Raw genomic sequence first — 68,920 nt, 5'->3', positions numbered from 1 at the left:
TATTTCTTTTCTATGCTGTAATAAAAACACTATGACCAAGGCGATTTATAGGCTCAGGGCTCTGAAGGGTTAGGGTTCATAGTGACGGGGAGGGCGTGACAGCAGGGGACAGGAGAGTGGCTTGAGCAGCTGCTGAGATCTCACATCTCAAATGCAAAATGGAAGCAAAGGCAGCATATGGGAAACGGGATAGTTTTTGAATCCCCAAAGCCCAGTGACATCCTTCCTCTAGCAATGCCACTCCTCCTGAACATCCCCAAACACTCTTATCAACTGGGGACCCAAGTATGGGGACATTTCATGCAAATCGCCATACTCCCCTGGAAACTTTGGGGTGTGACCCTGCCTCCTTAGATGGATGCCATGTCCTGGATTGGCTTCACTTGTATCTGTCAGGCAGGATGTGAACTAGGAGCATGGAAATGGTGGGGGCGCCCTTGTCAGAGTTTTTGGTTGGCAACGTAGTTCAGTGGTAAAGCACTTGCTTGCCTAGTTATACACAAGGTCTTGGATCCCATCCTAGCTCCACCACCCAATTGTAGTAGCGCCTGCCAGGCCTATGCTATACAGTGAGGTTTAAAAGAAAAGCAAGGGGCTGGAAAGGTGGCTAAGTGGTTAAAAGCATGCATTGTTTTGGCAAAAAAAATGGGAGTTTGGTTCCTAACACCCACATTGGGTGTCTCATGACTGTGTGCAACTCCAAGGGATCTAATGCCCTCTTCTGGCCTCTGCAGTCACTGCATTCATATGCACAAACACAGACAGACAGACAGACAGACAGACAGACAGACAGACAGACACACACACACACACACACAACAAACCTTGGAAAAGAAAAGAAAAACACTGTGACACCAGCCATTCCCCAGTTAGCTCTCTCTGACTCTGACTTTTGGATTGGGATATAAGCACTCAGCCTCTGCCCCAGCGCCATGCCTGCCTGTTGCCATGCTCCCTACTGTGATGGTTAGAAACTCTGACCCTCTGGAACTGTAGGCCACCAATAAAATGTGATTTATAAGTTGCCGTGGTCATGGTAATCGTATCACAAGATAGAAAAAATAATTAGGACACAGATTCAGGTCTGTGGCCGTCACGCTCTCCTCGGGCTTAATCTTTCTAATTTTGTTACATTTTATTTGTGTGCACGCGTTCTCACACGTAAGTCATGGTTCACATGTGGAGGTCAGAGGACGTCTTGCCGAAAGGAGTTGGTGCTCTCCTTCCATCAGGTGAGTTCTGTGGATCAAACCCATGTCGCCAGGCTTGGCAGCAAGTCCCCCTACCTGCTGAGTCCCTGTCTCACAGGTCCAGGTCCTTGTTTTGTTTTCCTACTGGGAATTGAACCCAGAGTCTTAAACTTGACAGGGATAGTTCATTTTTACTGTCAACTTGAATGGGTTGAGGATTGCCATGCAAACACCCCTGTGGATCTGCCTATGAGGGTGCTTGAGCCTGAGAGTAAGTCCAAGACTGGATCCCTATGACCTCAGCATTGTAAACAGTCACCAGGGACGCCCATGTTGTCAGTCCCTCAGCTGACTGCTTGAAGTCTTGCTTTGAAGTGACTCAAATCAAAGTCCTCTAGGATGCCCATCTCCCAACACCCCAATAGCAGCCGTCTGGCTCCCCCACAAGTCTGGGGTACTTTGGTGCTCCCAGAAGCACCCATGATACCCCAAACAGTAGCTGAAATATCTTCATGGGGTCCCAGGTACTGGGTGACCACTCCACTTTACATCCTGGGTGGCAGTCCCTGGGGGCGGGGTGTGGGTGAGATCGAGGTGGTACACATGGGGGCCTGGGAAGCTCCCTTGAATTGTTACTCCCTCTTAGACTGCTTCAGTGCTGGCTGTGGGCAGGAGAGGTAGAGGGAAGAGGAAGGAAGGAGACAGTGTCTCTGGGGTTTGCTCAATTGACAGCGCTAACACCAGCACCCAGGCCCCCAAAAGAGGTCTAACCCCTATACACAGGACAGGGCAAGAGTCCAGCTATTGTTAAAGACAGAGAGGCAGTGTTTGGCAGAGAGGGGATACACAGCTTCAGGCTGCCCAGGACCAGGTGCTGGGTATCTGCAGAGTGAGGTGGGGCTGCTGTGGCAAAGACTTGGCCCCCAGCATTTGGAACTGTTGGGGAGACCAAGAGGCAGAGGAGATTCACCTGGAGGGGCCGGTGAGATGGTTCAGCAGGTAAAGGCAGCTGCCAACAAACGTGACAGCCACAGTTCAATCCCAAGGACCCAAATGGTGGAAGGAGAGAGCTGACTGCTGACGTCCATACATGTCCCTTCCAAAACATACATACATACACACACACACACACACACACACACACACACACACACATATATATATATATATATATATATATAACAATAGACCCCCTGGAGACTTGAGTGGGAACAGGAAGGGTTTAGAACTATGTGCCTGCAGAGATTCAGGATGACACTTGACTCAGAGCCAGGAGTGGGTACCCCATCTTCAATGTGGTGCATGTTTGTCACCCCAGCACTCAGAAGGAAAGTGGAGAGTTTGAGGACAACCTAGAATATACAATGAGATTCTTTTGCCAAGAAAACAAAAAAGTGTGTGTCAGGGGGGATGCTGCAGAGCATGCCACTATTCCAGAGGGCCTGGGCTCAATTCCCAGCACCCATGTCAGATGGCTTATCGCTACCTAAAACTCCAGCTTCACAATACCACTGGCCTCTGTGGACATCCACACTCGTGAACACACACACACACACAAACATAAAAATAAATCTAAAATAGTATTTCCAACAGCCAAATATTCTCGATGCAGATCAACCTCCAAAAATATACAAACTGGAAAATGTATTCTAAAATTACTACAGGGTTGATAAAAGGCTCCATGGGCAAAGGCACTCGCCACCAAACCAGACAATTAGAGTTCAATTCCCAGGTCTGAAATGGGGAAGGAAAGAACTGACAATGGAAAATTACTGTCCTCTGACTTTCACTCATGCACCTTGGCATAGGCTCCTCCTTCCCCACACAATGTTTACAATGAAATAATCCCAGCACTCGGGGGGCAGAGGCAGGCAGATCTCTGTAAATTCAAGGCCAGCCTGGGAAGAGTGAGTTCCAGGACAGACAGGGCTACACAGAGAAACCCTGTCTCAAAAACAAAAACAAAAACAAAATTTAGAAGTGGCTATGGTCACAATTTTTGTTACTTAGAACTTGAAGAGGCAGATCTTCAATGTGAGTGTATATGCATGTGTGTGAGTGTGTATGGGAATGTGTGTCTGTGTGTGAGAGTGTGAATATGTGTGTGTGTGTGGGAATGTGTGTCTGTGTGTGAGAGTGTGAGTGTGTGTGTGTGTGTGTGTGTGTGGAACAGGGCTTTCCTCTGACATTCTCCATACTTTTTGAGACAGGTTCTCTCACAGACCCAGCAGCACACCGACTGGGCTAGACTATCCCACAGTGATTCCCGAAGATCCTCCTCTCTGCTTCCTCGCACTGAAGTCAGGTATACACTGCTGTGCCCAGCTTTTTAGGTGTGTTCTGGGGATTGAACTCAGGACCCACACTTGTGTGACAACCATTTCTCCTGCCAAACCGTCTTCCAGACAGCAATAGGCAGCTCCCTGAGGCTGGATCTTTAAAGAGAGCCCATTTCTCTGCTCTGTCAGCTACCAGCTGGATCCAATGACTGTTCTAAAAAATGGCACACCTACTGAAAGGCGGGGTCTTTGTCCCTGCACCTTAGAGTTCAGGCAGATTGACAGTTGCCCTGGCTGACTGAAAAGCAAAAACAAGGCACCTTTAATCCTAACATTCAGGGGGCAGAGGCAGGCAGATCTCTGAGTTTGAGGCCAGCCTGGTCTACAGAATGAGTTCCAGGACAGCCAGAGTTACACAGAGAAATCCTGTCTCAAAATAACCAACCAACCAACCAGCGACGACAACAACAACAACAAAAAAGCAAAAAACAAGGCTAGAATGTCATAGACAGAAGCTTCTGAAACACTTACTCTGAGCCCTAGGCTACCCTGTAAGAAGGGCGAAAAGTCCTGAGGCAGCCACGACGGGAGAGAGAGCTCAAGCCTCTCAGACAGAAGATGGGCTAATGGTCCCCGTGGTGTCCCGCCGCCAGTCTTCCGGCCTAGGCACAGACTATGGGTCAAGAAGCCCACATTGGCCCTTCCAAACCAAGTCCTTCCATCGTCCTTCTTGTGCTAACCAAGTGCAGCGCACCATGGAGCAGACACAGCTCTCCCTGTCCAACCTTTCATGCCGCAGAACCAGAGAGTCTAATAGAAGGATTATTATCCCCTGCTAGGTCTGGGCGGTTTGTTTCGCAGCCGAAGGGCAGGACAGCGGTTCCTTGAGTAGCTTGCATTATTGTAATAGCATTGCTTTTTATGCAGAAACCGAAAATTCATCTCCCTACGCACACCACTGTTTGAACCTTCCCAACAATTACTTCTGAATGTAAAATTAATGGCCTTCAGAACCCTCATTAATCACGGCGGTGTGTGCGCTTGAGTAAGAGCTGGCATGAGGAAGGAACTGCACATTAGTCTCTGCTTGACGGTGAGGTGCTAGTGTTCTCACGCACAGACCCCGCTGTTCCAGCGTGTAGAGGTTCTTCTGGAGGCGGGAGAGAAGAACAGAGCCGGGCACGGAGGTGTAGGCCTGCAATCCCCAGAGCCCCAGGCAGGAGGATGGTTAAGTTTTATGCCAGCCTGAGCTACAGTCATGGTTTGAATCTCAAAGCCCCCCCACAGTCTCCTGCATGTGGATACATGGTTCCCAGATAGTGGTGCTGGTCCCAGAGGCTATGGGACAATGGAGAAGGCAGCCTCGCTGGAGGACAGAGTTTACTTGGAGGGTGACGGTATTGTTGGGCTCTGCTTCTCGGCTTGGTTCTCTCTGTGAAGAGAGACCCAGCAAGATGTGAAGAGAGACCCAGCAAGGTGTGGAGAGCTTTGGGTTCAGGATCCCAAAGCTGTGACTGACTCCCAGCTCCCATGCCTTCCCCACCATGACGGACCATATCCCCCAAAACCGTAAGCTGGGATAAACCTTCCTGTCAGTTGTGGCAGGAATGTTTTTCACGGCAATGAGAAAAGCGACTGCAGCAAATTCAGAGAGATGCTATCTCTACAGAAGGACGGGGCTGAGTTTATGTCTGTCATTCCAGCACCCAAGAGACTGAGACAGGAGGATCGGGGCTTAAGGTCATCCTTGGCCGCAGAGTGAGTTTGAGATAGCCTGGGCTACCCAGGACAGTGATCTGTCTGGTTTTTTGTTTGTTTGTTTTTTATTTAAGATTTATTTTTTTTATTATGGATGCAGTGTTCTGCCTGCATGTATGCCTGCAGGCCAGAAGAGGGCATCAGACCTCATTACAGATGGTTGTGAGCCACCATGTGGATTGCTGGGAATTGAACTCAGGACCTCCGGAAGAGCAGCCAGTGCTCTTAGCCTCTGAGCCATCTCTCCAGCCCCCATCTGTATTTTAAACAGTGTGCACACAGGAGTGAGGAGAGAGAAAGTTTTCTGGAGGCTGAAAAGCCAAGACTGGGGGAACCCCTCCCCTGCTGAGCGCATTAGGGTCTCCTGGCAATGGAGAGTGCAGATGCTGGGGGAACCCAGAGTGGAGGGCCCTGGCTTACACTCTCCCGCCACACAGCGCTGGCCCTGGTGTTCCTCTGTGGTTTGCATCTGGTGTGTCCCTTTGTGGCCACTGGGGACTAAGAGGCAGGGTTTTGGGGTGCTGGTGCTTGGGGAAAGGTATCTTAGTTCAGGTTCCTATTGCTTGATTGATAGAATAGCATGGCCAAAAGGGAGGAAAGGGTTCATTTCAGCTGACAGCTCCAGGCTCACACTCCATTGCTGAGGAAACCAGGGCAGGGCTAGAGGCAGGAGCTGAAACAGAGGCCACGAAGCAGTGCTGCTTACTTGGCTTCCTCGGCCTGGCTTGTCTGACCTATGTTCTTACAGCAGCCAGGACCGCCTGTCCAGGAGTGGCCCTGCCCACAGTTGGCTGGACCCTCCCACATCAACCGTCAATGAAGAAAATGGAGCACGGTCTTAAAGTTCCCACAATCCAAACGGCCCTAACTTGTGTGGAAATGACATAGAACTAGCCAGGACAAGCGGGCTCAGTGAGCACCAGCAGGGCTCCAGAGAGTGCTTATTCCAGAGGGCAAGGTTAGCCCCGGCCTGTTCTCTGCTTGCCATCCCATCCAGTAATCTGTTCCCTGTGGGCCCTTCCACAGCGTTACTAGATGGCGTGGGTGCTCTCGGACTTCCAGCTTCTCAAACCGGGTGCTGCACGAAAACACCCCCACCCTTATTTTGAGACAGGTTCTCTCTGTGTAGCCCAGACTGGTCCCAAATTTGTGATCCTCCTACTTCATCTTCCTGAGGGCTGAAATTACAAGTGTGTACCACACTGCCCATTTTACACCTCTTAAATTTTTTTTTGTTTGTTTTATTGAGACAGTGTTTCTCTGTATAACAGCCCTAGCTAGCCTGGAACTTGCTCTGTAGACCAGGTTGGCTTGGAACTCAGAGATTTGCCTGCCTCTGCCTCCCAAGTGCTGGGATTAAAAAGCATGTGCCAACACTGTCAGGCCCCCAAATTGTTTTTCGTGTGTGTGTGTGTGTGTGTGTGTGCGTGCGTGTGTGTGTGTGTGTGTGTGTGTGTGTACATGAGTGCAGGTGCACTTAGAAGCCAGAAGAGGGTGCCAGATCCCCTGGAGCTGGAGTTACATGTGGTTTTGAGCAGTTCAATGTGCTGGGAACTGAACTCAGGTCCTTTGGAAAAACACCAAACATTCTTACCACTGAACCATCTCTCCAAGCCCTTAAACCTCATTTATTAATAACCACCCTTGGGTGTCTTGTTATAGCAATGAAAGAGAAATAAATACATGTCCAAATCTCCACCAGACCCCCTAGAATATGGCCTTATCCTCTCCCATCTCTCAGAGCAGGGCCGTGGTCTCTCCACAGTGCCCTCTGCACAGACATACTCCCTCCTCCAAAATATATCTGTTCAGACCCTCTGCAGGGCCTTGCACTCCTGGAGAGGCTTCAAGCTCCTAAGACACAGGAACAGCACCTTTTCTCGCTGACAGTTACAAAAGGAACATTTATGGTCACCCCACCCCCTGACTCTCTGTAGACGTTTGGTGTGCGCATTTCTGGGATTCAGACCCAGGCTGTGAGTGTGCTAGGTGAGTCTTGTTTATTTCTAGCAATGCTACAGACAAGACAGTTTTGGGAAAACCCTGGGGGGGGGGGCAGTGGTGAATCAATGTTCTGCAAGTGACACGGGAGCTGGGAGGCTCTGGGCTGGCAACACAGTGGTGAAGATCGAGCCCACTGGGGCTTTTGGGTAATCGGGTACTGATCCCCAAAAGGCTAGAACATTTCCCAGACGAATGGATCGCCAGTCCCTCCATGTTGCTTTTGAAGAAATTTCTCAGGAACTTGAGACTGACCGCCAATGTGTTCTAAGGTTTATCAGTTATGACCTTAAACTCGCAGTGCTGAATCCCCACACTGGGAAAGCTGAGGCAGGAGGATTGTCACACATTCAAGACCAGCCTGGGCTACACAGAGTACCAGACCAGGCTCCACAGGGAGCTTCTGCGTCTGCACCCACACATCCCAAAAAGGCTGGGTGCAGTGGCTAGGCCCTTAATCCTAGCACTTGGGAGACAGAGGCAGGTGCGTCTCTGCGAGTTCAAAGCTAGCTTAATCTTCATAGAGAATTTCAGGACAGCCAGGACTATATAATGAGACTCTGTCTCAAAAAGAAAAAAACTCCAAAGCAAGCAAACAAGCAAAATAATAATAATAAAATAAATAAACTTAGAATGTTAAAGAAGTCTTGAGAAACAACATCTGTTGAGAACTTTCTCCTGACGCTGAGCGGAGCGCCCCCTTTCGGCCTAAGCCCGAAGAGCCTTAAGTTCTCAAGCGCCAGAGCAGTAGCTCCCCCTGGTGGCCACCTGCGCTGCCGCAGAGATCTGCAGATGGAGGGGAAGTGGGGATCCTGCACCAAGAGAAGCTGGAATCCTGGACCGCTCAGCCAACCCAAAGCGGCAGGGGCTGCTGAGGGGCTGTACTGTCAAGTCATGTCGTCCACTCCCACAGGTTTTATTTTCTATTGCCCCAAAGCAGATGTATTTATTATTTCTTGGACGTTGAGGCTCACTTTTTCTGGAAACAGCTCCTTGTTTTCTTTTGAAGTCTCTCCCACAAGCAGCCAGCTCATGTGGTTCCTGAAGAGCCGCATCCCCAGGCAGCACTTCAGGTGCAAGGTAATCCAATGAGATCATGTGACCCAACTGAAAGCTGGGCCTCCTTGGGCCGTTTTTTCCCTCCTTTCTGGTGTTCTCATGAAAGGAGCACCCCCGGTCTCCCCGCTGGACATCCTGAACCTGATCTACAGCATATACCCTCCATTACACAGTAACGGGGTGCGTTTCTCCTGGTTGTGGGAAAGCCTGCTTAGAAATGAAGCTGACAGAGTAAATGAGATCTGAGGGTTGCTGGATTGAGCGACGCCTAAAATCAGAATCTCCTGGATATTTAAAGCCCTCCCCCAACCTCTCTCACTTTTTATTTATTTATTTAATTTTTTTTGAGATAGGATATCACTCTGTAACCAACGCTGGCCCGAAACTCACTATGTAGCTCAGGCTAGCCTTTAACTTGTGATGATCCTCCCAAGTGTTGGAATTAGAGGAGTGAGCCATCATGGCCGGTTTAAATGTTTTCTCATATGGGTAGGAACTGGGGGTCCTCATGGCATCCAAGTTGGCCCCCAACCCTATCTGCTACTATCAAATGTCCACATTGCTGCTCAAGTTTGTAAACTCAGAGACCCATTAATCAAAACCACATTTATTATTTAAAGAGTATTCCCACGGGGAGGACCTGGAAAGCAGTCCCCAGAGGACAGAGTAATATATACATGGGGTGGGAGGTTGAGGCCGAGTGGCCCCAAGACTGAGTGGGCCGGCCACTGTGGAAGAGAGTCCTCGGACCTGTGGACTGGGTCCATGAGGAAAACTGCTCCGTGTGAGGCCCAGTGTGGAGCCTACCATGTGGGTCTGGAGCCTCAGACCAACTCCGGCTCTGGAGGCGCGAGCAGCGAGGTAAGGCTGGGTCAGGGCTGAGTCACCATGCCACTGGCTTCGGAGTGAGTCTAGGGAAAGAGCCATGCACTTCCAAGGTCTCGGACACTTCTCCCAACAGTCTGTAACTACTGTCCCTTCCCCAGATGCCTATGGTGACCCACCTGTGCGCTAGAGTGCCCTCTGATAGGTCCAAACACAGGTCTCTCCCAAACTTCTACCTTCATTAGTAGAGTTCCAGACAGTCCCGCCCTATACCAACTCACCTTTATGGCCTGGAAGATCCACTCTCGGAAGTCAATGACTTTGGTGTACACTCCTGGCTTCTGGGCCAATGCACAGCCCGTACCCCAGCTTACAATGCCACAGAGCCGCCATCTTGATGTCCCAGAGATGCTGTCCTCACACACGAATGGGCCACCACTGTCACCCTGGTGGGTGGGATGGGACACCTGGCTGGAGGCCTCCATGGCTCCAGTGGGGGAGCACTACCCTGGCCCCTTCTCTGTAATGTTGGCCCTGGGGGGCTGCCCCCCTGTGCCCCTCACCTGGCAAGCATCAATGCCACCCTCGGGATAACCAGCACAGAACATCTTAGGTTTGATCTGATTCCCGTAGAAGTCAGGGCTGTTGCAGACTTCGTTGCTTATGATGGGGACCCGGGCCTCTTGGAGCACCACAGCCTGCTGGCCTGAGGGGATGTGGGTAAGGTGGCCAGAAAACTGGCAGACAAGTCCTCCCCTCCTGGTGCCCACCCTATGGCCTCAGGATCCCTTTGAGGTTCACCTAGCCTCCCCCAACCCCAGCAGCTTCAGGCTCCTCTAACGGCATGACTGGCAGGACCTGGAACTCACCGTAGAACTGTGTGTTGCCCCAGCCAGTCACTGTACAGACCTTGCCATCCACCAGGGCCTGTCCCGCAGCAGGGAGACACACTGGCTGAATGTATTCTGTGAGAGAGAATAGAGCAGCCCAGTCCCCACTAGTCATTCTGTCCCTTGTGGACAGCCACCTCACCCTCCACACAACCCCAGTACCCCTCATCACTACCACCGTGGAGCCTTCTTCATCCAGTGTGTGTGCCGCATTCCCAAATCCTTTCCTTTCATCCCCAATCACCCCAGGGAGCTGGGATTGACCTTTGCCTCAGGAAGGACAGGAAGCCAAGTCACCCGTCCAAAGTTTCACAGAAGCCAATATAATCAGAACTAGAGCCTGAGTTAGCTCAGTTTCTCAAGTTTGAGCTCTTAACCATGGTCATGGGACTATAACCAGCTCAGAGACAGGAAACACCCTTGACACCCTTGGCTTCCACCTGTCAGAAAACTCATAATAAACACACAGGCCTCCGATGGTATTGGCTTCCCTAAGATGGAGTATCCCTGTGCAGTGCACAGCACACGCAAGCAGTCCTGACAGCCCTCGCTGTTGCCATGACACTAACTCAGCCTCCCTCTGCTTCAGCACCTCAATGCAAAATGCAAACAATGACCTGCCCCAAATAGGGGTTATAGCTCAGTGGTAGAATGCTTGCCTACAGTGCGCAAGGTCCTGGGGTCGATTCCCAGCACAGAAAGAAAACACGGCATACACATAAAATAAGTTCCCTGCAGAAACCCTGTGGCAGGAAATGGATGTGGTGTTGAAGACACCAAGTTTTTATAAGAACTATAAACAGCAACAGAGAGGCCACCCTGGAGGACTGTGGGAGAACGAAGTGAGTCCAGACTCGGCACACACCAAGGCCGATGAAAGCGCACGGTCACTTGGCAACAAGCAGACACTCTGAGACATGTGTCCTCAGATGATTTTGTCATTGTGTGCAGACCCTAAGAGGCTCCTTCATGCAAATTAAGATGACTCTGATGTCACGAGGCCATCTTATCTCCATAGGACCACAGTCATGAAGATGCTCTGTGACCAAAATGATCTCATGCAGCACACAGCTGTACGTAAGCCCAGCACGCCACTGTCCTTACTTATTTACTATTATTTAGTTAATTAGTTATTAGGGGCGTTTTAAGGAAGAGTCACTCAACAAAGCCCAGACTACCTCAGTGCTTAGATGGCAGACATGAGCTACATCAGCTGGTTCTCCATATTTATTTTGAAGATTTATTTTTTAGAGGCTGGAAAGATGGCTCAGCAGTTAAGAGCACTGACTGCTCTTCTAGAGGTCTGAGTTCAATTCCCAGCAACCACGTGGTGACTCACAACCACCTATAATGAGATCTGGCACCCTCTTCTGGCCTACAGACAGGATACTGTATAAATAAGTAAATCTTTAAAAAAAGTACTTATTTGGGGCTGGAGAGATGGCTCAGAGGTTAAGAACACTGGCTGTTCTTCCAAAGGTCCTGAGTTCAATTCCCAGCAACCACATGGTGGCTCACAACCATCTATAATGAGGTCTGGTGCCCTCTTCTGGCATGCAGGTAAACATACAAGCAGAACACTATGTACACAATAAATTTTAAAAAAAGACGAAAAAATATTTATTTTTATTCCTGTGTGTGTGTATGCGTTTGTGTACCTATGGAGTTCAGAAAGGGGTGTTGGATCTCCTGGAGCTGGAATTAGAGGCAGTTGTGAGAGGCTGGACGTGGGTTCTAGGAACTGAGTGGGGGTCCTCCATAAGGATAGCAAGAGCGCTTAACCACTAAGATATTGCTCCATCCCCTCTTCATATGTTTTAATTCTGTATGGAGCTTGGAGGGGCACAGCCTTGCTAACAATGACTGCAGCTTCACACAACTATAATTCATTCATCTCCTAATTCTCCGTGTCAGGGTGGCTGTGAGTTGCTGACTTTGGCATTGTCCCAGACTGGCACCCTGCCACCATGTTCCACTTCAGAACACTTTGTCTCCCCCAAAGAAACCTCAGATTCCTTTCCACCCTAACTGCTCTCCTACCTGGGTGACCTATTCATTTAGTTAGTGTCCTGTGTAGCCTAGGCTAGCCCCAAATTCACTATGTGGCCAGGGCTAGCCTGGAACTCAATGTTCCTGCCTCCTCCTCCTAGTGCTGGAATTCTAGGAATATGCCTTCACGCCCTGGTTACTATGACCCAATGGTTCCATTGAGAGCATCTGCGCACTGGTCTTCTGTGTGACCATCTGTAGCCCTTCTCTTCCATGTAGAAAAGGAATCACCGGGTCACAGTGACCGACTCCTTTACAGAAGGAGGCTCAGATAGTTGTGTATGGCAGCCGCACTATCTAGCATTTATGCTATCTAGCATTCATGGTTAATGTCCATTTTGTGCTCCCTCAAGATGGGTCTATTATCACCATGGAAACCTGAAGATGGCTCAACTTTGCTTCACGGGCTCCTGTTTTGATCCCTGAGTCTCTGGAGTCCCCAACCTAAAGCTGGGTCTCCAGGCTTACCAGTGAGAGGCAGGGGACTGGAGAGGTGGACCAGGGCGATGTCATTGCTGTTTTCTTCAATAGTAGGGTCTCGAAAGGGAAGGTAGCCCCCATGATAGATCACAGCTTTAACCCCCAGCTGCACGCCATGGGGCGAAGTCCGGGCCACAGCGCCAGCAAACACTCGCCATCGAGACAGGACCCGGTTGCGCCTGCCAGGACAGAAGGGACAAGTCCCTGGGCCCGGCCTCTGCAGCCCTCTCTCCTGCCCCACCCTCGGTAGGACTGTGGGGAACACTCACTCTGGAAAGCAATGTGCAGCTGTCAGCACCCAGTCCCCGGACAGCAGGGATCCCCCACAGAGGTGGGCCCCATCATAACGCAGGCTGACCTGCCATGGCCACCTTCCCAGGCTGCTGTCCTGGCCCCCCACAATGCGATCCACCGGCAGTTTTCTGCGGCCACAGTCTGTGGAGAGGTGACCAGAAAGGCTCAGAATTGGGGAACTGGCTTCCAGGGCATAGTTTATCCCTGGGAGTGGGAGGAGACACACTTCTGCCCCAACAGTTCTTAGGAGCAGGACTCTCCCCAACCTTGGACATGTGGAGATCCTGGGCAGTCTGTGGGGACATTCCACCCCGGGGTCCCAGGGTCCCAGTCCTGGCCTGTATCTAGGGAAGAGTTTGAGGCCTGGGTCTCACCTTGACAGATGACAGTCACGAATCGGCCTCTCGGGCAGTCGCTGGGAGAAGACACAGGACAGGAGTGGGACAGAGAGACAAGCCAAGTGACCAGTTAGGATCATATTTGGAGGCCAGGGGTCCAGTGCCACCCGCAGTTGCCCTGCTCACCACACAGAGATGACATCCAGCAACCTCTGAGCCATGGGCAGGCCGCCCTCGTCCACACAGAAGAAGCCCGATGTACCGTTGGCGCCCGCGGTTCGCACATCCAACTCCGAGTGCACCAGGGCCCTGCACGGGGCTCCGGTCAAAGCCACCTCCTGTCCCATTCCATGCCATGGCATGCCCTCCCCTCCCCCGAGGGCCACCCGGGTACCTGAGGAAGCCCATCTCCTCACAGCCGAGCCCTGCCACCCTGGCGTTGGAGCGTGAGGAACACAGCAGCCTCCACGTCCCCTCCGTCTTGTCAAACACGGAAAGTCGCGAGTCCCCAGGGCTGACCTGCACTGCAGGGCAACAGAGCCAGGCCTGGGTCCCACAGTGGCCCGACAACAGCTTCTCTGGCTACCTGAGGTCCTGAGGTCCTGGTCCTGCACCCCTCGCCCTGGGGTGGTATCTGCACCCACTACTAGGTGGGATTTCACTAGTGTGTGTCGCTCCCCACTGGGATACCCAAGCTGCTGGCATGTGTCTCGGACACCAGGAACCAGGGAAATGATTCCATTTGACTTGAGGAGAAAGCAGATGAGAGAAAAAGCCTGCACAGGGCATTCACTGTGGATGAACACGCCCAGATGCAGCCAGGTTTGGGGAACCGCCAGAAGGGGTCGGAAACCCTTGGCTAACTGACCAGGTTTACCAAAACATTTAAAGAAGTATGCCATGGAGAGAAGGGAGGTTAGAAGGGGCTGTCAGGAGGAGGAACCACAGCAGATGCCTGCAATTCTAGCACCCAGAGGGTGAAGACTACAGGGTCATGGGTTCAAGGCCAGTCTGAACTACCTACCAAAAGGGGAAGGGGGCTGTTATGGTGGAACACAAGCCTAGAATTTCTGAAGGAGGCATTAGCAGGAGGCTCATGAGTTCAAGGATAGCATAGGCCATACATTTTAACAGGTGTTGTGGCATGTCTTTAATCCCAGCACTCAGGAGGCAGAGACTGGCAGACTTCTGTGAGGTGGAGGCCAGCTTGGCCTATAGAAAGTTTCAGGGTAGCCAGGGCTTGGTAGAAGGAAGAGGAAGAAGGGAGAACCCAGACTCTTCTATCAGCCAGGCAAAACCTGGGGGATGGCACTCAGTGATTCCAGAGTCTCCTTAGCTCAGTGCATGACCTCCACTAACCATCCCAGCACTCAGGAGGCAGAGGCAGGAGAATTGCCACAAGCTTGAGACCAGTGTAGGCTACATATTTAATTCCAGGCCAGCTGGGGCTACAGAATTAAAAAACCCTGTTTCAAAAAATCAAAACAAAAGTCACCCAGCCGATTTATCATTAATAACTGGCAAGAGTCAGGCACGAAAACACCTGCTATGTCAGCACTTGGGAGGCTGAAGCAGGAGGCTTGTGGGTTTGAGGTCAGTCAGGGCTACAGTATGTCTCAGGCAGAATGAAAGATGGAAGAGAGGGGGAGGGAGGGAGAGAGGGAAGGAAGGAGGGATAGGGATGGTATAATGCAGGATGGGGCTACATCAGAAAGCTAGCTTACAACACTGGCTCTGTCTGAGGGTGGTTGGGGCCATCTATATGGCTGGCCAGTGCTCACTGACCTTCCCTCTGTCCTCACGAGGTCAGAGAAGCCCTCTTCACACCGAGTCAGGTCAGAACCCCTTAGGGGCATTTCTCTGTATTTACCAAATACATTGAACGTGCTGGGTACTATTTTAAGCTGTAGATAAATCACACAAAACTTCTTCCTGTGTGGAATACAAAGCCCAGGAGGGAAGACAAATAACGAGCAGGTCGAAGAGCGGAAACATGTCCTGTGCCCACAGCAGAAGGGGCCATGGAGACAGGAAGGCCATGGAGCAGAAGGAATGGGGATCTGGGATGCGGGGGCAGAGTTGCACTTTGCTGGAAGTGGGCAGGCAAGAACAGCTTTGCTGGGAAGGTGCCACATGAGCAATGAGGAGAAATAGATGAAGGAGGTGAGAAAGATGCTGCGATCTGAGAGGGAACTGAGAAGTAGGCCAGAGGAATCAAAGTGCAGAAAGCGGAGATCTGAAGGCTGAGGCAGGGAGTTGGGTGAGGAACAGCCAGGAGGCAGAGAGGGGATGGCAGAGCTGGCTTGTAGCTGCACAGTATGCAGCCGGGCCAGGGGTCACACACTGACCTGACTCAGGGATGCATGAGTTCCTTCTGGCTGCTGGTGGGGGCAGACTGTAGGGGAACTGGAGCCCAGACTATGACCTTGATGTGACAGGGACAGAAGCTAAGCCAGCAGGGGGCAGCACAGGGAACACAGCTGGATTCTGGGAATATTTTGTAGGCAGAGACCTAGGCCCAGTGGGTACAGAACTGTTATGTCACCTACTTAGGAACCTGACGCTAGCGGATCAAAGTTCAAATCCTGCCTGGACTATTGAGTGAGTTCAAGGTCAGCCTAAGTAATTTAGGGAGAAGGGTCTCAAAATAAAATATATTTTATATATTTATATAATATGAGGGCTGGTGACATCCTTGCTTAGTGGCAGAGCACTTGCCTAGATTTCCCCAGTGAAGAGCTGGCAGCATGGTTCAATGGTAGAGCCCATGCCTAGAATCCCCACTGAGGGACTGGGGTGTGGCTCAATGGTAGAGCACCTGCCTAGAATCCCCCAGTGAGTGGCTGAGATGTGACTCAGTGGTAGGGCTCCTGCCTAGAATCCCCCAATAAGGGGCTGAGATGTGACTCAGTAGTAGGGCTCCTGCCTAGAATACCCCCTGAGGGCCTGGGGGCATGGTTCAGTGGTAGAGCCCCTGTCTATATGATTAAGACCTTTGGTCCAATCCCTAGCACCAATAAAAAATAATAAATTATATGCACATCTCACAGATGGCGCACTAAACATCAAAGGGTATACTTGTTCAGAGTAGACAGCTAACCAGCCAACCAGGATCTGAACTCAGACTGTCCGCTGGCTTCTACATTCTCTTTTGGAGACCCCTTGCTTGGGTCTCCAAAAAATTCTTGTCTTTCTCTGCTCAGCACACACTCTTCCATAGCAAGACTAAAAGATGCTGAGGCAGCTTGCTATAAATATGTCCTCCATCTCTGGCCTTCATCAAATACTGGCTGACAGCTCCCACTGAGTGGTACCTACCATCCCCCAACTCCAGACACAAACAGCAACTTGGAGTCAGTAGGCATCATTCCTAACTGCTCAAGATATTTCCAACCAGATGGGCATTTTAGGGGGGGAAAGGTCAATTTTTTTTTTTTTATGAATGTGCATTGGGAAGGTACTGGGAGTAAGGGAGGGGAAAGATCAAACACATTTTATTTTGTTTTGTTTTTTGTCTGTTTCTGGTTTTAGGAAGACAAGGTCTCACTTGGTAGCCCAGATTGGCTTGGAATTTGCAACCCTCTTGCTTCAGCCTTCTGAGTGGCTTCCTGTCATGCTGTGCACCCAAAGGTGGCTTGTTTTAAAGCCACATCCTGGGCTATCGGTTGTCACCATACCAAACAATGAGGTACACTTAAGGTGTGAAGATCCCAGAGCAAAATTCAGTGGGGAGAGAGTCAAGGTTGTGCTCTCTTACGTGGCTCCATATCTCAGCACTCTAGGAAGTGCTATTAACAGGGTCCAGGCACAGGCTGGATTCCCATCTCAGTCAAAGCTGTGTGTGTAACAGCCCTGGCTCTCCTGGAACCCATTCTCCATTATAGACCAGGTTGACCATGAACTGTGCTGGGACTAAAGTCATGCACCACCACCACCAACCAGACAAGGATGGTGCTTTTATACATCATCGGCTAGTTGGTTTCTTCAGTTTGTCTTTGTGCTTTTTTTTTTTTTATTTTCTAAGGCAGGGTCTTGCTATGTAGCCCAGGCTAGCCTCAAACTTTTCATCGCTTTGCCTCAGCCTCTCGAGTGCTGGGATTACAAGTATGCATGCTTAGCTGCAACTCTTCTTTATGCTTATTCTTAAAGGGGAGATTTCCCGAGCACCTACTATGTGCCGCAGACAGCCTGACTCATAAACAAAAATCTCTGCCTTCCTGGAATGCTCATAGACTGCCAGCATGAGGGCTCCATTATGGCAGCTGGTTGGCTCTGGGGACGAGAGGGTATGCAGTGTGAGCTTTAGGAAGGCCTTGCTCAAGGAGGGGTGAGGGGGAGACCCTTTGTTTACAGTTTGGCTAAAAGCTGAGCTCTGCATGATAAGCGGAACAACTATCTCCTCTTTTCCCACTTGGGTCTTCTCACCCCCATCCCAGATGATGACATAGAAGCTCTCAGAGGGCCACAGCTCAGAAATGATGAAAGGGAACCCCAGCTCCAGGTGGGGGCTGGAGAGAGGAAGGTGGAGCACCTGGGGATACAGCCTATAATTCCAGTTACTCGGGGAGCTAAGACGGGAGAAGTCCAGGTTTAAGGATAGTTCAAGATCAGCCTGGTCAATTTAGCAAATATTCTGTTTAAAAAAAAAAGTAGAAAAGGGCAAGGGATGTGGCTCAGTGGTAGAGCCCCTGCCTAGAATCCCCCAGTGAGGGGCTGGGGTGTGGCTCAGTGGTAGAGCCCCTGCCTAGAATCCCCCAGTGAGGGGCTGGGGTGTGGCTCAGTGGTAGAGCCCCTGCCTAGAATCCCCCAGTGAGGGGCTGGGGTGTGGCTCAGTGGTAGAGCCCCTGCCTAGAATCCCCCAGTGAGGGGCTGGGGTGTGGCTCAGTGGTAGAGCCCCTGCCTAGAATCCCCCAGTGAGGGGCTGGGGTGTGGCTCAGTGGTAGAGTCCCTGCCTAGAATCCCCCAGTGAGGGACTGGGGCATGGTTCTACCCTTGCTAAGCAGTTAAGCCAGAGCAAGACCCTGAGTTCTATCATTGCTACTGCAAAGGAGGAGGAGAAGATGAAGGTGAAGGTGACACTGGAGAAATGGGTATTTAGGGAGCAAGGAGAAGCCCTGAGACTAAAGTCCAGAGAAATAGCTCTTCAAGTCAGACAGGCCATATCCTAAGGGTCTTTAGGATTAGGATTCCATCCTGGTACCACGTGGAGCAGTAGGGCCTGCCGATCTGTTGCTCTGTCTCTCACTGACCTGTGGTCCTAGCCCCAGTTTTCCCCATATGAAAAACATTGGGGTGACAACAGCCTTAGACCACAGCCTGACCTGGGGTATGAACTTTCACTACAGCAATGAACTCAGCAGCGTCTTGACAATAACTGAGCAGGAATCACACACACCTACCACCTGACTGCCTGGGTCGCTATGACCTGAATAGAGCCAGAGCCTTACTGTGTAGTCCAGACTAGCATCAAACTCACAATCCTCCTGCCTCAGTCTCCTGAGCATGGGGAGATGTACGCTACCACGCTGAGCCTTGGCCTATCTATGCCTTCACTCTACAAGAAAACATGCTCTTGTAGACTGCATGAGCCAATACCATCAAGCCTTGAGGCTGGTCCCTGGCCTAGAGGTCAGTGTTTCTAAGTTCAGTCAGGGTGACTGATCCAATGCCAACTGTTCAAATTCTGAAATCTCGTTTCTTTGAAAAGGCATGCTCCGCTCTACCGTTATTACCCCTTTCTGCTTCCCTGAGTCACAGAGAAGCAAGGTGGAGGTGGCCTCGGGGAAGCCTCATCCCTTCATGCCACTTGTGGTTTCTGCCTCATGTCCCTGCGGCTGTTCCTTACATACGCTCAGTCACGCCCGCCCGCGAGGCTGAAAGCTGTTCCCAACACCATTGTTACCGGCCGCCATCCATATAAAGGACAGATAAAGCCACTACTACCTCAGAGCTTGGAGTCTACTGAATAAATTCATTCTGTCCCTCTAGAATGAGTTTTGACCACACCCCCATGGTATGCAAATGTCCATCACAATTGAAATCACAGTGGGAGGTCTGTGGTCCAGGGCATGCCATCATATGGCCAAGCCTGTTCGCTCTTGTATAAAGGGGGAGAATAACAGCCCTACATTCAAAAGGCCTTTAAAGTTGTATGTGTATGAATACATAAGCAAAAACTTAATTCCTTCTCTCCTTGGGAGTGATGCACTTTGATAATTTCTAACCTTTTTCAGACTCTCTATGTGTGTACGCGTGCACATATATGCAGCAGGTACACATGTATATTTGTGCACATGGAGGACAGAAGACAACATTGGGTATCATTCCCTAAGCATCGTCTACCTTGACTTGGAGATAGGCTCTCCCACTGCAGGAGCCCCAGGAATCCTCCTGCCTCTGCCTCCCCAGCACTGGGATTACAAGCCTGCTCCATTATACTCTGCTTTCTCACTGGGTTCTGGGACTTGAACTCGGGACTTCATGCTTGCAAGGCAAACACTTTGCTGACAGAGCTATCTCCTCAGCCTCATGGAGGTTTCAGCAAGGTATAGTGATGCATACCTGGTAATCCCAGGACCCGGAAGGTGGAGGTAGAGGACCAGAAGGTCCAGGGTCCTTCGTAGTAAGTTTAAGACCAGCTGGGCAGCATGAGACCTTTTCTCAACAATGAAATTGAGAAAGCAAATGTTTTGAACTGCATAGAATCCTCGTGGATGACTTGTCTAGGGCTTGGATAGCAACGACACCCTTGGCAGGTAGACCTCAGAAGCTAAACAGGGTGGGATCCGCAGTGCTTGGATGGGAGTTCCCCGAGTCACTTGGACTAAAGCCTATGACCTGAGCACAGTGGCTCATGCCCGTAATCCCATCACCGTGAAGTTGAGGCAGGAGGATTACCACAAATCTGAGGCCATCCTGGGTGAGTTCTAAGCCAGCCTGGACTACAGACAAAATCCTTTCTCCGACAGCATGACAGACATTGATACTTGGATCCATGTACAGCACATACAAACACAGTTAGTTATTAATCCTGAGACTACTCTGAGCGTCCCATCCTGCTTTTCCTCCAGGACACCCCAGGGATTCGAGCCTGCCCTACTCACCTGGGTACAGCGGCTCCTGGTCACTCCGGAAGAGGATGGTTACTGTGGAGAAGGGAGTAGTGAGCGCAGGCAGGTTGTAGCCCTTGGGGGAGGTGAGACCTCAGGAGCTGGGGGAGGGAGGTGCTCTCACCAATGGCCCAGGACGCAGCCCCAATGCCTGCCAGGAGCAGCAGTGTCCCCACAATGAGAGCCGCCACCTTGGGTCTGGAGCAGCATGGAGCCGTCCGGACACCTGCAACAGACACCAAGCTGGGGTCACTGCCAGGCATATGCTCAGCACAGCAAGGGTTGGGCACTGGGCCAGTACCCTGACAGGGAATGGAGAGTACCTTATCGGGCCTGGCCTGCGGTGCCTCGAGCCCCGTTTCCTAGGGCTAGGCAGCTGGCAAGGCTGTTCCGCTTCTGTCGTGTGGATAGCCAGGTGTCTGGCTCCCCAAGTGTTCCAGCTGAGAAGGGGGTATGGCTGGGCCGGCTGCCACCTCCCTGCCTCCCTCCCTGGTGCTGGCAGTTATTCCTCCCCAGTGACAAGGCACTTCTGGACTTCCTTTGTTTCTTCCTGCTAGCCTGTCCCCAGACCCTCTCTCCCGCTAACTTTTCCAGAAATTCTTACAACTTTGAGGTGCCTGCGACCTCTGACCTTTTTACCCTCATGGTCCTAAAGCCAGACCTCTTTCTCACAAAACCCAGCTCCAAGATCAGATTTGTCCCTGGGAGGTTGAGAACACAAGTTTTAAAACTTAGCTGAACTTTTTTTTTTTAATTTTGTTTTGTTTGTATTTTGAGACAAGGTCTTACTACATAGCAACGCCAGCATCAAAATCCCCGTGTAATCCAGGCTGGCCTCAAACCAGTGAGAATTTTCCTGATCCCACCCCCCCTTGTGCTGGGATAACAGGTATGCACCACCATCCACCATTTCTGCCCATGCTTCTGCTTCTGGTTTTTGTTGCTTTCTTTCTTTTTCTTTCTTTCTTTCTTTCTTTCTTTCTTTCTTTCTTTCTTTCTTTCCTTCTTTTTCTTTTCTTTTTTTTGTGTTTTGTTTTGGTTTGGTTTGGTTTTTGGTTTTTCAAGAAGGGTGTCTTTGTGTAAACAGCTCTGGCTGTCCTGGAACTCACTCTGTAGATCAAGCTGGCCTCGAACTCACCTGCTTCTACCTCCTGAGTGCTGGGATTAAAAGTGTGCACCACCAACACTCAGATATGTTTTTTGTTGTTGCTGTTTGTTTGTTTGTTTTTTTAAAAACAGGTCTCTCTATGCAGCTCAGATTGGTCTCAAACTTGCCATCTCCCTGCCTTCGCCTTTGAGTGTTAGTATGATGGGCATGCACCACACCATGCCTGGCAACTTCACTTTGAAATCATGGCATTGGAGAGATGGCTCAGGGAGTGAGAGCGCTTTCTGGGCAAGCATGGGGACCTGAGTTGGGCTCCTGGCGCCCATGTAAAACGCCAGGTGTGGTGATGCACATCTGTAAGACCAGCACTGTGGGGCGGGCAAAGAGAGGAGGGTGTCTGGGGCTTGTTGGCCATTAGCCTGGCTGCAGGAGGCTCAGTGAGAGACTCCATATCCAGGGAATAGGACAGAGTGATATATCAGGACACTCCGTGTCTTCCCCAGCATATGCGCAGGCACCCACATCCACACATGTATACCATACTCATACACATATGTGTGCATGCACACACAGAGAGAAAATAGAAATATATAAAAGAAAGAAAAAATAAGATTAGTGACCTTATCCTTTTCTGGCTGGGGTCTTGGACACGTGACACCACCTCTGAGAGCCCCAGGTTCCCCATCTGTTAAATGAGCATGCACCTAGCACCCACTTTTAAATGACTCTAAAGTTCTTTAAATACATACTCATAGCCAAGCCATGGCTGCCACCCACCATGTTCCATGAGTTCATTCTATAACTCCAACCCACAACATGGTGCCCCCTTTCCCCATGGCTCTGAGAGGGTAAGTCACACATCTCCAGTGACTCAGCTTGCAGCCACTTCCTGAACTCTGGGCACACTGGGATCCATATCCAAAGTATGTCCCCAAGAAGCTGAACCACCTCTCACTATGCCATTGTGCCTGGCGTACGTCAGGTCCTCAACAAATGTTTATAAACCATTATTGCTGTGTGATCATGGGCAGCTGTCACTGTGTCTCTGACCTCAGGGTATCAATAGGACAGAACTCTCCTCCATCTGTCTGGTAAGCATTGCAGGTTTGGGCACCAAATGGTGCTTCTGAAAGGAAATGGGGAGACTCCTCGGGAAGAGATTACCTAAGACCTGCAAAGAGAGATACCACGGTGCAGAACTGTGTGCTGAAGGACGCACGCAAGCCAAGACTGGCAGGCAAAACTGCGCATGCTCTGTTAAGAGGGCTGCAAGACCCAAGAGGCAGCCAATTGGCAAGAGCTGGAGGAAGGCCGTGGGAGGCCAACAGCCCAGAGAGAGCAGGGCTTTCAGTCTCAGTGTAACCGAGATGCTATGGACTGAACACAACTGCCAAGGAAGCCTTCCGTGGACCCCAACTTGAGTGAGGCCTCTGCAAGAGCCCCAGCCCTCTCACCATGCCCCTGGTAGCATTGCTAGCGATCACAGTACGAGCTCAGCACGAGGAAGAGAGCAGGGAGTGGTTCAGGATCTTGCCAGGGCAGTTCCTGTTAGTGGTTTAAGACAAGGTGTCGTTTGCAGAGGAAAATAGCTCAATAGTGAGTGAGAACTGGTCATGCCTGTCACTCCAGCACTGTCCGCCATGCTGGGCCCTGGGTCTCCTTCAGCCTCTGCACATCTTCCTCTTTATGTTCACTACAACTGTGCTGGCCACAGTGTCTTTCAATGCCTGTCCCTCCTTTCCCTTCCCCACATCAGCTCTGTCTCAATGCCCTCATCCCAGGCCCTCCTTCCCACAGCAGCTCTGTCTCAACACCCTCATCCCAGGTCCTTCTCCCCTCCCCACAGCGGCCCTGTCTCCTCACCCTCATCCCAGGCCCTCCTCCCCTCCCCACAGCAGCCCTGTCTCCTCACCCTCATCCCAGGCCCTCCTCTCCCCACAGTAGCCCTGTCTCCTCACCCTCATCCCAGGCCCTCCTCTCCTCTCCACAGCAGCCCTGTCTCCTCACCCTCATCCCAGGCCCTCCTCTCCTCTCCACAGCAGCCCTGTCTCCTCACCCTCATCCCAGGCCCTCCTCTTCTCCCCACAGCAGCCCTGTCTCCTCACCCTCATCCCAGGCCCTCCTCCCCTCCCCACAGCAGCCCTGTCTCCTCACCCTCATCCCAGGCCCTCCTCTCCTCTCCACAGCAGCCCTGTCTCAACACCCTCATCCCAGACCCTCCTCCTCTCCCCACAGCAGCCCTGTCTCCTCACCCTCATCCCAGGCCCTCCTCCCCTCCCCACAGCAGCCCTGTCTCCTCACCCTCATCCCAGGTCCTCCTCTCAGCTGCTGAATTCTTTCTTCCTGCTCTATATTGACAGTTCCAAGCCCCTCATGCATAGTGCATGCATAACACCTGATTGGCTCATCTCCATGGTAGCCCCTCTATAAAGAGACCTGAGAAATGTAAATATGAACCCAAACTGTCCTTTGTCTATCCAGAACATCCCCCTGGCCTCCCTGGTGTCCTGGACCCAGTATTTCCAGCCCCCATCGAATAAGCATGACTTTTAGAGTCCAGAGCCCTGTGTCTCTTGAAAGCCTCAGACAGACATTGGTCATTATCAAAGATCTAAGAGAACTTGTACAGGGTGTCCTAACCATGGAACTCACAGACTTTTGATTAGAACCTGTCATCCCATTTTTCAAGAGGCTGAAGCAGAAGGATTGTTAAATTTGAGGCCAGCCTAGCCTACACTGAGTATCAAAGTATCAAAACAAAAAGAAGAGGAAAAAATACCGAGGACATGGCTCAGTGGTAGAGTCCCTCCCTAGAATCCCCCAGTGAGGGGCTGGGGGTGTGGCTTAGTGGTAGAGCCCCTGCCTAGAATCCCCCAGTGAGGGGCTGGGAGTGTGGCTCAGTGGTAAAGCCCCTGCCTAGAATCCCCCAGTAAGGAGCTGGGGACATGGTTCAGTGGTAGAGGTCTTGCCTATCATATATGAGAGTCTGCCCTTTGATCCTCACTATTTCAGGGATAGAAAGAAAATAGAAAGGTCTGGGGCCACCTCCAGCACTACCTTATGGAGAGACCCCACTCTGTGAAGGACTATCCTGAGGTTGGTCAGCCACCGACACCAACTCCAACACACACCTGTACTGAGCACTCTGCCCCATCTTTCCCTGCCTGGCATGTCCTCCTCCCTCCCTCCATCCCTCCTCCCTGATCATTCTTTGATCAGGCGATTTCACACATCGTCTCTTTTCATTCCAGAACCCCAGCCGCAGTGCCGAAAGCCTGGAGCACACATCCCCAGCCGTCCGTGGTCTCATAAACACCAGCAGCTGCCACTGCAGAGGCTCTTGGGATCACACATCACTTACTTCACTGTCCTTCGAATCCCTTCAATCCATGCCATCAACAACCCTTCATCTTTCCCGGTGCCACCCTTCCAGAGCCCAGCAGGCGCATGGGGATGCAGAGAGCGTGCTCCACATCTTCCCTTTGCAGACAGCCCCAGCATCCAGCCAGCCCTTCTCTCCTTTTTCTTCCCCATAGCCCTAGCCCTGATACCTCTCTTCAATCATCTCTAGGAAAAAAAGATCCCCAAAGGAGCCAGGCTCTGTCACTCACCTGGTCACACTGGACAAAGCAAAGGGGAGCCTGGGTTCACAGTGGACCATTGCTCATCAGACACCCGTGCTTTTCCCCAGGCCTACACGCTTACTGCTCCCCATCCAGCGTCAGTTAAGTCTTCATACCACACAGTGACCACTTCTATCTTACAGAGGTTTGAAACAGACGCCCAGAGAGGACATGACACCACACAGTTAGAAAGTGCCTGGGACTAAACTCAGCTAGCCTGGTGCCCCAAAAGACAGCCAGGGGTGAGGGCTGGGGGGGGGGAAGGCCACCCCGGATTGGAGTCCCCATCTAGTCCCCAAGTACAGACAAAGTAACAAGAGAGGTTGGCCTCCAGTGTGAACGTCTCAGTCACCCCTCAGGTGGCTTCTCTGCCTCTCTCCTCTCTACCCATCCAGGTCAAGTCCAAAGTCCCCCTTCTGCTCTTTTGCCCACAAAGCCAGGAGGGAGAAGGAATGCCTGAAACTGTGGGGGGGTCTTGGGTCCTTGGGTTCCTGGGTCCCCACAGCGACTGACCCCCTTCAGAACATCTCGGGGTTAGAACACGTATCTCATGCCCCAAGTCCCAAGCTGTTGCCTGTGTGTCCCATGATCCCAACAACCTCCTGGAGGGAGTTATTATTATTACCCGTTCGTACTTGACTGCAGGGAAGGGTGGCCCAGAGACTACCTGCTACCTCCCCAAGATCACACAGCAAAAGCCAACAGAAACAGCCTGACTGACTCTATACCCTTAACTGAGATAGCAACAGCAGCAACCCCCACCTCAGCCCCCAAAGGACGACACATGTTGTTGGTTAGCTGAGAAATCCCTGGGACATGAGGGGAAACTAAGGCACCAGGAAGTTCATATGGGGTGGTGGGGAGACAGACACACTGAAAGCTAGCTAATAGTTAATCAGATAGACAAGGACTGGGGCCGGGGGTGGTCTTGAGTCTGACAGAAAGACCCCAAGACAGGGGGCTGGGTACAGGTTGAGAGACAAACTAGGAGATGGGTGCTAGGTAGGGCCGCTGAAGCTGGGTTTCGGGGACAGGGGGACTCACCCTCCTTCTTCGCCATGTCAGGGACTCTTGTTAATGATTCCCAGGTTGACCTGTTGGGCTGGGGCGGAACCTGGGGACAGGAACAAGGAGGCACGGCCTGGGGGAGCCTGGTTTGACTCTGTCCTGGCGCCCCCAGTCCCAGGCTCTCATCCAGGGAGCAGCTGGCCCTGAGCTGGGCACAGAGCATGCAAGGGCAGAGGTTGGGCCGGGGTCAGTGGTGGCAATGTATGACCAGCCACCAGGGGGACACCTTGAGTGGCAAGGCAGAGCCTGGAGGACCGAGGCTGAACTTTCAGGGGACTTGAAGGTTGAAAAACTTTGGGGAGTCCTCGGATGTCTGAACTGGCAGGGAAAGAAGGGTGGAGGTGATCTGGGGTTCCTGGCATCCCATCTACGGGCTGGTGGGCATTAGATTGGTGGGGGACAGGGACTCCGTATTCTGTGCCTTACCCTGGGGTCCGCCGGAGATGGTGCAGGTTTGGGGTTAGTCGCCGGGCCTGGGGAGGCGCATGGCGTCCCCACAGCCGCGGGCAGCGCGGGAGGCAGGGGTGGCAGCGGCCGCCAGCAGTTTGGGGCCTGCTGAGCCTGCCGCCTCACCTGAGGAGGAGGGGGCTGAGTGGGAGGCGGAGACGGGGCGGGGAAGGGCGGACCCCAGGACTGGCTGCCACAGAGGCCACCTGGCTAATGGGGCGGGGCCTGCAGGGGTTGAACCGGGTAGGCTCAACCACCAGCCTGGCGTCCCACTTGCAGGGGTATTCAGGTGTGCTCCGAGGCCCAGAGGATGGGATTCCTAACTGGACGGATGGGCTGCAAAGTTCTGGCTTCGCCAGGTCCACCATGCTTGTGGCCATGTAGTCCTCCATTCGCATTTGCTTCCATGCCGATACCCAGCCCTCCTCTGATCCAGTCCATGCCACCATGGGCCTCTAGTCCTTCCTGTCCCTAGCGGGGGCCCAGCCCCTCCCCCAGCCACTTTCCTACAAGTCACGGGGGCTGGTTTGTTTTGGCAGCCGCTGTGCTGCCTGCCCAGTGACCTCTGGAGCCCGGAAAGTCCTGATAGGGGGATGGGGGGCTTGGCCCTGAAAAGGCAACACTGATTGCCCAGGCGCAAGCCAAGTGACCGGAAATGGCTAGACGCAAGTGCATCCAGTCCCACCAGCCGCCAAGTACCATGCAGGTCAGACCCCAGATCCAGATAAACACCAGATTGCCCAGGAGGCCCTCTACACCTGCCCAACGGCCCGGGCTGGCATTTGAGTCACAACAGCTGTCCCCCACAGCAGGCCACCTACTTGCCACAGACCAGAAACCTTTCTAAGACAGGGGCCACACTGGTTCTGCCTGCCCGATGGGCCTGACTCTTGTCTTCCTAGCCTCCTTCTCTGTTCCGGCTCTGCCCCCTACCCAAATCGCAATCGTTCTGCTTCTGTCTACCTTCTTCCTTTCTTTCTGTCTCTCTGCCTCTGTTCATCCTTCTTGCTGTCTCATTGCACTGCCCTCTCCATCTCCCCAAAACTTTTACCCAGAATTCTCAGAGCGTAGCAAGCTCCACAAAACCCTAACGTCCAGTTAGTTGCCTGTCCCTGCAGATCACAAAGCCGCCTTTTTGACTCCTGCCCTGACTCCTACCCACGGAAATAACGACTCCCAGAGTCACAACGTTAACTAAGCCCTAAACCCTTCTTGAGCCCCTTCAATGTGGTCAGGGCCCTGCTGCTTCCTGGGAAGGAGGATTCCCAAAAGACACTCCAAGGCCTTGGGACCAGGACTGGGGTGCTGAGGATGCTAATGAGAGACTGGAGACTCGAGTTCAAGAATCTTTATTTCATGAACAAAAACTACTTCTGTAAAGAGAGGAGGCCAAAGAGGCCCTTCCCGAGAGACCACAATTGAAGGCTGGTGAGAGAGGGCGGGTGGGCCAGGTCTAGGAAAGGGAACCCCAGGTCCAGCCGGAGGAAGCTGAAGGGAGATGAAACCCAGAACCCCCTGCCCACGACTGTCCTGTCCCGTCCCGGCCCCTCTTGATCCCATCAAGCAGGGCTGGAGCCGGCTGGCCTGGCAGTGCGTGTGGGAAGTGGCCTATGTGCAAATCAGCAAAAAGAAGGGGGCGGGGCCTGCCCCCCTCGCCTCACCGCCCCCTCCCCCAAACAGGCAGCAAAAGCAGGGTGGGGCGGCCATATTGCTTCACCCGTCATGCATGGCGGTGGGAGGTTGGGCGGGAGGCGGTGGGTGAGGTGGGATCAGTCCCTGCCCGCTCCCACCCAGGTGGCTCCTCTGCAGGATTGTGAGGCTGGGGAGACCGATGGGCTGACTCCCATTGCTGGGGGAGGGTCCCCATCAGGGGATGACCCCCCACTGGCGGGGGAGGGTACCCATCAGGGGCTGATCCCCACTGCTGGGGGAGGATACCCGTCAGGGCTGGCTCTTCCTTGAGGTGAAGCCCAGGGCCTGCAGGGTAAGAAGTAGAGACTTGGAGACGCAGTCCCTGAACCCTCTTGGCTGGCGGTGCCCAGAGCGATTCATCAGCCTTACCAGCGCTATTCAGCCACCTGGACGCCTGTACAGTTCTCTTTGCTCTCGGATGTAATGGCCAGGTATTCCGAGCTGTTCAGGGAGAAGCAAGGCAGATAGTGACCGCTGGGCCCAACCCTGAACAGAGTGGGGTCTCTGCCTCAGGCATGCAGGGCTACTGAGACTGGAGAGGGCTGGGCGGGAACCCCCTGAGTCTGAGAGGCCTCTGTAACTACAGGGCACCCCTGTGACATTCAGGAATCTGTAGAGGCAACCAAAAGACTTGGGTTCGAATCCTGGCTTTGGTGCCTGTCAGCGGTACGATCCTCTTTCCCTCATCTGCAAACGACTACGCTATTCATCTCTGCCGCAGCTGCTCGGAGTGACAGATGGCACCAGGGTGGCCTCAGCCCACCTCGCCAGCCCCACTCACGCATTTTCTTGTGCAGCAGCTTCCGTGGCAGCGGCGATCTTCTTGTAGCAGTACACCATCTCCGCCACGAGCCATATGGTCAACACCACAATAAGCACGTACATCATGATCTCCGACACAATGGACGCCATGTCTCTGTTGGCTGCAGGGACCCGACACGGTTTAAGGAAGGGGCAGAGGCTCCAGCTCAAGGAGACACAACAGCCCCAGAGTGTAATATGTTTGCTGTGTGAACTCAGGTAAGTGGTTCAACGTCTCTGAGCCTGGGCCGCAAACAAGGTGTGCCACCACCGCCCGGCTCTGGCTTTGCTTTTTATTAGCTGTGCAACCTCAGGCAAAAGACTCCCCCTCTCTGAGGCTCAGTGCCCCTCTGTCAGATGAGGACAAACACACTCAGAGTTGCTGCGGAGAGGCAACATAAGAACAGGGAGCGTGGCGGCCAGCGCTGCTCAGCATGGGCTGTTTTCGGGAAAGCCTCCCTGCTCTCCGCATTGCCGGCTTGCATCCCTAGCTTCCTTTCATGGGGCCTAAATTTAAACTGTAAAGGGAACGTGTCCAGCCAGGGGACTGGAGAGGAAGGGCGCCTTGGCACAAGTCCTCAGCCAGATTTGGCCGGTGTCCACCCTACATCCCTGGCCCCCTTGGTAGCCCGGATCTCATTCTCCCCACCCCCGCCCCACCCCTGCTGGCCAGTGAGGTCTTCCTCTCCTGCGAGCCTGTGCTTGCTGCCCTGCCAGGACAATGCTGGTGTTTCTGGGTCAGAGGGAGGAGGGCAGAGTATAGGGCTGGATGTTCCCCCATTTGCTTGCTCATTCATTCATTCATTCATTCACTCATTCATTCATTAGGGATCACCCATGCCATGAGCGACCTCTCTCTACCTGACTCTATGCTAAATTTTCTTCGTTTGCCAGAGACAGGGACTCTCTATATAGCCTAAGCTGGCCTCGAACTCACAACCCTCCTGCCTCTGCATTCCAAATGCTGAGAGTTAAGCATGCTACGACCACATTCCATTCGGTTGTCTTTTCTATCTACAGCCCATTTTCCAGACAAGGACTCCACGACCCAGAGATAGTTTGGTGCTGAGCCAATGATGCACAGTCAAGATGGGCTCAGAGCTAGGGCTGGACCCCAAGCATAACTGTTCAGAGTGTATGGTCGCTGTCCTGTGGCCAAGGTGAACCCTGTAACAGCTGATTAATACCCAGGCCGTTTTCGCCAAGCCATTGGGCATCTCAGGAGGAGGAACTGCAGGGGTCCTCACTTTACAGATCAGTTGAGACCAAGGGAGAGCCCATCGAGTCACATGGAGAGTCTCCTGGGTGACTCTTTGAATCCCCTCTCTTTCCTGAGGACTGGACCCAGGCAGAGTACTACCACTGACCCACAACCCCTTTTTCATTTTGTGATGGGGTCTTGCCATGTTCCCCAGGCTAGCCTTGAATTCTCTCTACAGTCCAGAACCTTGAATTCTCTCTACAGCCCGGCTTCTATCTCAGCCTCAGGAAGGATCCCCATCAGGCCTTTGCCTTCTTAAGGCCCCTAGAATCCTCTAAGACTGCCTGTGGGTCCACACAGCAGCCCTTCTGTGGGCCAGAGTCCTCAGCAGCCTCAGACGCTGTGAGGTTCAGATCCTCCTGAGTGTGTAACTATGTCCCCTGTCATGCCCAGCTGCATCCTGCCACCTTCCATACCTTCATCCATCACTCGGCTTTGGGATGTGACTCCAGGCGTGCTTAGGCGCTACAATGGGTGGTGCCAGGAACACAGCAAGACAGAGGGTGGGAACAACAACCAGACCTGGTAGGAACCAGGTGAGATGGCAGGAGTCTCCCACTAGCCTGGGCTACAGAGGGAGTTGATTGCCTAGCATGCAGGAAGCCCTGGGCTTGTGTCCCAGCACTCAACAGAATGGGCAAAGTGGCACATACATTTAATCCTGGCATGTGGAAGGTACGGGAAGGAGAGTAAGGAGTTCAAGGTTATCCTTGGTTATATAGCAAGTTGAACATTAGCCTGGGTAACATTAGACCTTGTCTTTTCTTTAAAGCCCCCAAAGGAACATAAATAAAAAATAGAACATATAGAAAAAAAACAGCTATGGACAGCTGGGGGTAGTGGCACACACCTTTAATCCAACCACTCAGGAGGCAGAGGCAGGTGGAGCTCAGAGTTCAAGGCCAGCCTGGTCTACAGAGCGAGTTCCAGGACAGCCAGGACTACAAGAAAAACCCTGTGTCTGGGAAAGCGGAACAATATACATTAGTTTTTCAAGTATGTGCTATAATCCCAGTACTCAGGAAGCTGAGGCAGGAGAATTTGTTTGAGTAGGAATATGGATCTGATGTTAGCCTGGGCTACGTAGTGGACAACATGTCTCAAAATAAACATGCAAGTAAGTAATTAAATATTAAAAATAATACAATATACTGTGGCTACTTTGATGGCCTAGCGGGTCGAGGCATTTGCCTCCAAGTTTGATAACCTGAGTTTGATCCTCAGGGTCCACGTGGTGGAAGGAGAGAGAACTGATTCCCACAAATTGACCTCTGACCTCCACGTGTGCACCACAAGAAGTGCATGTCATATGCCTCGCACACCAAAGGAATAAAAATATAGTCAAAAAGAAAAGTAAAGCAGAAGTACTGTGGTATGGCAGGTTCCTAGATTCTTCTGGAAACATGAGCTCAGCAGAAAGGGCTCTGGGTTCTGAACCCAGTCACCAGTGCAGGACGGAGAACTATGAATGGCTGGGCGGAGAATGAGGATAAAAGTCAAGCTTGACGGTGGGCGTGGCCTGAGCGAGGACCCACAGGAGGCGAGGCGGAGACTGGGGGCGCTCTCCCGTTTCCCCTCAGAAGCTGGGGTTTGTGAGGCCTGGTTTTGGAGTGGCCTTCGCTCCACTGAACCCGGATCTCGCAGACAAAACTCCACTTCCTGTGCCCACCGCCCACCACACACCCAGCGTGGTGACGTCCCTGTACCTCCCTCGGATGCGCCTCTCACTTGCCTTCTGTACCATTTTGATGAGAAACATAGAAAAAGCTAATTATAACAAGGATCCTGCAGACTCTGGCTGAGGGAACACGGATGCACGCGAGAAACCGAGAAACCGCCTGGGGCTGGGGGTTGTTAACCCAAGCAAGGCTGGATTCAGATCCACGACCCAGTCAGGTGACTTGGTTGCAGGATCTCATCTCCCTGAGCCTGGGCCTTTGGGTCATCAATACGGGGTGGGAAGTCCCTCCCTCAGATGCTGGTGGGAGGGTCCAACAGGGACTTTTTAAGGAGTCAGACTGTCAAGGGACCAGGTCGGGAGGATGGGAAGTGCTACTGGCCCCCAGGGATTCACTTCCCAGAGTCCTTCGCTGCCTCCAGGCTTGGAATAGCTCCCCGACTTTCTAAGACAAGAGGACACACAAACTCTGGAAAATTCCAATGGATGCTGATCAGAAGAAGGTCTGTCTCCGAGTGGTGGCACACGCCTTTAGTCCCAGAACTCGGGAGGCAGAGACAGGTGGATCTCTGTGAGTTCGAGACCAGCCTGGTCTACAGGGCGAGTTCCGGGACAGCCAGGGCTACACAGAGAAACCCTGCCTTGAAAAACAAACAAACAAACAAACGGGAGTTGGAGAGTAGCCTGGGCTACAAAGCAAAACCCTGCCTCAAAACTAAAAACTATGATGGTTTGAGGAAGAGGTTCAAGGAAGCTCAAAGCAAAATGCTGGCTCCACTCAGCAACACCACAGGCCTCTGCTATTCCCAATAAGGCCGCAGCTCACCACTGTGTGTCCTCACCTAAGAGACACTCCAAGCCATATACAATATTCTCTCTGGTCTCTGGGGGGACAATCCTGGGGCTCAGAGAAAGGAAGACACCCGTCCGAGGTCACACAGCATGAATACAGCTTAGGACACACTATTTGTTGGGGAAAGGCCTACTCTGACCTCCTGTGGGCTGAAGCGCCGAAGACTCCAGAACCAGATAGGGGTGTCCTTCCCCCTGTGTGGCACCCGCCTGTCCCCTTCTTTCCATCTGTCCCTCCATCTGGCTTGCCGGAGGGTGACGAGGCTTGACTCACCCTTGTCCACCACCTCCAGGTGGATCTTCTTGACGACGCTGGTGTTGTGCTCGTAATTATCGAAGAAGAGGAGACGGTAGACGTGGCACTCGTAGTCGCCAGAGTGGTTGTAGGTGACGTTGGTGATGAAGATGGACAGGTCCTGCAGGTCCTTGGTACCCCGGCTCCCGTTCCACACCACGCGGCCCTCAAAGCGCTCATCTTCCTCCAGCTGCAGCACCTCGTTCTCATAGCGTAGGATCTTGGGGTGGTTAGTGATGAGTGGGGGATGTAAGTCGCTAGGTCTGTCTCCCACAGGGGTGGCCCCTATTCTGTCCATCATCCTGACCCTCCCAAGGACAGATGATGCATATACGGCAGCAGCATCTTTTGCTTTGTTCTTTTTGTGTTTCTGGCATTTTAACCTTTGCATATGCTAGTCAGGGGCTCTACCACTGAGCCACATCCCAGCCCCTCACTGGGGGATTCTAGGCAGGGGCTCTACCACTGAGCCACACCCCAGCCCCTCACTGGGGGATTCTAGGCAGGGGCTCTACCACTGAGCCACATCCCAGCCCCTCACTGGGGGATTCTAGGCAGGGGCTCTACCACTGATCCACACCCCAGCCCTTCACTGGGGGATTCTAGGCAGGTGCTCTACCACTGAGCCACATCCCAGCCCCTCACTGGGGGATTCTAGGCAGGGGCTCTACCACTGAGCCACATCCCAGCCCCTCACTGGGGGATTCTAGGCAGGGGCTCTACCACTGAGTCACACCCCAGCCCCTCACTTGTGGATTTTAGGTAGGGGTCCTACCTCTAAGCCACACTCCCAGCCCCTCACTGTTGAATTTCTGGCAAGGGTTCTATTGCCAAGCCCTGCCCTCAGTTCCTTACTGGTGGGTTTCAGGCAAGTGTTCTCTCATTGAGCTATGTCCCCAACCCAAGCTCAGGCATCTTGACTTGGGCAGTGAGAGGTCAAGGAGGTTGAGATCTCAGCTGGAACCATGGCAGCCCCCAACTGTTCTAGCTCCGAGACACATATACACACACAGCCCCACAGTTCGAAGCGCTGCCTGACTTCTGCATTCCCCTTCTCCACACTTCTTTCCTACCCACCGGTCGCCCTCGGGCACAGGCTCCCTCTCCGACCACATGCACATTTCAAAATACACACAGAGTAAAACTTTGTTCTTTGATGTTGCTCTATGACCACCCAAGACATTTTTGCTGGTGCCATCTAATTCCAGTGACAGGTTTTCACTACCCACCGTATGCCAACTCATTCAGCCCTCACGCAGACCTAAGGGGCTGAAGCCAGTGAGATGGTTTAGCAGGTTAAGGTACTTGCCACCACACTGATAGCCTGAGTTCGACCCTTAGGACCCTTGTGGTGGAATGAGAAAATGGACTCCTGCAAGTTATGCTCTGACCTCCACACATGCTATGGCATGTACATACACACATACAAATAAATGTAATTTAAAAAAAAATATGGGGCAGAGACCACGACCCCTCACGGTTACAGGACCCATGCTCAGTGACTTGCCTAAGGTGATCAGTACTCTGTATCTGTGAGTGGGGATTTAAATCCAGGTCACTCATCAGACCCACAGCTTCATCATTAGCAAAGCACTCACACAAGCCAAATGCATGCCTGTAATCCCAGTACTTGAGAAACTGAGGCAGGAGGATTGCCAAGAATTAGAGCCCAGACTGAACTACGTAACAACACCCTGTCTCCACAGCATTAAAAGCAACACTGAAAAGCAAGCAAGCAGCCTTGAGATCCAGCACTCTGGCTCCATCCCCTGACTGCCAACCCAGCCCAGGCACCCACACATACCTTGACAAATTCCTCTGTCCCCTTCTGGCGGAAGGTCCACTCCGTGAAAGTCTCTGCGCTGGTCTCACTGCGACGCTTACAGGAGATGCACAGGATTTTGAAGGTCATCCCATAGACGGCCTCGGTCTCGGAGTCCACCTCCACGCAGCCCCCCCAAGCTGAGGACACTGCGGACACAGTGGGCTCAACTCAGTGAGGCACCTGCCGCTCTAGGCAGCGCCGGGCTTGCTGCCCCACAAAAACCATCTGTTTCCTTTTCACCATTTCTGCACAGAGTGGATGCCAAACCTATCCCTGATTCTCGCTCGCTGGGTGACCTTGACAAGTCACCCATCTTCTGGGAGCCTCAGTTTCCCACCCCCCTGCCCACTCTTCCCTTCCCCTGCCTGTTAGGTAGAAGACATTGACATTTTTACTCCTGGCAGTCGCTAGGTAGAATAGGTCCTCTGGAAGGCCCCCGGGAAACAGGATATCCTTGGGGTGAGTAACTCCACTGAAGCACCCTGGCCCTCAAAAGGCCGACAGCCTTCTAGGCAGGGGTTCTAGCGGTCCATGTCACTCTCACCAAACTGGTCTGCAGAACCAGCCACGGGTTGAGAGATGGGAAGGTTTCCTGAGCGGGGCTCACTCCAGCCCCACTCCTTCTCCCTCTAGTCTCTCTGCAACCCACCCCCTCCCCAACTTCACCACCCTGCCCTGTGCCCCTTTTCACAGACTCCCTCACTTCAAGACATTCACCCTAAGTTAAAAGTTGTTTCCTGCCTCAGGGTCTTTGCTCAGCCTCAGGTCCTTCCTTTACCCTCTTACCTCTTGCCTCCACCACTCACTAGCTGATGAAGTCCTGTCTCCGATTTGGGCTCTGGGTCTCTTCCTTGTCCTCCAGCCTCCTGATCTCTTAGTCTTCAGGGCTTCTGGTTCACCTTCCCTGTTGCCTCAGTGTCCCCTAAATTTATTTCTCCTAGGGGTGTCTGAGATCCCAGCACCGCTGTGCCCCTCGCTCTGTCTTCCCGTCCTTGTGTGTCTCACCATTACTGTTACTGTTATTGTTTTAAACTCCCATCTGGCAGGCATTCTCTCTCTCGGTCTCTCCAGATCTTTCCACCTTTCTCAAGTTTCTCTGTCCCTGGCTCCCGCTCGTAACTCTCTCGCTCCAATGTCCCTGTCTGCCTCAGTCTCTTGGTTTATTCCCACTCCCAGGGCATACTTGGTGTCTTCCCTCGGTATCCATCCCTCCGGGGTTTGTCTCTCCGGGCCCCAGTCCCCGGGCGACGCCTTCCCCCCAGCCCTCACGCGGCTGTGGGTGTCACATTGCAGCCTGCGGGGCTCTGCAAGCAGCTGACTCCGCGTCTCCTCGCCCCCGGCCCGGCGCCCGCAGACCAACCTCCGTGCCAAGTGCTCCCCCCACCCCCGAGAATCTCCTGTATCTCCAGGATCTTCTTCCCGTGCCGTCTGGGGTCACGCGACCCCAGCGACCTCGCACCGCGCACAACTTCCCAGGCAGGGACTTGGCGAGCTCGAGCCACGCGGGCGGGGGGCGTCCCGAGCGCCAATGGCGCGTGTCCCCCAGCAACACTCACCCAGCGCCGCGCCCACCACTAGGGCCAGCAGCGTCCCCATGGCCGCGTAGGGCAGCGGGTGCGCAGAGCGCGGCGACAGGCGATGGGGCCCGGAGGCGACTGGCCCGGGCGCCGGGCGCGGGCGCGGCAGCTGTGGCTGGGGGGGCGCGCCCCCCCCGCTCCGGTTACCGCCGGGGGCCCAGCCCCGGGGCCGGGAGAGCGGGCATCCCCGCTGCGCGGCGGGAGGCTCGGGATGCTGCGTGCGCTCGCGCCACAGGGCGCATCCAGGCTGCGGCGACCCCTGCCTGACTCCGGACGCAGCTTTGGAGCTCGCTGTCGGGCTCCAGGCGCTGGGGCGCGGACCAAGGGCTCCTGCGCACTGCAGCGTCGGCCCGGGAGGGAGGGAGGAGGGAGCCAAAAGAGGGAGGAGGGAACGGGAGGGGGCGGGATGAATCACCGCGGGGGGAGGGCGCGGCCGCCCAGCCTTTGCCGCAGCGGCCCGGGAGACGCCGGGGCACCGGCCTCTCTGGTGGCTCTCCGGCTTCTGCGCACCCGAGGAGTGGCTTGGGTCACTCCGACTTCGCCAGACTCTTTGCGATGGAGGGACCCTTTCCTTTTCTTCTTCCGAGAAAGGTCATCTCCAGACACCCAAGAGGACTTGGAGGACAGTTCGGGGGACCAGTTTCTGTTTTTCTAATTATGGAGTTCAACCTTATCGAGTTCACGAGGAGATGGGGCTGGGACATCCGAGGGATCTACTTTTGACATCTGAGATCCCTCGGACTGGAGGTCACTGAGCCAAAACCTAAGAGGACTCAAAGGGGTGAAGGGGTCAGGCTAGGGCTGTATAGAAACCTCCAAACCATATGCAAGTCGAAAGGATACCTTGACATCCCACCACTCTGGGGTCGGAGGTGCCAGGTTTCAAAAGGGCCATTCCCGCGATCTCCCCCCACCTCCACCGCGCGCCCCGCGACTCTGACGTCATCTTCCCAGCTCTCCTCCCACTCTACCGTCCACCGATTCTCCCCACCCCCAGCACACCAGCTCATCACTGCTTCAGGGCCTTTGCCCTACTTCCTGCCTGGACACCCCTCACCCCATCCCCGCCCACTGTCCCCAGGTGATGGAAGGACTGACTCTCTGTTCTAAAATCCAGGGCCCCAATGTCACCTTCACAATATTTTCTGTGGCATTTTGAATAATCTGCCTCCTTCCGTACTTACTGGAATTGTTAGTTGTTGGTTAGGTACCAACATGGGATTGTCTCGGTGTTTATTATATTTTATTTACTCTGTGCCTGTGAGACCACACATCCATACCAAGGCATACATATGAAGGTCAGAGGACAACTTGGAAGACATCCTTGTCTTCACTATAAGGGTATTTTGTGTTGAACTTAGGTCATTAGGCCTGGAGGCCAGCACCCTTAACTGCTAAGCCATATCTCTTCAGGCCCTTTTGTTTTTTTAGAGACAGGGTCTCATTATGTAGCGCAGGCTAGCTTCTAGCTGGTGGTCCTCCTGTTTTAGTGTGCACCACCACACCATGCTTGTATTCTTTTATATGATTGGTCTGTTTGCTGCCTGTGCCTTTTCCAGGATGAGAATACTGTCCTGTGTCCCAACAGGTCCCCAGAACCTTGACCTCTTCTTGGCCCATTATAGGGTTCTAGGCCACCAGGACCAAGGTGGGAGACTCTTAGCAAGGGGTGGCTGGCCCCTTCCTAGCTGCCAGTTCTGCTTGGAATAAGGTCCCAGAGAAGCCACAGTGTGGGGCAGGTCCAGGACATAGTGGCAAATAGCCAGGGATACCAGACACCTTTGTGGTCTGGGCTTTTGAGCCAGCACCTCCTGAGCCGTGAAATTCCTTGTGCAGAAAATAACTCTTTCACAGTTCCAGTGGCCCCGTGGGGGCTGGGAGGAGGAGGCTCAGGGAGGACAGGCTCTAGCGGTGGACAGGAGACACCTCCTTACAGCCCTACAAGACTGGTGTCCAAGGAGGCCCTCTGTGGTGGAGGCAAAGCAGCCTTTTACTCTAACGAACTTAATTCTTACTCCAAGGAGTTGTCCTTCCGCCCAGTTTGCAGGTGTGAGAAGAAAGCCTGGGCATGGGGAACAGGCAGATGGCACACTGCAGCGGAGGCGGGTGTGTGTGTGTGTGCGCGCGCACGCGTGCGTGGCTTTGTCCTTTGCTTGCTACTGCTTTCATCCAATCCTTCCACCCCACAACTGGACATGCAACCTTCCAAAAGTCCTCCTAGACTGACAGACTCTTCCTTCCCTTTGACCTCAGCCCAGGGTTTGGAGGACATAGCTGGGTTCTACCTGCACCACTGATGGCTGATGGGGAGGTGGTTGGTTCTAGGAGGGATGGCAACTTGTGTATAAACTTGAGGATCTGGAGCTGGAAAGCTGGCTTGGCACTTAAAGAGCATTTGTTGCTCTTGCAGAGGACCAGGTTCAGTCCCCAGCACCCACATGATGGCTCACAACCACCTAGAGTTCTAGGGTATCCGGTGCCCCATTGTGATCTCTGAGGACACAGTGCGCATCCATACATGCAGGCAAGACACTCATTCATACAGAAAACAAACAATAAATCTAAAAAATTAACATGTGGAGATGTCACGGGGGATACCTCGAATCTGCCTCAATGGTGGCCTTGGGGACTAAGAGTTTGTCATAGGATGAAAGGAATAGCAAACCCAGTCCCCACTTCATGCTCACGACATGAGTTTCGTCGTTCCTTCCAATTCTTCTGTGGTAAATGGAATGAGTTTTGGCTTACTCTGCCAAGTCCTGTTAGGAGGCATATTCTGAGCCTGGTGGTGCAGGCCTGGCATCCCAGCTCCTCGGGGGAATGCAGTGGGAACACAAGTTCTAGGTCCTATAAGGGCTTTCCTGGCTGAGTTCAAGGCCAACAGGAGATTTAGTGAGGCCCTATCTCACAGGAGAAAAGAAACTAGAGATCTAAATATTAAATCTGATTGGAGGTGACCACCCCTTTAATCCTAGCCCTGGAGAGGTAGAGACCGGCAGATCTCTGTGAATTCAAGGCCTGCCTGGTCTATATAGTAAGTCCCAGGATAGCCAAGACTTCATAGTGAAATCCCTTCTCAAAATAAATAAAGATAAAATTTAAAATTAAAGAAAAAACTGGAAAAGGCTGGGGATAGAGCTCTGCGGTAGAGTGCTTGCCTAGCAAACGCAGGGGCCTTAGGTTCAATCCCCAATACCCAAAAGGCCACATGTATTGACTTCAAATCTCCTTGACGGCAGATCTCAACTTTGGTCCTCCATGTTGATGTGCCCTCCCACCCCCATCAAGTGTCTGCTAATATGTAGGCCACCTGGGGCAGCTGCTTTGCTCTTGAATAAGGCAGATCTGGCATCAGATGACAGGGCCAGGACTCTAGTACCTGTACCATGGACAGCGAATGGGACGTCTGCTTCACGGGCACAGCCATAGCCGTTTCCAACCCTTTATTGAGGTTGCTATCCCCAAATAAATATAATACATTAAACCCAGAGATGAGGGCCTCGTGCACCCCAAAAGGTGCCCCCCCACAACCCCAGCTGGGCAAAATAAGTTAGTTGGGGGGAAAAGCCTGCTAAAGGCCGGGCCAGCTCCCTGACTGAGCAGGCAGTGGCAGCTGGACTCGCGCGCGCGCGCACACACAGATCTAAAGTGCATCTTGGTTCTATGGTCCCCAGGTCTGTGTGACTCTTAGCGGGGCCACTGGGATGGGCAGGCGGGAACCTCCCGGCGGTGTTCGCACCGTGCCAGCAGTGGCTGCCAGGGTTCCGCACGTCCTTCTGTCCACTTGGGGGGAGGGGGTAACGCTTTTCGATCAGGAGTCCTTAGGGGAAGCTGTCATCAGGCTGTGGTTGAGTGTCCAGTGGAGGATCCGGGAGGGTGATTCCTTGATGTAACTTCTCCAAGGAGAACTTCATCTGCCGAAGAGGTGGAGGAGGTGGGATGAGCGCACAATCTATGCTGTCTTGCACAGCCCCACCGCCCCGTTGCGCTCCCCCCTCTCCCGATAATTCCTCAAAGTGAAATCCTGGGACCCTGGTGGGCTGGGTTCAAATTCTGACTTCTGTTAGTCTTACCAGTGGGTCAATCTCTTCACTGCTGTGGGACTACTTTCTTGCCTGAGGAATGAGTGGTTAGCGTCCCGGCTTTATAGGATTCTATCAGAGATTTGAGGATGCTAGACCCTGAGCTACAGTAAGTCCTCCAGGTGACTTTGACCATGTCCTAATCTTGAACCAAAAGATGCCACACCCCTACATCTTGTCAGCTTACAAAAGGGGGACAAGATCTTACTAGTTACATCTGAACCGACTCCCACAGCTGGTGTGCTGAAGGGTCTCCACCAGATGGCGCTGTTGCGGAAGGCTGTGGAGCCTTCAGCAGTAGAGCCTAACTGGTTACTTAGGGGAGGTCTTGGACAGGCAAACCCGATCCCTAATTCCACTTCCTGGTCTATGGTTCTCATGCTCCCAGGGCACCCACTACGATTGACAGCACATCTTGAGCCTAATAAACATTTCCTCCTCTTACGGTTTGACTGTCCCTGGGCTCACGTCCCTGAACACTTAATCCTCAGCGGTCTGGAGGCTAGCTGGTGGACCTAGGCCACTAGGGAGGGGCCTTGTGGATTACAGCCTGGCCTTTCTTCCGGTCTCTACCTCTACTTCCTGATCCCAATATAACCTGAGCAAGAACCAAGCCACTAACTACATGTCCAGAGCCTTCCCAGACACCGTGACAGACCACATCTTTAAGTCATGGGACAAAATAAGCCTTCCCTCAGTTGCTAAGTGTTGTCATGGTGTGAGGAGAAAATTCAACCAGTTCATCTTGTATCTGCCACATACATTGGTCACAGAGAGTAACTTCCTGCTGCAAGGCTTGCTAGAGGACAGGTCACTTCAGGTTAGTGGCAGGACAGCCCAGCTATGCTAAGGGCTCTTAATCTCATTAAGGTGTGACAGCGACTTGGTCTCAGTACCCTTGGGAATTTAGGGAAAGGAAAGCAATCAAGCGTGAACTCAGGACTGGGGAGTCCTGCTGACTTTCCATGAGTGAGAAGCCCCACTCTCAGTTCCCTCCTTACCCTGTCCTGCATGCCCTTTCCACTAAAGCATCTCTCTGGGAGCTTGGTTTTGGGATGCAACAGTGTCCCTAAAAATTGGGAGTTTTGTTTTTAATGTGTGCTAGGGGATAGAATATTTTTAGTATTATTTTGGGTTTCTGCTCTACCCCACCCCATACTAAGGATATAATCCATGTGCTGTGCATGCTAGCCAAGTGCCCTACCACTGAGCCACACCTCAGCTCCTCACTGGGGGATTCTAGGTAGGGGCTCTACCACTGAGCCATGCCCCCAGCTCCTCACTGGGAGATTCTAGGTAGGGGCTTTACTACTGAGCTACACCCCCCGCCCCTCACTGGGGGATTCTAGGTAGGGGCTCTACCACTGAGCTACACCCCCCGCCCCTCACTGGGGGATCCTAGGCAGGTGCTCTGCCACTGAGCAGCTACACCTCCAGCCCCACTAAACAGTATTTCTCTCAGTCCTTCAGTTCAGCCCTGAAGCCCTCAGAGACCAAAGCCAGTCTTCTCATTTTTTCATCTTCCCCCTCAGTACCTCACATTTTCCTTAGTCTTCCGCAGCTGCTGGCTGCAGTGCTCTTGGGCCTAAGGGTAGCACTATATGGTGACAGTATATTCACTGAGCACCTACTGTATGCCTGGATGAGGTTCACCAATAGCAAGTCCATGAAGCATTTATGGTGTGCTTGGCACTAGTCCAAATGCTTGTGCATTCCCAGCCCATCAAGGATGGCCTTACTCTCTGACATTCAGAAGACGCAGACAAGGCTCAAATGACAGTCACTTACATAAAGTCACACAACAGAGTCTGACCTTGGCTGTCCCCTGAACTACACAGGGTGGCTTCATCTACCCCATCTTGGAGATGGGGCCCAAATGCCCTTGAAGGCAGGCAGAGGACCAAGCCCAGTCCTACCTGGCTGAGGGAAGGATGCACACGTGTCCCCAGCAGCTAATGACAGAGAGTGCTGTCCCCCCACACTCAGCCTGACACCAGCAGAACAGAAAGATGGGATTCCTACTACAGCCAAGTGGTTGGACCCAGCCAAGCCTGAAGGACATCTTTTCAGGATATGATAGTTTTTTTCCCTTCTGCTCCATGACCTTCCCTAGCAAGCTAAGAGGTCCAAACCAGGACTGGTTTCCTTGTTTTATGAGAAGAGAAACAAAGGCCCCAGAGGGGCACCATCTTGACCCAAGGCCCCACCGCCCCATGTGACCGCCTCGCACCTCATCCAGGAGCTCCACGGATGCTCTGAGGATCTGCCTCCACTTGTGCACCTCAACACTGTGGAAGTGCTTCTGCAGAGCCAAGATCTCGGCCCACTCCGTGGCGGTCTGGGGGAATTTGCTGCGGAGATGCAGAATCCAAATGAAGGGTCCTGGATGCTCCCCTTGGCGTGAGCTCCGCCCTCCACCTTCCCCTCAGGCTCTCCACCTACCCCTTGGCCAGTGCCAGGCTGTGCCAGGACTCAAAGGTGTGGGCCGTCCTCTCCAGAGCCCAGAGACGGTAAAAGAGGAGGGCATTGAGGGCGATGAGGATGATGAGGCTGTAGACAGAGCCAGAGATCAAGGATCCTGAGATTGGGAGGCTCCCTCTAGTCTGGCTTTGGAGTTCTGCCCTGCCCCCAACACACTAGCGTAGCCATACCTTAAAGGGTAGCATGATTACCCACCCTTTTCAGAGGAGGAAGGAGGCTCAGAGGGGTGACCGATAGGCCTAGGGTCACACAGCCCATAAGCAGAAAACACAGGGTTCACACCCTGACCTATGTCATGCCTACATGCTTGCCGGCCACACTAAGCCATCCTCCCTGGAAGAGCCAGGGACATCGAACAGGAAGAGAATGTTGCAGGATGATGAACTGCGAAATGGGGGTGGGATGGGTAACAGGGGGAGAATTCAGGGCCCTACCTCACACAGATCCTGCAGAGGCAGCGAGGGGAAGACAGAGATGTGAGAACTGACCAGGGCAGTACTGGTACCTAGCCCTCCTCCACCCAGGGTAGCTAGCTCTGAGCCCGGCAGTCCACAGGGTTCCTCCTGGGTGACCTGAGGAAACTGGGGCCTCCAGAGGCTGAGCGTGTGACCTGGGTCAGCTTGAATCTGGGGGGATCTTTCTTGCTTTGCCACAGTGTCCTGTCCTCCCATACCTGCTGTCCTCCAAACGCCTGGTGTCCCTACCCAAGCCCCACCGAGTCTCAGCTCAGCCATCCTCAGCTACCCTGAATCTGATGGCATCCCATCTTTTGCTGCCGTGGACCTCCTATATCAGCCCACTCCTTCCTTCTGGTCTGACGACAGCTCTCCAACTTCTCCACCACTCCCATGGGATTCTGGGTCCTCACCCAGCTCAGGACTGGGTACAGGAAAACAAGACAGCATATTCATGACCTGACTTCTTTTGAGTGGCTAATTCTATATATTTTGTCTCTTCTTCTAAAAATGTCTCCCCTTTCATCTCCCAGGATCTCCAGGGTGGCTGTTGTCCCACAAGAAAGACTTCTCCAAGATAAATCAAGCAGCCCATGGGGACCCTGCTGGTCACATCCCAAACACCATCCCCTGCAATCCTTCTGAGTCAAGTCCACGCCCCAACAACAGCAGAGGCCCGAAGAGGCCAAGCACAGGGTCCTCATCATACAGCCAGGCTGCAGATCCACACATGCCCCTTACTTACACGATGCTGATGAGAACCAAGGCGCTGGGGATGCCTGCCCCGGGGCCCTGATCTAGGGGTGGTTCCGAGAAGCGAGAGCTGAGGGAACCTGTGAAGCAGCAGCTTGGGGTGAGCCAGGTACACCTCAGAGACCACCTCCTCCAGCTGCCCGCCTCAAGGCAACGCACCTGAGGTGTGCATGCTGGTCCGGGTGCAGGGGTCTGGGTCCGGGTGCTGAGGCCCATCTCCATGCCCCCTCCAGCTCAGGGGCCGCTTCCGCCTCCTCAGGCCTGACAGTAGTCCGCGAGCATCCTTCCCTCCTTCCTCCAGGGACAGCTTCTCTGCCTTGGCGAGTTCTCGCTCTGAGGGACAGGAGCTGGCTCAGGATGTCTGTACCCGGCTGAGCCGCAGCCCATGCCCCCACCAGCCTTCAGTTCCCTACCCAGATGGTGGAAATAATCTTCAATGCCACTCCACGAGTTCTTCTCAATGAGAGACTTCACCAGGCTCCACGGCTGCTTTCGGTAGCGGATCTCTGAGGACACACTAGGATGGGGATAAGAAGAGAACCTGGGTCAGGTTTTGGGGAGGGCACTTCTGACTCAGAGGAAGGGTTTTGACGCTGACAAACAGCCCCTCCCATGGCTCAGGCTGAACACCTCAGACCTAGACCTTGGCCTCTTCAGCCTTTTCCATTCACACTTAAACCTAAGTCACAGTCTTTAGTTTTGGGTTGTTCTGGGGACTGAGCATCCTACCTGCTAAGCAGGAGCTCAACAGCTGAGCCATGCCCCCAGCCTAGGACAGCTTTGAACTTACTCTGCAGCCTTGATCTTGGCAATCTCTGGTGCCAGCCTTCTCAGTGTTGAGATTATAGGCCCTGCTGTCCACTTACAAAACCTGTTCAGAATCCCCCTACTGTCCTTCATGTTGCTCCTAAATAGCCCTGGCCCTCACCTCTACAGACACACAACAGAGTAGGAGACCTCTTCCTGGTCTCCCTGCCCTCATCTGGAGCCAGAAGGAGCCTGTGTGAGAACTCCATTCAGGGTCCTCTGGGCTCAGAGCCCTGCCCCAGGTGCATTTCGCTTCAGCTGATGGTCAAGCCCACCATGAAACCTTGCATGAACTATCATGGACCTTGGCTCTCCTCTCCTACTTCTCTACTCCAGCTACTCCCATGCTCCAGCTACTTCCATGCTCCAGCTACTCCCAGCTACTCCCAATCTCAGGGCCTTTGCACCAGCCATTCCAAATGGAAAGCCCCCCTCACGCCCCACCCCATTATTGTGAACTACTTTCCCAGAGGCCCTCTCTGATCATCAGAGTCAGGGAACAATCCCCTGCCCCTCACTCCAGCCTCCTGGGAGGTGGTGAACTGAAGATCTTTCTGCAATACGTCATTCACTGGAATTTCTCCAGTAGAGTCTGGGGTCCCTATAGGAGGATTTCTGTCCCTCAGGCCTAGAATAGATGTTCAATAAGTGATTGAGCACATCAACTATTCCCTTCACTTATATACACTTCTCAGTGCTCCAATGACCTCTGTGGTCCCTGGGGTTCCCCTCTGACCTCCACCAGGGTGGGATGCAGCCCTGAGATGAAGCAGGGATAAGGCACACTCGGGCTCACCGAAGCCGGGCCTTGTTCCGGGCCAGACCCAGGATGCAGTAGCGGTGGGCAGTGTAGAAGTAGTCCTGGTAAGGGATGCCCTGGGTGAGCACCTCGGAGTCCACCACGCACCCGCCCGCCTGCGGGCCACGCCGGAACAGCGTCTGTGGGGAGCAGGGGCAGGAGGGAGGTCAGGCCTGCCTCCCACATCCACCCCACACACCTGACCACCTCAGCAGGCCCACCTGCGTCTCCACCACAGAGGCGCTCTTGGGGCCCAGCGGGTTGCTGATGGGGATGGTGTAAGTCAGGACTCTACGCTGGTGGCACTTGCTGTCGCTGCTCCAGGGGCTCAAGGTCACATCTAGGGGAGGGAGGAGGAGAATAAGGTCAGGGTTTTCCCTTCTTGACTACCAGCCTATAGGAGAGGCAGACTTGCCAGAGGTTTTCAATTCTCTGGGGGTTTGTCCCCAACTGCACCACCCGAGCTGTGTCACTTTGAGTTTAGAAACTGAAAAGTTTAAACTACAGTGACAGTGACAGCTGGGGCACTTCCGACCCAGTGTTCTGACCCTTCTGGAACCACCTCATCCATTGCTGGACCCTCAGTTCCTTTCTGTGCCATGTGTGGTTTCTCCAAAGCACCAAACGAGAAAACCACAACCTCAGGGACACCATGTTCAGGAGGTCTCCTGAACCCTCACACCTACCAGGCCCCATACTGAACTTAGTTCCTCTCCAAATCCTTCCAGCTGGGTGTCTGTTCCACCATCCTTCATGCTTTCAGTGGAGCCCCAGGCCTTGGATTCCCTAATATGTTACCTCTGTTGTCTGGGCGCAGGGGGAGGACATGACACACGTCTGCATGTGTCCATGCCTGTGCGTGTGCATAAGTGCAGCTCCACACATGTGTGGGTACACAAGAGAGCTCTCTGGGCACACCTGCCTTGTTTTCCTGAGACGGGGTCTGTCAATGGCCTGATGCTGACCAACTGTGACAGGTTAGCCAGCCAGGGATCAAGCCCACTAGTGACGGAGCCAGAAGTGTGGGCCACAGTGCCCAATTTCTAGAGCTAGTTTATTTGTAGTGTTTGCTGCTGTTGTTGTGTGTGTCCATGTCCATGTGAGCACAGTGCCTAGGTATTGGATCCTACTGGAGCTGGAGTTACAGGCAGTTGTGAGCAGACATACAGGGGTGCTGCGAACTGAACTTGAGTCCTCTGTAAAGTAGTACACGCTGTGGACCTCTGAGTCATCTCTCTAGCCCTTTGAAAACATTTTTTACTACATTTGTTTATTTATGGGGCGAGCATGTGTACCAGGGCACATATGTGTCAGAGGACAGCTTGGGCAGTTGGTTCTCTCCTTCTACCGTGAGAGTTTTGGGCAAGTACTGAGCCATCTTGCTGGTCCAATACCTGGCTTTTTATGTGGGTTCTGGGTATCAAACTTGGGTCCTCATGCTTGCGCAGAAAGCATGTTAGGGACTGAGTCATCTCCCCAGTCCAGCTCTACTGTCTTCTAGTCTCCCGAGGATTATGATTGGTTGTACCTACCTCTGCCTGCTCAGGGTTCTACACAGGAATAAGGGCTGATTAAAACCAAGTCTAAACATATGCTGTCCACCTCAGACGTTCCACGGCTCTCCAGTCCTCTAGGAGTCTGAGAGAGCGGACACCACACGCCCGACCACTAGCTTGCACTGGTTAGACTTAGTGCGGCTACTGTTGGAGAGCCTTTCCTGGCAGCGACTCGTTGACTTCTCACAGTGACGCAGGTACAACAAGCGCACCCAGTGGGCGGAAGAAACTGAGGCCTGGAGAGGCTGGAAAGCCTCTCAAACGCCACTCCACTAGCACGAGGTACACGCGGTCTGCTCCTCACATGTTGCCCAAGGAAGCCTCCGCTTCCCTCGTCCCTGACCTGTGAACTTGCACTGCTGCAGGAAACCCTGGAGGAAGGACGAGTCGGAGAAGAGCATCTGCTGCAGACGCTCAGCACCCACGTGGAAGACAGAGTTGATGAGGAGACGGCCAGAGAGGTCGGGAAGCAGGGCGGCCAGGTCACCTGGGAGACAAAAGGGTCCTTGTCACGTGGACACGCTACCCCCCCCCCCCCCCCCCCCCCCCCCCCCCCGCCAACTGTTCCTCCTCACTCCCAGGCCTCCAGGGTGGAGGGGCAACTCATCTTCCTGAGCAAGAGATACTTCAGAACCAGGAAGAGTACTCAACCCTTCCTATCCTCATACAAGTGGCTCAAGGTGGGCATGACAAAAGTCACCACAATGTCACCCATGGGCACAGACCCCTACAGTCAATTGGAGTCATCTGTCATGTTAAACCAACTGAAGCCAAGCCTGGGATTTCTGCTATGGTTACTGTGCCATACACTGTTATGTAGCCAGACCTAGGGCTCTGTCTCTGTGCTCACAAGAGTAAAGTCTACCTGAAATTAAGTACAGAGAAAAATGAATGTGGCCAATTTCACAGCCTATGTTTTCTGGTCACACAACCTTTAATGGCTCAGGGAACACTGTTTGAATGAAATCCCTGGCCGTGTACCAATGCCTCCCGGCTCACTGACTCCCACTTGGGTATAACCAAAGGGAATGAACTGGATGAACTGGGGCCATCGGTCCTACCTTCCTCCCCAGTAGATGAAGATGAGTTACTTGTGTCTGTCAATAGTTCCTCTCTGGACAGCAGATCCAAGGGGCCCAGGGACGCGGGTCCATCTGGTGGGGCTGGCTCAGTACTCGGAGGTTCTGTTACTGGGGTCGCTGTCTGGCTGGAGGAGGCATCCAGCTGGCTGGCTGTTGGCTCGTCCTTGTCCTCCTCAGCCTGCAGAGAAGGGCTCCATCCAGCCTTCCCACGCCTTCTCACTCCAGCCCGAGGATTCCCAACAGGTCAGGGAGCTTGACAGACTGCTGGAGTTGTGGTGACCAACTCTGGGGACATGATGCCTGTACCTAGGGGGCTCCTGGCCCGTTTGACAGAGGCCTCATGGCTATCCAGTGACGAGGGCTTATTCCGATGCTTGGCCTACAAGTTTTACCGCCTACCCGTCTGCTGTCCATCTATCTTGCTCCCGTGTCCTCTCTTTCCGTCTGCTCTGTTGTATTTACCCCTACTTATATTGTCTATTTCCACCCATCCCCCCATTCCTCTGCTGAATGTCTGCCCCTCTATTGATCTTCCATGCTCCTTCTTCCATTCCCAACATCTCCATCTCTCTCCATAAGCACCCACTTGCTCACCCCATGGTCTGCATCACTGCTGGCTCGAGAGAGGTTCGGGGTGACCCGGCCACGCCTGGAGCCCACAGGGCTTGGCTCCTGGCTGCGGTCAGCCACCCCTGAGGGGGTGATGTCACTGAGAGCAATCACATCTCCTACATCTTTGGGACTCCTGCAAGGGAAAGGAGGAAGTGGGAGACGGCTGGCTCCTCAAGCCTCCACATGTTATGTTCACTGAATTCTCCCCTACCCCCACCCCATCCCTGGCATTGTACAGTACCCTCTGGCCACCCAGCACTTAGGAGATCTAGAAAAAGGTATGTTACTCATGTCTGTCAACAGTAGATCTCCCAACATCCCTTGGTGTAACCTTCCACCTCCAACTCACCCAAGACCATTCAGTTGTAAGGGGCAGACATAGTCTTCATCTTCACTGGTAAGGCCCAGTTCCGAGCCATAGCACTGATGGACCAGGTGCCAAAGCTCGCGGGGACTCAGTGTCTAGACATAAGGGATGCAAGGTTGGCATCTTGTTCCCATGGCCGGGTCCCAGTAGTTCCCTTGGCTTCCACAAGGGAGCAGCATGGCTACCCACCCCAGAGCCCACTCCACCTTGCATCCATCACTAGTCAACCTGTTTCTGCAAAGCCTGGGCCCTGGGCGATGCAAGCCACACCTTAGACCTCCTAAGTCCATGATGCGCTGACTAGAGAAGCTCCCAATTTTTTACTGAGAGGGATCTGGAGGTCCGGAAGGGGAAGTCACGTGCTCAAGGTCACACAGGTGACCCACGAAGATTGAAACGCAGCCAGATCCCGGAAGAGCCCAAGCTCTCGCCCCTGTCTCCCTGTCCTATGCTGCCCCTGTCTCCATTCTCCTCCATACATCCTCGACAGCCATGGCCTTCCCGCTGCCCATGGATCGGCTGGGCCACAATGACAGTGAAATAATAGCAACTAATGATAACAGCCAGGGCCATGGCAGCTGCTGGCATTCTGACAGGCTCTGAGTAGATATTAGCACAACACTATCAGGACTTCAGGATGAGTTGTGCCCAGTAGCCCCTTCAAGGTCACCCAGCTGAGACGTACTAGCACAAAGATAAGATTCCCAACAATGCCTAATCCACCCAGCCTGAGCCCAGCCCACACTCATGGTCCCCCTTTGGGTCCAGCCCAGGTCACACACAGCTGCTTGGTGATGAGGCTAGAATTTCAGGACCTGAATTTTAGGCTTCCTCTCCCTTTGTCCTCTTTGGGGGCACTGCCCACATCAGGTTCCTGAGTGGAGACTTCTGGTAGTCTTGTTTATAAGGATGTTCAGTTAGGAGCTGCCCTGGGGGATGAGTATCTGAGAGAGAACAAGGCACACAGCCAAGCAGGGATGGGAGACTGAGGGGTGTCGGCAATTTTGGTGGACAGGTGTGGTGGCTGCTCACTTTCTATGCCCCTCCCTCTCTGCTAGCAGAACCTCACATGGAAGCTTCCCTGGGCACCGGTATAGCCCAGTCTATACCAATTTCTTCCTCCTTCATCAGGGACTTGGCTTCAACACTAGAGGTTCCGGGAACTCTTGGCCTAACCCCGACAAGACCCTTGGAGAAGCCACAGACGCACAAGGCTTGGTGTTCATGAAAGAATCAGGAGTTTCCCAAGGTTTTGGGGTCCTCTCTGGTTAACCCCAGCCTCCACCCTGAGCATCATCCATGCCCACCTTTTCAAGCAGCGCGTTCTGCCAGAGGCGGAAGAGGAGGAGGAAGCAGCGATCGCGGGCCCCAAAGGAGGTGAAGAAATGCTGCAAGGAGAGAGGCCAGAGGGTCACCGCAGTGGGGAGGAGGCTCCGGGAGGTCCCTCCTGATGTCCATTGAGCCACTTTCCCCTACGCGTGGAGCCGAATGCTCTCCTCGCCCTCTTGGCTGTCGAGGATATCTAACTCCTCCAGTCTTGGGCCAACAAAACACAGAGGGACGCCTGCTGCAGCGTCTTTCCCTGGTTCTTCCTGTTTCCTGTTAGGGCCCCAGAATGACATAGCTACTTTTCAACCAAATGGACAAATGCCAGGTGTGCTGCTGTCCCAGTACCAGGGAGGCAGAGCCAAGATTTGGAATATGAGGTCAGCCTGAGCAACACAACCAGATGCCATCTCAAAAGCAAGCAAACAAACAAGCCTAGGGGGTGAAGAGATGGCTCGGTGGTCAAGAGTGCCTTCTGTTCTTGCAAAGCCCTGGGCTGGGTTCCCAGCACCCAGAGCTCACAACCATCTCTGACTCTAATCCCAGGAGATCTGATGCCCTCTTTTGGCTTCCATGGGTACTGCAGGCATGTGGTACACATATGCACGACAAACACCCATACACACAAAATAAAAATATTTTTAGGCAAACAAGCCTTTAATCCTAGCATTTGGGAGGCAGAGGCAGGTGGATCTCTGTGAGCTCAAGGCCAGCCTGACTACTGAGCAGGTTCCAGGATGGCCAGGACTATGTAGAGAGACCCTGTCCTCCCCAAAAGAAAAAGCCAACAAAGATTTAGAGAGATGGCTCAGTGGTGGAGTGTTGGTCTGGCAGGCATAAAGGCTTGGGTTCCACTCCCAGCTTTGCCTGGGTGGAGGCATCTGAATTGCAGGATTCATGGGAAATTGCAGGATCACTGTGTTGCAGGACATCTATGTGAGGGGACATCGTATAGGAAGGAGAAACCCCAGTCAAAATCAGGGGTGCAAGGGCTGGGAATAAACAGGCCAGGAGCAATACGAAGGGGGCTCTGCTCTGACAGGCATGTCTGGGTGAGCTGGGAGATCCCTGTGGTGATCCTAGTGCACGGCTCCCCACACCAGGTCCACCACTCACCTTCTCACTCTCCGTACAGATCTGAATGGCATTGGGGATGAGCTTAGCGGTCTTTTCCTTCTTCAGACAGGTCACTTCCTTCAACTGGATGGAAATCTAAAGACAGCACGGGACCGTGAGAACGAGCCGGAAGCCCCGCTCACGGGGACGCCCCTCTGTATCCACCTGCGGCTCAACTCACTGTGGTCTCCCAGCGGAAGATGTTGCTGTAGAAACATATCCAGTTCTCGGAGAGGTAGAGGCGGCCCTGGAGGAGGATCTCCCGCTGCAGGGCGCAGGAGTAATCTGAGAGTAGCCAAGGGAGAGACAGGCAGACATCTGAGTCACACATGCTGTGGCCGGGCAGCCCACAGGCCAGCAGGGAGGCCCGAAGGAGGACAGAGGAAGAGATCCAGGTCAGAGACTGGGGCTGGGGGCATGGAGACTCACCCACGATGAGGCGCTCTGCCTCAGGGAGCTTGCTGAACAGTTTTCGGAAGTCCTCATTGCGTTGTTTATACGTCGGACTCAGCATCTGCCGAGGTTTGGGACATGGGAACCTGAGTGCAGATTCCAAACCCCTATTTGGGCCCCAAAAGCTTTCAAATACCTCTCCATCTTCTCGGCCCTTGGGGCCTCTTTGTTCCTAATACACATATCACCGTAAGGTCACCTGCCATTTACTGACTTAAAAAATTATTTATTTATGTGTATGAGTGTTTTTCCTACATGTATGTGTACCCAGTGCAGGTGGAGGTCAGAAAAGAGCATCTGATTTCCTCGAACTGGAGTTATAGACAGTTGTGAGCTGCCATACATGGGTGCTGGGAATCAAACCTGGGTCCTCTGCAAGAGTAGTCAGTGCTCTAAACCGCCGAGCCTTCTCTCCAGCCCTAACTTACTGACATAATGAGCCAGGTTCTGTGCAAGGTACCACCACCGGCATCAGTGAATCCTACTCAATCCCCAAAATTCCTCTGGCCTTGCAAGATTGGATTGCTGCTTCTTATGGAAGGGAAAGGAAGGCTCAGCTAGGTTAAGTGACTCGCCCAAGGCCACTTAGACAGCACAAGAGCAGCATGCGACCCAGAGTGTAAAACAGAAGCATCTCATGTGTGGGTCTGGAAGTATCATCCACTCCCTGACGGCTCTGGGCTGAGCCTCCTGGCAGGTAGACAGTCCCTCCCACACCTTTACCGAGCCCCATGTGGAGATACTCACGCTGTACCAGCTCTGCATCTTCTGCAAGAGAAAGGGATGAGTCAGGAGGAGGAGCCTGGAGTTGGGTTTTTAAAAAACCTTTTATTCTTTGGGGGGCCACCACCCAGCTCCCAAATAAATACATGGAGTCTTATTCTTTCTTATGAATACTCAGCCTTAGCTTGGCTTGTTTCTAGCCAGCTTTTTTTTTTTTTTTTAAATTATCCCATCTACCTTTTGCCTCTGGACTTTACCTTTTTCTATTCTATATGTCTTTCTTTTCTTCTTTCTTAGTGTCTGTCTGACGCCTGGCTTCCTCCTCTCCTCCTTTTTGCACTCCTTCCCTGTTCTCTTTTTCTCCTCCTATTTATTCTCTCTGCCTGGCAGCCCCGCTTACCCCTCTCCTGCCTCACTATTGGCCATTCAGCTCTTTATTAGACCAATCAAGAGTTTTAGGCACGCAAAGCAACACAGCTTCACAGTGTTAAACAAATAAACACAAAAGAATGCAACACATCCTTGCATCATTAAAGCCATTCCATAGCATAAACGAATATATAACCCATCTTCAACTAATGTTCTACAACAGAACCCTTGTGTTCTCTGCCCTGGCCGCCCTCTCCCAAACCCACCTGAGCTCACACCCACCTTACTGTTACGGATGAAGTTCCGGCTGCCCAGGCTCTGGGTGCTGGGGGTCCCAGGCACACCACTCTTCTCTGAAGAGCTATCAGACCCCTTCTCCACCATGGTGCCTGGTTCTGGCTCAGGAGCAGGAGGAGGTCGACTTGGGGGCAAGAGCTGCAGCCGTTTCCGAAGAGATGGGGAGCTGCTTGGTGAGCTCCGGCCAGAATGGGGTGTGGTGCTAGGAAGAGAGAGGAAGAGGAATGGGTGGGTGAAAACAGGCCAGGGCACAGATGAACCTGATTTTGAAAGTGTGTCCATTATCTAGTGGCTCTGCCTGCCCATCCATCCATCCATCTAATTATATTTATCCATCCATTCATCCGCCAATCAAGCCATCTACCTATCAGTCCTTCCATCCATGCACCCATTTGCTAGACCAGCCTCTATCCATCTATACCCCTTCAGCCACCCATATATTTACTCATCTATCAGCCTATCCATCCATCATTCCATCCATCCGTCTCCCCTCCTCTTCACTCACCCATTCACCTGCTTCCTGTCTCTCTGACTCTAGAGCCTGTCCCTGAACATTCCTGTGTCTCATTGCTTCATTGTAACCCAGGGAATGGTGATGTTACACCTAGTTGTTTTGGGGTGTAAAGGAATCAAACTGTGAAGTCTCTTCAATGTAGCCAGGCACAGTGAGCTCTCAATGACACCTGTTATTTTGTGACCACAAGTGGAGGTCAGAGGACAGCTTCTAAACTGAACCCAGGACATCCAGCTTGCATGGCAAATGTGTTTACCCAATAAAGCCACTTCACTTGCCCCAACACCTGATAATTTTTGAACATCATCTTACTAATTCATTCACAAAGCAAACCTTTATAAACAGTGACACTCGAAATGCAAACCTAAGTACCTTTCTTTTTAAAAAGTGTTATTTATTTTTATGTATTTGTGCATGTAGTGTGTGTATGCGTGTTTATGTGCACCGCAGGTGTGCAGTGCCCATGGAGACCAGAAGAGGGTGTCAGATCTCCTGGAACTGGAATTACAGGAAGTGGTAAGTCATCACATGTGTGCAGAGACCTGAATCCAGGTTCTCTGAAAGTGCAATACAGACTCTTAGACACTCTCCAGCCCCTATAGCATCTCTTTTAATGCCTTCCCTTGCCTTGCCCCCATCTTTAATTTGTTCTCAGTCTCACCACCTCTAACACCTGCTTTCCTTTTTCCTTTCATGGCCACTTCTCTTCCTTCCAGTCTCTGTTCCTTTCCACACATCTGCCACAGAAGTTTTCTTTTTCGTTTCTGCTCCTGTCCGTGCCCCGCAGTCTCTTCTTACTCCCAGACTGGGAAGCTGGTGACCAGCTGAGTCAGCTCAGGTTCTCTAAGCCCTGACTTTGACGTGACCAGGTCCTGTCACTTTCCTGGCCCCATGTCCCCCCTGGTTGTCCCAGTCATTCCTCTTGTTCTTTAAGCTCCCAGGGTCAGTCCCGCACCCGGGTTTCCACATCTGTGGTTCCCTGCATTGGAAAAGCCCACCCACCCCCATAGCTTCAGTATAATTGACTCCATCTCATTCCTCCTCAGTGCTCCTCTTCTGAGGTCCCTCGGCTTCGAGGAGGCACTGCCGGCTCTCTCTCTTCACTCACCGCTATCTGCACTCACCCCGCTCATTTGTTTATTCAGTGTGTTTATTGCCTGCCCTACACTGTGAGCTGGGGGAAGTCTTGGTTGTTATCTCTACCCCTGGCACCTGAACTGGAGACAAGGCACATAATTAATGCTTAATAAACACTGTGGGACTGAATGAACTGCCCCGAGCTGGCTGGAACCAGCACTGACAAGAGACCTGAAATATGGCTTGGTTCTGGTGAGTGTACCTCCTGCCGGAGGCGGACGTTAAGCAAACAGAACATTCTGGTAACTGTGCAAACACTAACTGCGATATGGGCAGTGGGGGTGAGTGGCAGGGACTTTAAAGGACACCATTGTTGATTTCTTATCGGCATTATGTCAAGTGAGTGAGTGACTTTTTTTTTTTTTTTCCCGAGACAGGGTTTCTCTGTGTAGCTTTGGAGCTAGTCCTGGAACTCACCCTGTAGACCAGGCTAGCCTCGAACTCACAGATATCTGTCTGTCTCAGCCTCCTGAATGCTGGGATTTTAAAGGCGTGTGCTGCCACCATTGCTCAGAAGCAGTGTGTTTGGCCCCATGACAGTCCAGCTTTCCAGTGGAAACTGAGGCTACGAGTGTAAGGTGCCGGCAGAGGGAGGCACAGCTGGCTTCTGGGAAGGATTCTAACCCCAGTTACACAGATCTGTTTTGGAGTATAAAAGAAGCTTTCAGAATTTGCTTCTCTCCTTCTACCATGTGGACCCCAGGAATCAAACCTGGCTGGTTGGGTTTAGCAGCAAGTACTTTGCCCACTAAGCCATCTTGCCAGCCCCCAGGATGTTTCTTCAAATGTCTCTCCTGTCTATAATCTTTAGTACATGCCACTTCCTTTGTCCACACTGCCCTTGAATAATGCCAGTAATTGTTTGGGGTTTGTGTGTGTGTATGTTTTTCATTTTTGCTGAGCTGGGATTTGAACCGAACCTTGTATGCTTAGTGGACATTTTACCACTAAGCCAAGCCCCCCCTGCCCCCAGCCCCTTCACTGGGGGATTCTAGGCAGGGGTTCTACCACTGAGCCACACCCCAGCCCCTCACTGGGGGATTCTAGGCAGCTGCTCTACCACTGAGCCACACCCCCAGCCCCTCACTGGGGGATTCTAGGCGGGGGCTCTACCAGTGAGCCACACCCCAGACCTCCTTTACTTTTCATTTTGAGGCAGTTGTACAGGTTGGCTTTGAACTCACTCAGTACTCTAGGCTGGGATTGAATTTTGACTGTCCTGTGTCCACCTCCTGAATAGTAGCAGGGATAACAGGCCTGTGCCACCATGCCTGGATGGTATTTCTGGTTTATTTTTTTTTTTTAAGCTAAGGTCTGGTTGGCGTTGCTTTTGTGGTCATATCAAGAAATCAGTGAAAAGTTGGTGCTTAATCGGCTTACAGGCCACACGACCATTCTACGGCCTGGAACATTCTTATGCACATTTCTAGACTTCGGTGCGCCCCCTCCCTTCTGCAGATTCCCATACCCTGCTGGGGCAGCGGTGACCCAGCTGTGTCTTTTCTGTGATGACAGGTTCCATGGGCTTCCAGGGACAAGACTGGGAGCTGTCTTAGTTCCCACTCTGCCCTAGCCCTGCTTGGATGGGCTGCCAAAGAAGTCACAGGAGTCTTATAAACTAAATTCATTTAATAAATTCTATGACTAAATAAAAGGACATAAACAGTGGCCTGGGCCAGCCCAGTGCCTGTGGTCACTGTGCTCTGGTGTCTGAACTCAGTCTGCCCCAACATACAGGTCAAGAAAGCTTACGCCCACCCACATCGGGCGCTCCCACCCCGCTTACCCCAGGAAAGCCTACAGCTCTTCCCCGACCCTCATCATCTGAATTACCGCTCCTCTGGCTCCCGTCTCCCTCTGTTCTCCCCTCTGCTCTTCCCCCACTGGATGTGAGGGAGCCCTGGGCTGGACAGACATATCTCCATGCTTGATGCTGACCCCTCACCTGCTCTGTTCTCAGAGCATCTGCCAGCCACATGCTGTCCCCTGGCTCCCCATCCTTCTCCACATTGTCTAGCAGGTGCCCATGAGTAGGCACCGCCATGACCCGAGAGAAGCGATCACGCTTGCTTGTTCCCTTCCAGAGCTGGGTCCCACCACACTTGAACTCAAAGGACTCAAAGGCTTCCTTCCAGTCTCAGAGCCATCAGCCAGTGCCACCGTGTGGGGCCTTGGGCCAGCATCTGCACCGTCCCCAGCCTCACATTCACCTGGTATTCTGACTTCCTAGGACTACTTGGAGGCGACATGACATGTAAGACAAGGGGGCAAAGAAGCCATGTGTGACAGCTTTCCCTTCGCACGGCTGTAGAAACGGGGTGACATCTCTGCCACCAACCTTCCTGGAACTGCCCAAGAAGCTATGCTGACCCTGGAGGGACCTGAGTTGGTGTCCTAGGCCTCCCTATTGCTGTCGTCTAAACATACAGCTTACCCTGAAGCTGGCAGTGGAGACACGGTGCAAGCAATAGAGTCACACTCTCTGCTGCTGGGACTGGCTGAACTAACCAGGTGGCCAGAACACCAGGAGAAAAAGCCACAGAAACCAGGGCCTGCCATTGCTGTAAAACTCAGCAAAGCCCACAGGACACTACCGCCAACAGTACCAGGAAATGTAGAGTCTAGCCGGAGGTGATAGGAATGCACCCCTGTTAGCGCAGTACTCCAGGGCTGAGGCAGGAGGATCACACGTTTGAGACCAGCTTAGACCAAATGCCAAGATTCGGTTTTAAGAACCCCAGAGTTGGGCTGTGTAGCTCAAAGGCCTTGAACCTAAAGGTGAGGGACCAGGGGCATGGCTCAGCAGTAGACTGACTAGAAGTCACCAGTGAGAGGCTGGGGGTGTGAGTCAGTATATCTACCCAGCAGGAGCGGCGGAGTACAGCTCAGGGTTAAGAGTACTTGCTTAGCAAGGACAAAGCCCTGAACTCCATCACCAAGACTACCACAAAACAAAAAAGAAACTTCTAAGTCTCTTTTCTGCCCTGCCCCACCGGAAACCTCAACTTACAATTTGAAACGCATTGAATTTTGACCGAATCATTAGGAGCAGCCAGGGTTACTTAAGTGAGCCAGACTGCAAAGGCTTAGCTGGGCAAGGCTCCCTGAGGCCAAGGGCTGAGGACAAAGAACAGAGCTGGCAAAGGGTGGGAGAAGACAGTGCTCGGGACAACAGGTTCAGAGCCGGGACTGAGGCTGGCAGGTCTGAGGATAGCGGACCACCAGCAGAGCTGAGGAGGACACACGGGCTCACAACACACGCCCGAAGACCCTGGGCCACCGTCCTGATTCTGGGGAGAAAGTGACCACCACTCCCTGTGGCCCCTTCTCACCTCTGGCCTGGCCTAGTCTGAAGCCCCAGGTCTACTGGGCAGGCTGGAGGCACAGACAAGTCAAGCTCACCCCCCAGTTTCTGCTCCTGGATGGGACCAAGAGGAAGTTCTCAAGGGCCAGCAGAAGAGCCCTAGGGCGGCCCAAGCCAGTCAGCCAGTCCTGATAGAGTGAAGGGAGGGGTCAGAAGTGGCGAGAGGAGGACCGTTATGGGGCGGGGACTCGGCAGAGAATGGTTTTCCCTTGTGCAAGATGCTCAGGCTTCCAGGGCCTCAGAAACTGCCTCTGGGCAGAGGGGGCAAGAACACGCAGGTGAGTGGGAAAGGGAAAACTGACTGGGGATACAGTGTCACAGGCAAACTTGCCTGCAGATATGATAGGCTTCCCGCTCCTGTCTGTCTGTCAAAAGCACAGTAGTGTCACAGACATAAACAACCACAGCACTGTACGTCATAGTCACACACAAGTGCCAGGGAATTTCTACATCACACACATACACACACCCACACACCACAAACACGCTACAGTCACACAGAACCCCGGAATTAGTTCCAAATTCAGAGAAACACGGTAAGTTCAAGATAAATTAGCTTCACATATAAAACCAAAGGAAAGTTTTAGAGAAACACTGAAGGCAGGAACAGCAGTAAAAGCCACAAAGCCTACTCACAGGTCACCTAGTCACGGCACCCAGTGACCCAGACGTACATCCTGAAGGTAATCCTGACTCTCCCTCTGACTTCAGGGTGTTCGTCAGGCAGAGAAAACAAGGCAAAAGCCAGTTCTCAAGGAATGTAATTATCAGCTGTCACAGCGACAGCAGGCTGACATTCCATAGCCTCGGGCGGCTCAGGAAGAACACAGCCAGCACTGGTGAGGTGAGGCCTGGGGCTGGCTTTCCAGAGCTGTTAAGGTTACACCCAAAGTCCCAGGAGGAGGGTCCTCAGTCAAGAAAGCCACAAGGGGTCTCTCGGTCTCTCTTCACAGACAAAGCCACAAAGGGTCTGGAGGCTCCAAGAATCTCCCCCACACTCAGGGGCATGCACCAATGTCACAAACGGATACACGGGAACCTTCCTGTGGATGGAACCAGGGGTAAGTTACAGTCACCCAGACACACAACAGCATCACAGGTGGACACTTACAGTCTCTTCTTGTCCACTGAGTCAAAAGACTTTCAAAGGTGGATGACAAACACACAGCAGCAGAGCCCCAGCCTTCCATGTACACATACTAAAATCACAATGGGGGCTCACACAGCGGCAACTCACAGGGACCCTTCAAAGCTCAGGTGTTAATCATGGTAAATTACAGGCACAGCCAGCCGTGGAATTCTGTGTCCACTGTACACCTGGAACCCCCAAACCGCCTCAAGACACTCCAAAGTCACAATGAGGCACAAGCTCAGAATGTCTAATTTGCACATGGCGCCACAAAGAAAATGAGTCCGACCACGGTGGGTCCAGGAGCCCCAGATGCACTCAACCTGGTAGCCATCACACACAAGATGATAGATAACACGCAGAGAGCCTCACAAACACTGCCCCAAAGGATCCCAGCTGTTTCACACACACACACACACACACACACACACACACACACACACACACACACACTCAGAGCTCAGGCATTTCCAAGACAATCACAAACGGAAACCCGCGCGTACAGGGAACCAGACAGGAATGGGGGTTCAGGTAGGAACACAGACGACCCCCACCCCGCCTAGATCTCAGTATCAAAGAAGCTCCTTCTCCCAGCCGCCACGACAAACGGGGACCACCAACCAAAGGGGCTGCGGGGCCTGCCTAGAATTGAAGGGCGTGGGGCTGCTCGAGGTGGTCCCTTCATCTGGGAGCCGGGTTAGGGCTCATCAAGAGGCACGATCCAGGCCTGGGGGAGCGCCCCGCTGCCCGTGCGCGTCCCAGGCCGTCAGTGACGCCCCAAGCTCGGGCCTTGCCGCCGGACTGCAAGCCCCCACGCACCCCGAGACACGTGTCCTCGCTCCCGGTCCCCATTGGGGTCGCTCCAACATGCACGAGCTCTGGGAATTCGCTCCGGCTCCCTGCCCCGGCCCGATTCCGCCGCCGAGCCCTCTCCCCACCCCGAGATCCGCCGCTTACTCGAACATGGATGCGGCGCCCCGGCTGCAGGGCACGACCCGGCCGGCTGCGCTGAGCTGGGCCTCCCGGGCCTCGCCTGCCTCGGCCGCCGCCCCCAACGGACCCCGCGGTCCGCACAAAAGGCCGGAGCCGCCGGAGGCCGCCGCGGCGTCAGCGACACCCCCTTCCTGCTCCCGCCCAGCGCGTCACGGCGCCGCCCCCACCGGGAGGGGGACCGAGACACAGAGCGCGGGCCTCGGCCTAGATGGCTGGGGAAAGAGTCCGGCTGGGAACCTGCACCGACCGATGGACAGAAGAAATTTTTATTAAAACTAAACAGCCTGGGCGGGGCGTGACAGCGCACTCCTGACATCCCAGCAGCGGAGAGGCTGAGGCAGGAGGATTGTCGTGAGTTCGAGGCCAGCTTGGGCCGCATAATGAAGTGCAGGCCAGACTGGAACACAGAATGAGAACTTGTCTTCGAAACAAACAAGCAAATGAACAAAACGAGTCTCAACACTCTGGCTTCTCCCTAAGACGTAGAAGAGGATCAGGGAGGAACCGGAGAGGTGGGGTGGAGATAGTGTCAGGTTGATGCCGGGAAGAACAGGTCTGGGGCGGAAGTTTGGGGGGAAACCGCAGCTTGGGGGCGGAAGACCTCTTCCTCCTCTCCCCACCCAGTCCCTGAGTCTCTCAGTTCCTGTCTTAGAATCTCCCACGTTTGTGGGGACTTCCCCAGTCTAGTCCTGCACTCCAGGTCAGACTCCAGCCCACCGGGCTCTCAGCAGTGTTGTGTGAGCCTGTGCAGGTCCCGCAGACCTGGGAGCCCAGTGCTCGGAAGCCAGGGGTTTCCCCCCAGAACAGTGCAGGGGCAGGGCTCATCAGCGCTTTTGAGACTGGGAAGCCTGCCTAGCCTCAAGACGGGAAATGACCATACATTGCAGTGTAGGACGAGTACTGGTGCCAAGCCAACCCTGCACCCACTCTGCAAGCCAAGGGTGGTTGTCGTCCTTGCTGGAGAACACAGTGTGAAGCCTAGCTAGCTTGGGGACCCAGCCCAGGGATTTCTCCCTATCCCTCCCCAGCCACTTGTCCAGCCTTGGTCTATTTTCTTTCCTGCCTCACTCTGCTGCCGCTTGCAGCCAGAGAGCCTGTGAACAGCCAAGTCTGTCTCTCGGCTTCAACCCTTACTGTGGCTCCACCTTGTTCCTTGTAAAGACAAAGTGCTCTCCTTGGTGACAGGAACCCTCCTGATTTCACCTGACTCCTTGGCCTCCCGATACTCATTCCAGGAGTCGCCTGCCTCCTGCTCCTCCCATTTGCCTTAGGCAGCTGGACCTTTGCACAGCAATCCCTTCAGCACTAGGACACTCTTACTTCCTTGCATGGCTGCCTTCCATCTTTCTGTGTCTGTTGCTCTTTTTATACTTCCGTTGCTTGTTTCCTCTTTGAAAGACATTTACTTTGGTGGTGAGAATGTAGGGGTAGGGTGGAGGTAGGGTCAAGATTTCATTATGTAGCCCAGGCTGGCCTCAAACTCACTATGTAGCTGAAGCTGACCTCGAACTTGTTTTGGTTTGTTTTCTGGAGACAGGGTTTCTCTGTGTAGCCCTGCTGTCCTGGAACGCTGTAGACCAGACTGGTCTCAGCCCACAGAGATCTGCCTGGCTCTGCCTTCCTCCCACATGCTGGGATTAAAGGCATGTGCCACCAAAACCAGAAACTTTTGTATTTTTAAGTAGAGAATATTTTATTACTTCAAATAGAAAATGTTTAATGGCCATCTGTGTCCCTACTACCATATGCATTAAGTGTGCATAAAAAGTTCCATTAATTTGTTTAAAGATTCTGAATTACATGTAAGGAGAATGGAAAGCCATAAAGGGTTTAAGTGGGAGGCCACTGTGCTCTGCTTTGCATATCAAAAAGATCACTCCAGACTTCTCCTTTTGGTTTTGGTGGTTGGTGGTTGGCCATTTTAGTTGGATTTTTTTTTTAATAAACTGTTCAGCTGTTGTGGTAGAACAGGCCTCAAAGGCACTTGGGAGGCAGAGGCAGATGGATTGCTGTGAGCGTTAGTCCAGCTTGCTCTACATAGAGAGGTCAGGCCTGCCAAGGTTATGCAGTAACCGTGTCCAAAAAAAATATTGGGGGGGGGGAAGGACTGACTAGTTGTTAAGTCCCATGTGATGTTGCATGCTTGTCATCTCAGCACTCTGGAGGCTGAAGCAGGGAAGACCATGAGTTTGAGGTTAGCCAGGGCTATAATGCAAGACCCTGTCTCAAAAACAAAGTCTGAAGAGCTGGTTTGGTGGTTAAGAGCATAAGCTGTTTTTGCTGAGGACCTGAGATAGATTCTGAGTACTCACAAATGCATGGAACTCCAGGGGATCCAGCGCCCTCTTCTGGCCTCCACAGGCACCCACATGCACACGCACAGATACACATGTAGACACATTTAAAAACAGCTGTGCCTGTGGTGACGCAAGCCTTTAATCCCAGCACTCGGGAGGCAGAGGCAGGCAGATCTCTGTGAGTTCGAGGCTAGTCTAGCATACAAAGTGAGTTCCAGGACAGCCAGAGTTATTACACAGAGAAACCCTGTCTTAAAAAAAATCAGATTAACAAACAAACAAACAAACAGATAAACTTTAATGGTTACCACCAAAGGTCCAAGTGTCTCTTTTCTCTGCCTGGGCATGCTGGGTACATACTGCCTTGAAGTTAGTCTAGGTCCCTCGTGTGCAATTTTGCTACAACATCAGCATCAACAAGCCAGCCTATTAGGTTGTATCTTTGGAAGAGATACACTGCCAACCACTATTGTATCGTTTTGTAGACTGTTTTTCCCTCTGGCTTAGGTCACTCTTGTTTCTGAGATTTCTGAGCAGGGTAGAGCTCTGCTCACTGAACATTTGACCTTCTTACCCAGAGTCCATGGTTGGGAGAACCCTGGAACATACTCCCTTCTCTTCAAGGCCAGTCAGTTGGGTTCTTTCCTTTTCTGCCCCTCTGCCCTTGAACTTCTTAGTTTCAGTCTCCTTGAGCTAGAGGTGGTTTTTCTTTGCAGAAGTTTTGTGTCCTGGGTGGTTTTGTGGTCAACCCGACACAAGCTAGAGTTCTCAGAGGAAGCATCCTCAGCTGAGGAAAAGCCTCCTTGAGATGCGGCTGTAAGGCATTTTCTCACTTACTGATTCATGAGGGAGGGCCCAACCCATGGTGGGTGGTGCCACCCCTAAGCTAGTGGTCCTGGATTCTATAAGAAAACAGGCTGAGCAACCTATGGGAAGCCACCCATAAGCAGCTCCCCTCCATGGCCTCTGCATCAGCTCTGCCTCCAGGATCCTGATCTGTTTGGGTTCCTGTCCTGACTTCCTTCAGTGATGAACAGCAATGCTGAAGTCTAAGCTGAATAAACCCTTTCTTCCCCAACTTGCTTTTTGGTCATGGTGTTTCATCACAGCAATAGACACCCTAACTAAGACGTTCTGTTTAAATATTTTCCCCACCTGTCAGCCACAGCAGGAAATAGCCACTGTGATGGTTGGTGGCCCATTTAGAAATATGTCTTGCCCCTGGAGATGCAGAAACCACACTTTCCCTTGTACGTGGTGTTATTTTCAATTTTTTAAAAGTAATTTTAAAAATGCTTTGTTTTTTAGATATAGTGTGTGTGTGTGTGTGTGTGTGTGTGTTTGAGAGAGAGAGAGAGAGAGAGAGAGAGAGAGAGAGAGAGAGAAAGCGAGAGAGAGCGATTGAGAGAGAGAGCAATTGAGAGAGATTGCCTGTGATGGAGTCCAGAAGACAGCATCTCATGCCCTGGTGCTGGTGGTACAGGTGACTACAAGCTGCCTGATGTGGCTGCTGAGAACCGAACTCAGGTCCTCTGCAGGAGCAGTGCATGCTCCTAACCTCTGAGCCATCACCCCCACCCATTTTTATTGTCAGCCTATTTCCTTGTGGAAACAAAATTCTATTTGCAATTTGCTACCTTCACTTCCTAGCCCTAATCCGGGTCCTGACCCACAGTCACTGGTCCCAGTGCACACTCCTGAGTCTTGCAGGTTGTGATGGTTACTTTTGCTGACTTTGCTGGATTGATGCATCTCTAGACACAAATGAGGCACAACTTTGAGTGTGTCTGGGGGTGGGGGAGTAACCTTGAATATGTGTAGCTTACTCCTGGGCTGGTGGGGGGAGAGAAAGAGAACATAGGACTGGTATTCCCATCTCTCTGCTTCATGGTCCTGAGAGATGTGAGCAGGCAGACAACCTCCTGCTCCTGGCGCCACAGCCTCCAGATCCTCCAAGGCCTGTACCTTCCTTGCCATGATGGATGATACCCTCAAATAACAAACCCAAACAAATCCTTCTGTAATTTCTTCTTCTAAGGTATTTGGTTACATGTAAAAGAAACATAATGAATATATATGTCTATTTCATAGCTTCAAATCGAGACTCTGTGGGCTCAGGTTAGACCCTGATTGCTCTGCAGCACACCAACCAAAAGGAGCCCACACTTGAGCTGAGGCCACAGGAAGAGACAAGACAAAGACACTTCCCATCCCATTCCTGAGTCTGACCTGTCCTGAGATGGACACTCCAGGTCCGGGGTCTTCATTCTCTGAAAGCGTGGTGGACTTGGGGAACCTGGAGGTGACTCCACATCACTGGATGGAGTTATGTGAATAGCAGGCACCCCCAAGAGCCTCCAGGATTTAGGAGATAGGTCCTGGACACTGTCAGCCTGTGTTTGCTGCTCTGTCGGAGAACCAGGTGAGCCCTGGTCACCTCCCTGGGCCTCCTGGGGAGTCCAAGGCAGCAGGGGCAGGAGTTCAGCCATGAGGAGGAATGTGGACGGCAGTGTGGTCCCTAGGGGAGAGCAAGGAGAAGTGAAACACAGAGCCCTTGTCCAAGTACAATTGGGGAGGGGGCTTATGGCAGAGATCTGGGTGAAACCCCCATCCCTGCTGACATCCTGCCTTAGGACTCCGAGCTCCCGTTTCTTTTTTTGGCTTACTAAAACTCCTCTAGAGATAAAATATCCCAGAATGGTGCCGAGACTCAGGCACCCAGAGCCCAGCTCTGATCTCACAGAGAGCTCGGCAAGCAGCTGTCCATGTGTCCAGGCTGGGTGTCTTCCCTTCTAACACCACGGCTGTACTCTGAGGCCCAGACACCATATCATAGCCTTCACACACAAGGCCAGGAAAGAGCCGAGCCTCACTGGCTGCATCATGGCTAGCCAAGCCGAGACAGAGAAAGGCAGACTCTAGGACTTTCCTTCCCTGGTTTCTCAAGGTCCCAGCCAAGACAAACAAAGGGAAGGCAGCCCTGAGGCTGGCTTAGTCCCGAGGGAAGCGGGGCCTGCACCTGTAAGGTTAGAGCAGCTAGGGTCTGGCAATGCCAGACCAGAGCCTGTGTCTGCTCACCGGAGAATGCAGCAGAGGCTTCTTGCAATCCGGGTGATCAGGGACAAGGGGAGGGTGGAACCCAAAAGATGGTTTTTCTTAGTTTGAGGAGGACTCTGACTCTCAGGCCCAGCCTGAACCTTGCTAGTATGCCAGAACCCTGAGACCTTACCTTGTGAGTTCTTCTTTCTGTCTCACAGGGTTCAGACTTCTAGAATAAGACAAGACCAGGCCCTTCCTTCTCTCCCTGAGGTGGGCTGGGCCTGAGACTCCTGACCTTCAGGCCGGAACAGTAGAACAGCGTGTCTGACTGGAGTCCTGTTACCCTCTGGCCAGCTGTTCCTGGAAGAAAAGTATAGAGCGGGGGAGGGGAGGCGGGGGTGCTCGTACTACCGAGGGCACCTAGGAAGGCCTCCCTCCCTTTTGTCCTTCACGGTGCTGTCCAGCCCTCTAATAATCACTTCTCTGTCCAGGCCTGTTTCGGCTTGCTGTGTAGTTTCCGCTCTGTATTTCCCAGGGCTGCTCCTCCAAGCTCAGGGACCATCCTAATGGCCAGATGGCAACCCCCACCTCACTTTTGTGCACACCCCTCACCTATATATACCAGCATTCCTCACAGTTTAAGTGAGGCGTTTTTGTCTCCCTTGCCCATATTTATGAGTGCCTGATGAATGCCTGTGTGGTGTGGTGGTTTGAAGGAGAATCGTCTCCTATAGGCTCGGGGTGCTTGAACACTTACTTGGTCCCCAGCTGGTGGCACTTTGGAGGGAGGCTGTGGAACCTTTAGGAGGTTGCGTCTTGCTTGGAGGAAGTATGTCACTGGGGCTTTGGGAATTTCCAGCCCCATGTCACATCCTGATCCCCCCACCCCCCGCCACGACCCTTTCTCTCTCTTTCCTGTGTGTGGATGAAATGTGACCAGCCAGCTTCCTGCTTCTGCTGCCATGTCTTGCCTTGCCCGTTGCCATACCTATCTTGCCATGGATTCTATCTCTTTGGAACCATATGCTAAAACAAACCCTTCCTTCCTTAAGCTACTTTTGCCCACACAGCCACAGGAAAGTAACAAAGCAAGTGAGACGATGAGATGCCCCCTACGGGCGCCTGTTGGAGATGCTGGTTTGCCCACCTGGTGGTCCTTGGGACCTTCCAGCAGCTTTGAGAAATGAGTCCTACCCAAAGGAAATAGATTGCCTGTGGTGTGCCCTTGAGGATATCTTGTCCCTGGACCCTTCCTATCTCTCTTTCTCCCTGTTTCCTGTACCCTAGCACACTCTAGCTCCACCGTGGTTTTCTATCCAAGCACACAGGATCAAACAGCCATAGCTAAAATCCTGAGGCAAGTTTCTTTCTTTAAGTGTTTCTGTCAGGTCACAGCAGCCAGAGAAAGAATTGCCTGTTGCCTTAGGCCACACCCCATTGTAATGGTCTAGTCTGTCCCTTTAAGAGACCAGCCCCGCCTACTCCTTCCAGCCTGAGCTTTCTCTTTTCCATCTCTCTCTCTCTCTTTCTCCTCTTCCCCCTTCTACCCTTCCCGTCTTTCCCTTTCCCCTCCATAACCCACTAAATAAGTACCCACTTTCTCTGCATGGTGTGACTATCAGTCTCTGTCTCTCACCTGCCATGGCTCTTTGTGGGACCAGTCTTTCACTCACTGCCTCCCACCAGCCTAGGACCAACAGAGGCCTTGGGTGGTGGGACCGGCTGCCCCTCGTTCCCCCCCCCCCAAGCCGCATGGTCTCCCACCTGTCGCTGTTCTAAACCACCCACAGTGGCCTACTGCACCCCTCGGGAAACTGCACCACAGTGTTTTACCACTACACCCATCCCACTTGGCCTCTCTTCTAGAAGTCTCCACCACCTTCCATCTGGACAGCGGTATTCAGTTCCTTTTCCAGTAATTTCCCCCCACATTGTTGATGCAGCCAAACCATGTATTTTCAGTTGGTCTTGCTCTTGAGCTTTTTTTTTTTAAATCAAAGTCATTTTAGTTTTTTTTATTATTATTAAATTTATTTATTATGTACACAGTGTTTTGTCTGCAGGTATGCCTGCACTGCAGGCCAGAAGAGGGCCCCAGGTCTCATTACAGGTGGCTGTGAGCCACCATGTGGCTGATGGGAATTGAACTCAGGACCTCTGGAAGAGCAGTCAGCGTTCTTAACCACTGAGCCATCTCTCCAGTCTCACTCTTGAGATTTATAAAATTAAAACATACCATGTGCCATCTTCTGAGACTCGCTTTTCTCATTCAGCATTAAATAGTCCCCCTTATCTTTGGGGAACACGTACCAAGTAACAAAATGAGGCATAACAGATACTTTACGGGTACGCAGGACAAAGCCATGGTTCATATCCTGAGTAGGACAGGCCAGGACTGAACGAAATTTCATTACTACCGCTTGAGTGGCACACGATTTACACCTATGGATTGCTCACTTTTAAAATTTTCCATTTAATATTTCTAGATCACTACTGACTGGGAGCCAGGGTCACTGAAACCTTAAAATGTGAAACCCCAGACGGGAGAACCAGGGATTTTCTAAGATCCCTCCATATGACTGTAGATTAGCTATGTTTCATCTGTTTTGCCTAGTGTATAATATTTCATTGCAGGAATGCATTACGGTTTATGTACTAATTTTTTCTATG

The 68,920-nt window shown here is 52.7% G+C and overlaps 3 protein-coding genes across 7 annotated transcripts; all 3 read right to left on the bottom strand.

The window, feature by feature from the left end:
- Positions 1–8,878: 8,878 nt before the first annotated feature.
- Hpn (hepsin) lies at positions 8,879–26,645 on the bottom strand. The gene is made up of 13 exons (XM_048438281.3): positions 26,498–26,645; positions 26,048–26,117; positions 20,397–20,498; positions 20,267–20,308; positions 13,558–13,687; positions 13,350–13,472; positions 13,200–13,240; positions 12,801–12,966; positions 12,520–12,710; positions 9,982–10,077; positions 9,676–9,818; positions 9,394–9,558; positions 8,879–9,198 (listed from the first exon to the last, which is right to left on the bottom strand). Exons 2-13 carry the CDS (start codon positions 26,061–26,063, stop codon positions 9,160–9,162), a joined length of 1,254 nt encoding a protein of 417 aa, XP_048294238.1. The 5' UTR covers positions 26,064–26,117; positions 26,498–26,645; the 3' UTR covers positions 8,879–9,159.
- Positions 26,646–27,851: 1,206 nt separating this feature from the next.
- Scn1b (sodium voltage-gated channel beta subunit 1) lies at positions 27,852–36,822 on the bottom strand. 2 transcript variants are annotated; one of them, XM_087906442.1, is made up of 6 exons: positions 36,479–36,822; positions 34,902–35,068; positions 33,077–33,317; positions 28,992–29,133; positions 28,580–28,651; positions 27,852–28,495 (listed from the first exon to the last, which is right to left on the bottom strand). In XM_087906442.1, exons 1-5 carry the CDS (start codon positions 36,516–36,518, stop codon positions 28,585–28,587), a joined length of 657 nt encoding a protein of 218 aa, XP_087762568.1. In that variant the 5' UTR covers positions 36,519–36,822; the 3' UTR covers positions 27,852–28,495; positions 28,580–28,584. The 2 variants fall into 2 exon arrangements, with proteins under 2 accessions (XP_087762568.1, XP_087762569.1); XM_087906443.1 differs by lacking the exon at positions 36,479–36,822 and adding an exon at positions 35,709–35,729.
- Positions 36,823–39,927: 3,105 nt separating this feature from the next.
- On the bottom strand, positions 39,928–66,594 carry Gramd1a (GRAM domain containing 1A). 4 transcript variants are annotated; one of them, XM_048438279.3, is made up of 20 exons: positions 66,441–66,593; positions 65,441–65,729; positions 53,763–53,979; positions 53,136–53,156; positions 52,365–52,449; positions 52,117–52,220; positions 51,936–52,031; positions 50,801–50,881; positions 49,476–49,588; positions 49,109–49,259; positions 48,494–48,692; positions 47,776–47,919; positions 46,098–46,216; positions 45,874–46,016; positions 44,684–44,787; positions 44,430–44,603; positions 44,263–44,350; positions 43,024–43,131; positions 42,812–42,932; positions 39,928–40,413 (listed from the first exon to the last, which is right to left on the bottom strand). In XM_048438279.3, exons 2-20 carry the CDS (start codon positions 65,698–65,700, stop codon positions 40,321–40,323), a joined length of 2,421 nt encoding a protein of 806 aa, XP_048294236.3. In that variant the 5' UTR covers positions 65,701–65,729; positions 66,441–66,593; the 3' UTR covers positions 39,928–40,320. The 4 variants fall into 4 exon arrangements, with proteins under 4 accessions (XP_048294236.3, XP_087762559.1, XP_085546414.2 ...); XM_087906433.1 differs by lacking the exon at positions 44,263–44,350 and having other exon boundaries at positions 66,441–66,594; XM_085690288.2 differs by lacking the exons at positions 65,441–65,729; positions 66,441–66,593 and adding an exon at positions 60,879–61,031.
- Between the last annotated feature and the right edge of the window lie 2,326 nt (positions 66,595–68,920).

Source organism: Myodes glareolus, chromosome 1, assembly GCF_982192425.1.
Source record: "Myodes glareolus chromosome 1, mMyoGla1.1, whole genome shotgun sequence".
Lineage (NCBI taxonomy): Eukaryota > Metazoa > Chordata > Mammalia > Rodentia > Cricetidae > Myodes > Myodes glareolus.
The sequence above is the reverse complement of the archived record's forward strand: the minus strand, read 5'-3'. Positions and strand labels throughout refer to the sequence as shown.

Bases quoted from the DNA above. Each gene is read 5' to 3' on its own strand.
- Hpn (XM_048438281.3), bottom strand. The intron at 20,309-20,396 runs GTGAGAGCACCT...CCTTCTCCACAG, and splicing joins GGCTGCGTCCTGGGCCATTG to TAACCATCCTCTTCCGGAGT. The intron at 13,241-13,349 runs GTGAGCAGGGCA...GTCTTCTCCCAG, and splicing joins CTGGATGTCATCTCTGTGTG to CGACTGCCCGAGAGGCCGAT.
- Scn1b (XM_087906442.1), bottom strand. From the start codon at position 36,518: ATGGGGACGCTGCTGGCCCTAGTGGTGGGCGCGGCGCTGG. The intron at 35,069-36,478 runs GTGAGTGTTGCT...CTGTGTCCGCAG, and splicing joins AGTGGTGGGCGCGGCGCTGG to TGTCCTCAGCTTGGGGGGGC. The intron at 28,652-28,991 runs GTGAGTGGGGCT...CTCCCTGAACAG, and splicing joins GCTGCTGCACAAGAAAATGC to CTCGGAATACCTGGCCATTA.
- Gramd1a (XM_048438279.3), bottom strand. From the start codon at position 65,700: ATGGCTGAACTCCTGCCCCTGCTGCCTTGGACTCCCCAGGAGGCCCAG. The intron at 52,450-53,135 runs GTGAGTATCTCC...AAACCTCGGCAG, and splicing joins AGATGCAGAGCTGGTACAGC to ATGCTGAGTCCGACGTATAA. The intron at 40,414-42,811 runs GTGCGAGGCGGT...CCTCTTCGGCAG, and splicing joins CCGTGGAGCTCCTGGATGAG to ATGAAGTTCTCCTTGGAGAA.